Source organism: Haliotis asinina, chromosome 4 (genome assembly GCF_037392515.1).
Source record: "Haliotis asinina isolate JCU_RB_2024 chromosome 4, JCU_Hal_asi_v2, whole genome shotgun sequence".
NCBI classification, from domain to species: domain Eukaryota; kingdom Metazoa; phylum Mollusca; class Gastropoda; order Lepetellida; family Haliotidae; genus Haliotis; species Haliotis asinina.
This window is the reverse complement of record NC_090283.1, coordinates 79,516,479-79,577,426: the sequence shown is the minus strand read 5'-3', so window position 1 is coordinate 79,577,426 and position 60,948 is coordinate 79,516,479. Positions and strand designations below refer to the sequence as shown.

The 60,948-nt window shown below is 39.8% G+C and overlaps 1 protein-coding gene, 1 long non-coding RNA gene and 2 pseudogenes across 2 annotated transcripts; 3 read left to right on the top strand and 1 right to left on the bottom strand.

Moving 5' to 3' along the window:
- Nucleotides 1-560: 560 nt before the first annotated feature.
- LOC137281181 (uncharacterized) lies at nucleotides 561-1,814 on the bottom strand. The gene has a single exon (XM_067812301.1). The coding sequence runs from the start codon at nucleotides 1,812-1,814 to the stop codon at nucleotides 561-563; it is 1,254 nt and encodes a 417-aa protein (XP_067668402.1).
- Nucleotides 1,815-15,603: 13,789 nt separating this feature from the next.
- Nucleotides 15,604-36,958, top strand: LOC137281334 (uncharacterized). Its single transcript, XR_010956730.1, has 3 exons — nucleotides 15,604-15,652; nucleotides 36,571-36,615; nucleotides 36,942-36,958. It is a non-coding gene; the product is annotated as an uncharacterized lncRNA (long non-coding RNA).
- Nucleotides 36,959-39,529: 2,571 nt separating this feature from the next.
- LOC137281180 (ATP-dependent DNA helicase RecQ-like) lies at nucleotides 39,530-42,122 on the top strand (annotated as a pseudogene).
- A 9,921-nt stretch (nucleotides 42,123-52,043) lies between these two features.
- On the top strand, nucleotides 52,044-52,770 carry LOC137281178 (uncharacterized protein KIAA1958-like; annotated as a pseudogene).
- Nucleotides 52,771-60,948: the final 8,178 nt, after the last annotated feature.

Sequence of the window (60,948 nt, the reverse complement as noted above, 5' to 3'; positions counted from 1 at the left end):
GGATAAATCCAGACAGGAGTAAGTTCCAGTTCCTGGATGTAGATATGTAGAAGAACCATCATTAAATATGCATAAATCGTTGTCCAAGAAAACATCCTCCAGCACTTTACCTTTTACATTGCTGTCAGTACTGCCCCAAAGTGGGTTATGACCATTTAAATCTCCCATTATGACACAGGGTTTAGGGAGTTGATCATATAGCGCTTGAAGATCAGACTGTTGAAGGGAAGTCGACGGTGGAATATATAAAGAGCATAATGTGAAAACAACATTTAATGTCATTCGAATAGCAACAGCCTGGAGAGGGGTATTGAGAGAAACGGGACTATGGATGATGCCCTGCCTCACTAAAAGAGAAGAACCTCCAGTAGCTTTATTCCCTTGGGGGGAAAAGCTATGATATGAATTATAATGTCTGAGATCAAAGTTGTGTGTGCTTTTGAGGAACGTTTCCTTCAAACAAAGTGCTGATGGTTTAAAATCCTGTGTTAAAAGTTGAAGATCATTGAAATTGTTCCAAAGTCCTCTACAATTCCATTGTATTATACTGGAAAAGCCACTCATGGCGGCTTAACTGGAGATCGTGAGCAGTTAGATTTTCCCCTATGCTGCATGGGCAGCGATGGATTGACTTCTATGGCTAGAGGTTCAAAGACATTATGAACCTCCAGAGGGGATGTTGACGTAGACAGGTCCTGAATATGTTTAAGGGACCTTGCTTCTTTTTTCCGTTGTAATTTTCGTTCTTTTGCAGTTAGAATTCTATTTGTTTTCTCTTCAGTTATACTGCCGGACGCAATCACCGGGTCAGGAACAGAGTCTGTCTGCAAAGCTGATGAAGTGATGGTATCTGCAGTATCGATTGGGTACAGCAGTTTTTGGTCGGTAGACACCCAGCTAATAGCAGTTTGACAGCCAGTATCAGATGTGATAGGAGTAGAGGAAACTGCGTCGGAATACGATCGTGAAGGAGAGGAATTTGTTGATGCATTTGTTACCAACTTTTTTGCCTCAGCGAATGAAATGTCATTGGTGTATTTTAATTTCAATATTTGTGTTTGTGTGACGAAAGAAGGACAAGATTTGGATGAGGACATGTGAGGACCACTGCCATTTGCACACTTGATTTCATCTGTGCAGTCAGTGCTGTCGTTCTGTTTACTGCAACGGGAGCAAACTTGGTTATTCCGACAAGATTTAGCTCCATGTCCGAACCGCTGACATTTAAAGCATCGAAGGGGGTTAGGAATATATGTATCAACTCCAATGTTGAAATACCCAGCTTTAATCGATGAAGGAGTCTTCGTGAGGGCAAAGGTAAACAAGTACGTGTAGGTATTAACAATGCTGTCACCATCTTTCCTTGTAAATCGTTTCACTGATGATACACCTTGGGGCTTCAGTTCTGTGACAATTTCTTCTTCGGACATGTCTGAGAGACACTTAGCACGATCGCGGACAATGCCTCGACATGAGTTGAGAGTTTTATGCACCGACACAACAATCTCAGTGTTTGCAAAACGATGTGCCTTTAAGAGATTTTGAGACTGCTGTCTTCTTGTACACTCCACAAGCAGGGAACCGGAGCGGAGACGAGTGACATTTCTTACTGTACCACAGATTCCTTCAATAGATTTCGAAACCACAAAGGGATTGATTTTAAGGGGTTCACCATTAACTCCTTCAACGACAAGAAAACGTGGCCAAGAATCAACATTTTGAACAGATTCTTCATCAGAAGATGTTGCTATATCAGCGTCAATGTGACGTCTTTTCGTTTTAGAACGAGAACCAGTCAAATGTGTGGTGTCCATAATGGAACAGAGGTTATTCAGCATCCCTGCTCCCCATCCGCCATCGAGTGTCAACAAGGACGATGTTGAAGTGGAAGCCGCCTACAAACACCAGGGTTACAGGGATGTTATACTCAAGCAAAAATGACTCAGATAGCTATTTCTGCCAAACAGAATAAAGGTCAGGGTGGTTCAGCCCAAGACAGATACCCGAAGACAGATAGAATCCGGAGGTCAAAAATGCCAGATTGGCCCATGAGCCACCGCCTTCTGGCATATAGTCTCTAGGCAAAGGTGTTTTCTTTTTAAACTGTTGTCTATTATTTCCATAAAAAAACAGGTATGGATGGAACAATTTACAAATACAGAAGTCACATGCTCAGGGCATGGCGTGACCAGCCGATTGATAGAATCGGGCCCTTTCTACCACCCGTCTAGGTGAAGTCAGGGCCAAAGTGGTGTGTTGAGCAACAGGAACACGGTTGCAGGCTCCCATTGCCCTCAACCACCAGGATCCCGTCCTCCACCGACACAGGGCCGCAACCCACGGCTAACGGGTTGGTGGACCAAATATGCCCCCGGGTCCACAACGGGGGTGTTGGCGAGCACTTAGCGTTATCCAGCACCCACCACGAGGAGGTGGCTCGCCACGGGTGCCACGTCCTGATGAAAGAGCACTTGTATGTCTACATCGTAACGAACGCTACGCTGCAAATTGTGTACAGGAAGTGGACAGATTTGGTGGTAGAGTGTCATGGTTTGGCTGGGCATCTCATACAGTGGCAGGACAAATCTCATTCAGGTCCAGCGCAATTTGACAGCTCCACGTTACCGTGATGAAATCATCTGGCCTTATGTCCTTCCTTTCATGAACCGCCAAAACGTCATTTTTCAGTATGATAACGCTCGGCCCCGTACAACAAGAATAACCAGGGATTTCCTTGCCCAGAACAACGTTCAGGTTCTTGATTGGCCCTCACGATCACCGAATCATAACGCTGTTGAACATTTGTGGGGCGAATTTGATCGTCGTGTGTGACCCTCAGCCACAGACGTTACCTGCTCTGTCTGTGGCCTTGAGGTAAGAGTACCAACTCATTCCCAGGCACTTCATCCGGAATCTGGTCCAGTCTATGGGACGCCGATGCCAAGCAACCATTGATGCTAATGGTTGCCACACAAGATACTGACTGCTCTGCGACCGTGACCTTGAAACACTTTTCATTTGCGACGTATGGTTTCTTGCAGCATCTGATCGTTAATGTTCACTCAGGCTTCCTTCATGACTGCCCTGTATTACTAAACCTTAAGTGTATAAACTGATAACAGCTATGCGTTTCTTTTTCTGAGTAGTATATTTCAAATTTACTATTAGATGGGCCACGACATGACAAAAGGCCCCAATTTGCATTCATGGGAACGACCACCAGAATATTCCATTTGAAACAAGAGGGAAACAGGTTGTCGTCTAAATAATGAAAAGTTAAATTTCCTCGTGCGAATCGTGTCGTGATGGTGTCTTGCTCAACTAAATCGCTCTAATAGACACGTGTTAAACAGTAGCGGTATTGATTTCAAGCTACGGTCAGCATGTATTGCACGTGCTTAATCGCTAATCTGCGCTGGCTCATCTAATGCTTGTCAAGCAGTATACACAATCTAGCCAAAAATTGAACATACACATATGCTACGTTTAACAACAGCGTTGGGACTCACGTACCCTGTCAGGAGGACAGTAATTTTACAGTACTTTAATCCCTCTCCAGGATATGGCCACTAACAATCTGACTTCCAAATTACATTCTGTACCCCATAGCATGCTGCCACAGTGTCACAGCCAGGTAGAGTATGACCAGCCAATAATGATGGTATCATATCACGATGCTTCTCCAAAGCGGCTTGTATGTCAGTTACATTCCTCTCTCTGAGTGAGTGAGTGAGTGAGTGAGTGAGTGAGCTCAGCAATATCCTCCCCCTCCCTGACAGATGATGCCATCACCAATGGTAATTGTAAGTCTTGTTGCAAGCAATGATGAAGTTAGGAGGACATACACATCTGCAACGTCTGCAAGAATAGTCACATGCTTCTGCTCATTGACTGCGACCTGCATGGTTGTATGATATTGTCGGCTTCCTCATGAGTAGCTGCAATATCATGTTTTTCTTTGACTACACCACCACCAACTGATTTCAACAGGATCCTTCTCTTGGCCAGTTATCTTGTGTATTCTCCTGGTGAAATTCTGTGTCTTTGCATATAATGTTTATCAACTGCTTTTTGAATTGTATGATAGTCAGAGTCACTTTTGGAGGGCAAGGGTGATATGAGGCACAGCTGAAATACTTTACACCCTTCCACCATTCTGGAGGTTATGGTGGAAGACTTTGTACTGAATTCCTCATCGTGAACTGGTCCGAAGTTCCATCACCCTAGTGAAAATCAGCTCTGTATTGTACACCTTGCTGTCTGCCACCTTGACTGACCTTTTGGCTTCATCGAGATACTGTCAAAAAGTAGCACCCGACAGTTTTCTCTGAAACTCCTTCATTTGGCTGGTTCCAGTATCAATTGCTTCGACAACGTTCACAGAAGATGGACCAATCATTCCATTCATGAAATTCAAGATGGCCTGTGGATGCAGTTTTGGGTCCAGTGGATTGACACAATTCCATGACTTCTTTCGCAGCCGCCCCCAACCCTTGTCACCCGGTCCGGCAGAAATTCTTCTTTTTTGCTTTTTCTTTATAAGCTTTTCTTAACACAAGATGTTTTTTTTCACTTTCTCACAGAGTTGATAAATCTTCAAGTAGTTGCCACATACACACAGTTTTCGTTTCAGTGTCTTCAGAGTCTTGGGTTTCAGCGTAATGTTAACTATGCCAAACTTCCGTGCCAGGTCGCCTCAATAAACATGTCACTCCAGAGACCATCCCATAACACTGGTACATACTACATTACATGAGCAGTATTCACGAAGTTTTCCAGTATCTTGTCAAGTCCTTCATGCTCTGATAATACTGGCTATACCAAACATAGCTGACGTGCCTAGATTCAAATAAGTATGGCATCATGGGTTTCACTGGGTGCGGGTGAAGAGGACAAGAACCTACTTGTTCTGTAGATAAACACATCAAACCACATATTAAGTGCGACGTTTGGATGCCCTGTCTTCAATTACATTCATAAGTTACGATGAGCCTTCAGCTGACATTTACAAACAATATATGTAAGCAGCTCGGTCGGCAACCATGCGCATAGCTCTCTCGTTCATTTAAAACTTCTTTCCTCTCATTCCCATTGGCGCTCTGTCATCACTGTACCAAAAGCCCAACACCCCCCCCCACCCACCCACCCACACACACACACACACACACACACACACACACACACACACACACACACACAAACTCATCAGTATATTTATTCCACCCAATCTTGGGATCGGATTTGGAAACAGATCTGGATGTACACACTGAACATCCAGTGCAACTTTATAAAGTTGTTGATCAACTGTGATGACACAGTGCAGTTTGGACCAGTTTTATCTGCTGTGCTATGCTCACTGCAATCATGATGGTATTCGTAGGGAATCACTGCATCTAAGTGTCCAATCAAAATGTCACTCCGTCTTCATGGAACTTTATCTAAACCAAGATATTTTACAAGAAGTTGCCAACTGTGACTGTAAATTGCTGATAAAAGGACTAAACTTTAAGAAACAAGTGATCTCAAGTGTCAACGTAGTCACATGGTACTTAACGCGCTTTGTGTAGAACAGTGCGCCTTACCTTTTGCAGCAAGGTAACTCTATTAACAGCAGAATGATCATCTATATCTACGTGTACGTGCAGCTACCAACTTAATTATGCTAACCATTCCCCTTTAAAATGAAACTATACCCACACACATGTAATTCAAATTACTTGGCTAAGCCTTGAAAAAACCCTGACCAACATGTTTGTATATTTCGGCTTAGTCATATGCAGCAACTATGCATATAGTGCTCAATATTCTGATGGAGGCCCAGTAAGAAATTTCTCAAAATAGGTCTTGAGACCAAGATACACAAAAGACTACTTTGGACACCAAAATAAGGTTGTGCCCAAAAAAAACTGATTTGGCTGCAGGACTGCCGGGAACATGAAAAGTAAACAGTATCGGAGACGGGTGACATTTCTAAATTCTGTACAAATCCTAGATAACTGCCTTGGAAATAGCCAAAGGGTATACTTTAATGGGAAAGAAACTAACAGCTTCACCGACCAGGAAACAAGCCCAGGAATACGCTTTAAATGAACCTTTCTGGGAGAGTCCTCAATATTTTCTAGTTGAACCAGATGGATGGGGGATTCAAACTGTTAGAAGAAAAGGTTCATCACTGTCCCTACCGTCCACGGAGTGTCAGCATGGATCTAAGATCTCTTAGCGTTACCTAGCACCCACCCCGAGGAGGCTGCTCTTTAAAGTTGCCATTAAAAGGTTGCAGATTTTCATAGTAGTTTTATATGTATATCTGTGATGCTGTAGTTGTTTTCTGACTGACTTACTTGCTGACAGACTGACTGACCAGTACTGACTGACAATACGAATATTCTATTCGACGATTCTCCACTGGATGGTTTATTTTCAAGTATTTATGTCTAAAATAATTTTATAAATAAAATAAAAATAAAAATAATTTATACAGAGGATATTATGGCTGATGCATGACTTCTAGAGATATAACTTATTTATGAATCGCAAATATTTCCTTGAATAGTCATTTACATTAATACCTTTTAATAACTCCAAATACAGGTTCACATCTGTCACAACAATATCAATATACGTATCCAGTTTGCCTGGTTGAAACTTTCGAATATATTACATATATTTACCATAAGCATTTTCGTCCATACATTTTAGCTATTCCACAATATAAGGTTATGCCTTTAATAGTACAAATTACATAACTAGAAATGTCTGAGTTCTGAATAATCGAACTGTGTAAATATACTCAGAGAAACAAATAAAGGAACCCAGGAAATTCAAACGATCCTTTAAATATTTTCTAGTTTTCATCACCAGCGTAGAGTAGCTCTATGGGAGGAAACCTGAGAGTAAATCAAGGAACACTGCTGTCGAGTGGTGTTCCTTTATATATTTCCCTCAGTATATATCCGAGTTTGTTCCATAATGAGCTAGTTTATCGGCATTCGACTACTGAGATAATAGATGTATCTGTCGGGGATCTGAATGGGACCGAGACGCGTTAAGTAACGTACCTTCGATGTATAATAATATCCAGAATAGATAATGCATAATAAATGGCATCTCTCCAGTGAAACGAAATATATAAGCACAATGTTTCTGATGAAGATAAATGATAACTGAAAATATATTGTTGTTTTTTTTGTTCTATTTATTAGCTCTTACTACATATGAAAAGAATATCAAACTGAAATATACCACGAAAACCAAGATAATACTCAGTATGGAAATATAGGAGCTATTATGTAAATAATAATGAAGAGCTAAGTGGAAAAAACTGTGTCATGAATTTTGATTTGAATCCAGTGATAGTGTTCTGGGATTTCATATAGATTGGCAGTTCAATGCAAGTACAAAGACCCATAGTTCTTCAGCTATGAAATTCTCTCTCCTAGCCACAACAGCATTCGGTAGCATGTGCTTTTGTTTCACTATTCCAACTTTTGCGCTTACCCCTTGTAATACAAACCAATAATAACGATTTGAATCTATGATCATTTGCTAAACAACTTTTATCCTGAGTTGTATAAAATGCTAAGACTGAAATTTTCAAATGGCAAGGTAAACTTATGAGGATTTGCAATACTAATTTCACTATATTTGGTTTGCTTTTTTGTTAAAGTGAAATTCCCTGGTACGTTTTCAATGCAAACAAGTCCATAGAGTACCGAGATACCCGTAGTTTAAACTACATCTCGGCCAAATTTCCAAATAGTTAACAAAACATTTAAACCTGAGTAGTGAGTGAGTGAGTTAATATTTATCGTCACATCGGCAATATCTCAGCCATATCGTGACGAGAACATTTAATACTGAAATGAAATATATATATATATATATCTATTATAAAACCTGTCAACGAGAGACAGTAAAACAACTAGAATATCACAGATGAGAATATAAAACTAGTAACTATACCTAAAACAATTGATCTATAAAGGACAATACAAGATAAAAATGGGCTATAGATTGCTAACAACTGAAAGTAGATCACCATACTAGGGACCATGGGGACTTACTGTACCTTTGCTACCTGCATGGACCCTAGCTGGATTTACATCATCCCCTCAGCCGTCAGCAATTTGGGAAACCTAGCGATGCAAATAAAAAGACACTTATGCTACGATTAAAAACATGAAAGTTTGAATTTACTTTGAATGTTTGTGGACTTACGTACCCTCTCAGGGGGACAATAGTTTTACAGTACTTCAACCCCCTTTGAGGATACAGCCACTAACAAGCACAGTCCTGAATTTAAACTTCCAATAATAAAATATTTATCTATTTACAATTCAGACAATAAATCTAATTCTTTTAAAAATGCAATGATTAAATGAGAGCTTGTGTTATTAAAAAGATCCTTCAGAGTTCGTGAATTAAAATACTGATCCCTTGTGATGGAATACTCGACACAGTCAAGCAGGATATGCTTGACTGTGATTCTTCCATCACAAGGGATACAAAACGGAGGATCCTCACCTTCAAGCAAATATTTATGTGTATATCATGTGTGGCCAATACGACATCGTCGCATGATGACCTCCTCAAATCTGGACTGACAACCCAAGTATGTGTAACCCATATACGGTTTTATTTCATGTAATTTATTGATACCTACTTGAGTGTCCCACTTCTTCTGCATCAGATCACAGATATACGTTCTAATGCAAGCTTTGTAATCTGAATATGCAAGAAAAAGTGGTGTCACAGATTTGTTGAGTGCCATCACACTTCCAGAAATACCTACGTGACTGGGTAACCAACAAAAGACGATGTCGTATTGGCCAGTAGCAAGAGTATTATACAATTCAATAATTTCAATTAAAAGCGGATGTTTACAAGAAATATTTTTAATAGCCTGAAGACAAGAAAGAGAGTCGTAATATATTATATGCTGTTTACGTTTAGGGTGTCTTTGAATATATTTAAGAGCTGTTAATATGGCGTTAGCTTCTGCTGTAAAAATAGAACTATTATCTGGTAATCTAGAAGATATTGTTCTGGATCCAATGACAGTGGCACAAGCAACTGTACCACCGTCCTTGGAACCATCTGTAAATAAGGATTTGTAATTGTTATATGTATGTTTTAATTGATTATATTCTTGTTTATACTGTAATTGATTAGTTTCTGATTTTTTAAATGTAGTTAATGTTAGGTCAACCTGTGGCCTAACCAACTGCCACGGGGGAGAGGAAAGAAGACGGGAAGGAGCTATATTGTTCAGCTCAATACCAGCAGCAGCAATAAACGGCTTTATTCTGTGCCCAAGAGGTGGAACAAGAGAAGACTTTTTGCTATACAAATCGTCATAAAGGGGATTGAAGACACAGTTATATGCAGGGTTAGATTCGTTAGAGTATAGTTTTATGATATATTGTAAAGATAATTTGATACGGTGTTGTGCAAGAGATGGTTCTCTTGAGGCAAGAGACTGTCAACAGGTGAAGTTCTGAAGGACCCAAGACAAAGTCTCAGACCTTGGTGATGCACAGGATCAAGAAGTTTAAGATTGCTTTTGCAGGCTCCACCATAAACGATGGAGCCATAATCAAGTTTAGAAGGAACGAGTGATCGATATAAATGGAGAAGGGTAGCTTGATCCCCTCCCCATTTTGAATTTGAAACCACTTTCAAAAAGTCAAGAGCTTTCAGGCATTTAGTTTTAAGTGATTTAATATGTGGTAAAAACGTTAAGTGTGAATCAAAGATTAGACCCAAGAATTTGGCTTCCTTCACAACTTTAATGGGCGTCCCATCTAGAGACAGTTCAGGGTCTTTATGTGGTTTGTATTTACGACAAAAATGTATGCAGTTAGTTTTGGATTTAGAAAATTTAAAGCCGTTGTCAAGACACCATTTATTAATCCTGTTTAAACACAACTGCAATTGCCGTTCAATGGTATGCATATTGTTACCACGACAAGAAATATTAAAATCATCCACAAATAACGATCCATCAATTGAATCGTTTAAAACTTTAGATAAACTGTTGATCTTGATGCTAAAAAGAGTGACAGACAAAATACTGCCTTGTGGAACACCCTGATCCTGATTGTAATGATCAGACAGGGTAGAGCCCACGCGGACCTGGAATTGTCTGTTATTTAAAAACTTGGCAATAAATTCAGGCAAACGACCTCGCAACCCGAAGTCATGTAAATCTCGTAAAATGCCATATTTCCAAGTAGTGTCATATGCTTTTTCAAGATCAAAAAAGATAGACACAGCGTGTTGTTTGTTAATCAGTGCGTTTTTCACAAATGATTCTAAACGCACTAAGTGATCGACAGTACTTCTGTTTTTGCGGAAACCACATTGTATATCTGTGATAAGGTTATTAGTTTCCAAGTACCAAACAAGTCGATTATTTATCATGCGTTCCATGGTCTTGCAAACACAGCTAGTTAATGAAATCGGACGATAATTGGATGGATCCGTAGGATCACGTCCAGGTTTAGGTATTGGTACTACTATGGCGTCACGCCATGACGGAGGAAAGTTACCCGATGTCCAAATATCATCAAAAATATTTAGGAGAGTTTCTAGGCAGGATTCTGGTAAGTGCTTCAGGAGTTGATAATGTATGTTATCAGCTCCAGTAGCAGTGTCATGAGCCTGATCAAGAGCAGTATGGAGTTCATGAATAGAAAACGTTTCATTATAATCTTCCCCATTATCAGAATTGAAATTAATAGTTTTCTTTTCTTGTTGTTTTTGATACTGTTGGAATTTAGGTACATAATTAGAAGAGGAAGAGTGTTTAGCGAGGGTTTCCCCCAGTTTATTTGCGATATCTGATTTATCAGTAAGCAATTGATCTCCATTTTTAAGATGATTGACAGTAGATTTAGTACCTTTACCTTTGATTTTCTGGACCATGTTCCATACCTTTGACATGGGTGTCCGAGAATTTATTTTAGATACATAATTTTGCCAAGATTGGCGTTTGTTCTGTTTAAAAGTACGCCGTGCTTTAGCATTTAAAACTTTATTAAATTTATTTAAATTATGCACCATATGATGGCGACGGAAATAATGTTCTGCTTTTTTCCTTGCCTTCCTAGCTTGTTTGCACGCATCGTTGAACCATGGTTTTCTTATGTGTGGAACTACAGAGGACTTTGGTATACACTCATCAGCTATGGAATTCAGTTCATCAGAAAAGCATTTAATAGCATCGGGAACGTCAATAAAACGTTCAGGTTGAAGTTTTTCAGCACACAGTGTTTCATATAAAGCCCAGTTAGCCTTTTTAAAATTTCGTCTTGATGATGGAGGAACATCGGATGGAGTTACAGCTTTTAGCATAGTAGGAAAATGGTCACTTCCACAGAGGTCATCGTGGACTGACCATTCGAATTCATTTAATAGTTCGGAAGTTGTCAGTGACAAGTCAAGAGCAGAATAGGTCCCTGTACCAGGGTGTAAATATGTGTTGGAACCATCATTATAAATACATAAATCATTGTCAGAACAAAAGTCCTCCAACAATTTCCCTTTAGTGTTCGTAGTTACACTACCCCAGAGTGGGTTGTGCCCATTTAAATCTCCCATTATAATACAGGGCTTCGGGAGCTGATCATATAGAGCTTGAAGATCAGTTTTAGCAAACGTCGAAGACGGAGAAATATAAAGAGAGCATAGCGTAAACGCAACATGTAACGTAATTCTCACTGCAACAGCCTGCATATTGGTATTAAGTGAAACAGGGCTTTGAATAACGTTTTGTTTGACTAGAATGGATATCCGCCAGTGGCCCGATCACCCGGAGGTGCAAAACAATGATATGTATTAAACTGACGAAGGTCAAATGTATCTGTTTGTTTTAAATATGTCTCTTGGAGACATATCGCTGAAGGTATAAAATCTTGGACTAATAGCTGTAATTCATGTAAATTAGTCCTCAGTCCTCTGCAGTTCCACTGTAGAATATTATTGGAATAAGCTATCTTTTGGGGGGATTTATTGGGGATCTACCCCGCACTCTTTTGGAGGGCGACAAGCTATGTGCCCTAGAATGGACGTTTTCAGAAACGTCCATGTCTTCAAGAGACCCATATTTATTGAACAATTGAATTTTGTTCTGTGACCCTTTTGGAGCTCTGCCACTTTGTTGTTTTGAAGCATCAGGCTTTGGCTTCGATTTATTTTTCACAGTCTGTTGACTATCAGCTGTGGATTGAGACTTTGAGTTTGACTGAGATGATGATTTGTGATCAGAAGAAGACTTTGAGGTACTAGGAAGTGATTCCTCAGTCTGTGATGATATAGCTGGGTACAAAAGCTGTGGAGAATCGCAATTTACCCAAGTCAAGGTAGTTTGGCAGCCTGTGGTTGATGTAGTGTTATATAGTCTGGTTCATAATTATTGAGAATTTTTCTTCTTACTTTGAGCTATCCTAACACCTCAACTGATTCACTGATACTTAAAACTAAGTAATGATATAAGGGAGGTAACTCATCTTGGCCTACTGAGTATAGTACAATTAGAGTTACCTCCCCTGAATTTGTAGCAGACGTCATTTTCCTCAGCACTGTCAACAATGTCTGCTGAAGATAAAAGAAGGTTGATTTTTGAGTTGTGTAATCAAGGAATTGATGATGTAAATACATTGGCAGAGAGAACAGGAACTCCTCTTTCTACTGCGTATAGGATTAGGAAGAATTTGAAAGAGGGAAAGGATTTGGGGCACCAGAAAGGAGCAGGGAGACCCAGAAAATTGGACTTCTCAGATCGCGTCCGGCTGGGAACTTTAGCGTCTAAAAAGCAAAGGGCAAGCATCTCCAACATCAGGTATGAAATGATAGAAAGGGGATCAACAGTTGTATCAGAATCTACAGTTAGAAGAAATTTGATTGATCTTGGATGGGAGAAAAAGACTGGAATTCCTTCTCCTCTCATGAAACAAGAACATAAAGACAGGCGTGTTGAGTGGTGTTTGGCACATGAAAACTTTGACTGGGAAAATGTGATTTTTACTGATGAAAGCTCAATATGGGTATATCCCAATAATGTGAAAATATGGACAAAGTCTGCGTCAGCACCGTTGTATCGACGACCTAAATACAGCCCAAAGTTTCATGTATGGGGAGGGATATCCTTATTAGGAACGACCCCGCTGTGTGTGTTTGAGGGAAATCTGACAAGTCAACGCTACACTAACAAATTAGATAATTTTCTCCTTCCAAGTGCACGTGTGTTTTATGGAAATGACTGGCTTTTGCAGCAAGATAATGAACCTAAACACACCGCAAAACATGCCAAGCAGTGGTTTCAGGAGAAAAATGTGACTGCATTACCATTACCTGCATATAGTCCTGACTTAAATCCCATTGAGAACATTTGGGGGATGATGAAGGAATGTGTGAATCAAAAGGGGTTGACAAAAATTGAAGACATGAAGAGAGAAGTGGTCCGATACTGGGACAGCATAACTCACGAGACACTAACCTCTCTGATAGGAATTATGCCTACCCGTCTTAGACTGTGCCGTGAAGCTCAAGGAGACTTGATAAAATATTAAATTGTTACCTACACAACATGAAAAGGTCAGTTCACTTTCACAATACATTCAATTTTATCTGATTTGTTCTCGTTTAATAATATGAAATGCTTTAGCTATTCTCAATAATTTTGAACCATACTGTATTTAGATCCCGATGATGTTTTTGCTACTGTAGCATAAGTTTGTGGAAGATCAGATGTCTTTACCAGTTTTTTGGCCTCGGAAAAAGAGATATTTTGAGTAAATTTGATTTTATTGATTTCCAGTTGCTCTTTCCAAATAGGACATTGCTTAGAAAATGAAGAGTGGTCGCCTGAGCAATTGGTGCATTTTTTATAATCACTGTCACAATCTTCTGTTGTGTGTGTCTTCTCACCACAGTGAGCACACACAACAGACAATGTGCAAGTATTCACGCCATGTCCATATTTCTGGCATTTAAAACACCTGATCGGGTTGGGGATGTAGGTATCAACTTGTATGTTACAATAGCCTGCCTTCACTGATTTAGGAGCATTTGGACATGAAAAAGTAAACAGATAGGTATTAGTTTGGAATGTTTCATTGTTTTTTCGTGTTGAAAAGCGCTTCACATACAGCACACCTTGATCTTTCATTTCTGATCCTATGTCAATTTCGGACATATCAGCAAACAATCGATCACGATCTCTGATGATACCTTTACTAGTATTCAAGGTCTTGTGAGCAGAGACCGTGACCGGAATGCCCACGAAAGATTTCATGTTCATCAGGTTCGTTGCTTGTTGCTTTTTCCCGCATACGACTAGCAGGGCACCCGAACGCAAGCGTCTAATGTTTTTCACCTCTCCAGCAACACCTTGAATACCCTTGGATACAGCAAAGGGGTTCAACTTAAACGGTGTCTTGTCAGGAGTCTCAATAACAACGAAACGCGGCCAATATTCAATCGATGCAGACGGTCTATGGTCAGTATCAACAGGGTCAATATCAAGTGGACGTTTTGTTTTTTTGGTTGGGGTTTCATACGCCATAGTTAGTGTAATATGGTTCATCATCCGAGCTCCCCACCCACCACGGAGTATCACAAGGACAATGCTAAAGCAAGTGGGCCTCCAGCTTGCAGCACCAAGGATACCCGGATGATATACTCCAGTAGAAGAATTACAAAGAATTAATCCACCAGATTGGCCCATGAGCCACCGCCTTCTGGGCATAAGACTCTAGGCAAAATTCAGAACTTCAAATACATTCCAAAACCAGAAAAGTCGATGAATAATTATGTTGCCCAATTTAGTCGCCTCTTACGACAAGCAATGGGGTGCTGTGGACACATTCTATCCCGGGTCCACACGGGAGAAGAGCACTTAGCATTACCCAGCACCCACCACGAGGAGGTGGCTCTTCATGGGTGCCTCGACCTGAGTAGAAAATGTGATTCATGTACTTAAAGAAACAATCGTCCATGTGAATGAAATCAAATTTGGTATATTTGTTCATTTTTGTGCAGTATGTGTTTCGGCCATAAAGGTGGAACTCTAAAAATGACCTTTGTTTGACGATTGTGTTGAAGGTTCTATTGCTCATACCAAGCCCCGATAACTGCTCGATCGAGGTAGCAGAACTATGTCTAGTAAACATCATATATATATATATACCCTTCTAACGCCACACTTGTCAATAATTCAGCTATATAGTGGCGGTAAAAGGGCAAATGAGGACCAGATAATCCAGTGACTGGCGCTATGAGCAGTGATTCTTGCAGTTGGGATATGATGGAATGCGCCAATCACATCCTGATCGAGTGTGACCATCCAGTTCCGTACGTTTCCTCCAATCACCACCACTTTTAGATTATCGAGGATGCTCATGTGTCGGCTTTCAAATATATTACATACATAATTTCCGCCATTTTCATTAAGAATCAGATCAAATTAATATTCTCTTTGAAGAAATATGACACTCAATAAGCGGGGCCATTACGTTCACAGCCGGAACCAATCATAATATTCTCAACGCTGTGTAAATGTTTATAAGGCTGCTGTGTTCATGGACAAAGCGTCTTTCCTGACAACTACTCACGCAGTTCAACATGAAGCTCTTCCTTCTGATGGTTCTAGGTAAGTTCGCCTCCCGTCTGTTGCACCTGAACGACTTAAAGCTGTAGATGGCAAACATTATAGAATCGTGTGTCTGGCTGCTGTTAAACTATGTATTGGGAGCAGAGACTTTATAAATATTTGTCTGTCGGTACGATATCATAAAGGGTCCCGATTATCGGAAGTGAGGGAGTTTCAGTTAATCAACGGTAGTATTTCAGACACATCGTGACTAGAAAAAACATATTCACAGTTTATATATAATCACGTCCTGGGATGCCTGTAAATAACGAAGCTTTTACAGATGGTTACAATCACTCTATGATATGAGCTACAACGCCATGGGCTACAACGCCATGGGCTACAATGCCATAACACAGACATGACACATTCGCCGAGATGACACAGAATCGCGATTTTGCGAAAAAACGTTACTTTTGTCATTCAAGGAAATCGATCCAATGATTGGATGTGAGAAACAGTTATACTGAATGTTACACGGCGAGGTTGTTGGGTGCAGGTCGATGTTGAAAATCAGACGAAGAGGCAGACACATGTAGGCAAGACGAACGATGACAATTCCAGGAAATCCGTGTGTGTGTGTGGTCAACACAACAGCCAGCCTTATATAATACACAAAATATGCCCTGTTGTTCGTTATATTACCAAATGTTTATTTCTAAATATGTCTCTTTAGGTTTATAGAGACGAAATTATGCCTGATAAGTCCAAATTCACTTCTTCAAGTTTCCGTGATATTGGGGAACGGCAAATGTTTCCTTAAAATCAATACTTCTCACGTGTAGTGCAAATTCACATATGTCATTACAAGATTCAGTATTCAGTTGGGCTGGTTAAAGATGTTGGAGCCAGGATCTATTGTATATATTATCGAGACACGATTTCTGTCTAGCAGGTAAAGCCATATTCTTACACAAAGTAAGACCTTTAATACTACAAAATATGTGATTACAGTGTTCACGGTTGGGATATAAATCTTACCTTCATATAAAGTACTGTAAAATCATTGGTTAATAGCGATTTAACATTAATTTCCGTCTCGCCCCGCTGACACATGTATTTTACCGACACTTTCACTGAATTGTATGCACACTCAATTTAAGCTTAACCATTGTTTAAGCAGGTTTAAACTTGTCAGAATGTGTTTCACTGATCTTAGAAGTCCAGTCGAGAGGTAGACGCCATTTTGTCACAGAGTCGGTAATGAAATGATGTTTTGTACATTTAACATGTGGGTAAGATGAATATGTTGTAACTGATGTCTGATGTACGATTTTTTGTAGCAGTGTCATTGAGATGTACGTCAGACCTCATCTTACCTCACATATATACTGAGTAAAAAAAGAAACTTCACAAAATGTAATGTTTAAAAATAATGAATAATTTTTCTCTGATAATACATCTTTGTATCCGAAATGGGATCCCTATCTTTCGAGGGACTCTAGAAAAACGTTAGCAAAACCCACTCAAACCCAACCATTCGTCGTGCAAATGACGTTAGTGCCAAGTAAGGTTTTGCATGTGCAGTCGATCACGTTATCTTCGCATAGACGTTTTCTTCATTTGCACGTGTTTGCATTGGACTCAGGAATCGAAAAAAAAAACCGGTTTTAAACCACAGTTCTAAAGGTACTATAAATGCCACGATTGTCAAATGTGAACGTGCCTTTGGCATGTTGCAAGCGGGAAGATCAGTTATTGACGTCGCAAGAGCAATGGGATGCAGCCGTCGTACTCTGCACGACTTGCGAGATCGTCTACAACAATCTGGCCGTTTTATCAACGTCAACGTCTGCTATGGGTTCAACGTCATCTCCGATGGACCCAGAGAGACTGGAATTGAGTCGTCTTTAGTGGTGAATCCAGGTTTACCTGGTGAGGACGTCGTGAACAGCATGCCCATTGTTGTGTACAGGAAGTGGACAGATTCGGGGGCGGAAGCTGCATGGAGTGGGGTGCTTTCTGTGGGAACAAGCGTTCCCGACTTCTGGTCATCCGTGGAAACCTCACAGCTGCTGCTTACCGCAACCAGGTGCTCACCCCTGAACCCCAGTTCCAGCATGATGATGCTCGGCTGCAACCGCGATGTTGACACGAAAGTTTCTTCAAAACGCTGGAATCAACGCCATGGAGGTCCCCTGACCTTAATCCAATAGAGCACGTTTGGGGTGCACTTGGGAGAAGGCTTCGTGGTCTTAGGAACCAACCTCAGAATTTGCGGGATTTGTTTTTGTTTTGATTTTTCATAGATAAGCGCAAAAGTAATACTTCTGCATAGACAACAGTGTAACATCAAATATTTGTATATAATTAAAGCTTTTGTAATGAATTACAAGAATAAAATGAAATGTTTCACAATATGTTTATTGCAGGATTGGTATGACAGTGCCCTCTATAATGACAGTGCCCTCTATACAGGAATATTATTTTTGCGCATATAAACACCCACCACCCCACCCCCACCCCCTTACGCTTCTTTTCTATTCCTGTTCGTCTTTTGAAACTCTCCAAGATGGAGATAAACAGTGTTGGACTAGACCGTCATCTCCCAATTGCGAATACAAGAGGCGAAACCGATGGCTGACATAGAGCAAAAAACATTTTCGAATGCTCACTGTTGTCTCTTGACAATGTATGGTATGCAATTTACTCACCCATATATGCTCAACATCTGTTTATCAATGTGGCTGTCCCTGATTTTGGTATGTGGTGTGGTTTCACTTCAGGCTGTTGTAAACTGCAGTTAACAAATGCCATAGTTACATGAAAGTGAAACATTTAATGCAACTGGATATTGTAATCGGTATGCACTCCACGTTACATATATTGCTTTGAAGCGTCCATAAAAGTGTTGATGTATACATTATACCATCTCGCATGACAGGCACAGTACAGTAAAAATCTATGGCAACCATCAAGTATTAAAGGATGACTCCGTCTAGTGTCTACAAGGTTTACTTCTTATCAGAATTATCACAAACTACCCAATACCTACAATATGACAAAACAGCCAAAGTATGAAAACATTAACAAACTGTACACATGACATGAATATCTACAAACTATAAAACGTATTGAAAGAGACTAACCTTTGGAAATGATCCCGAGAGATCCAAAATACTAAATGTCCAAAATATCCAAATGCGCCTTGTGACCAGTTTAATCTCAACTGATAATAGACTGCAACCTTAAAACAAGCTAATAAGGCTTATGATAAAGGGACGGCAAGTCGCGCGCTTGGGCTGGCTGTTGTGTGGCATGCTCAGGGTTAGAAAGGGGTTAGAGAAACTATAGGGTGAAGTATATAATGTCTATTATATGCTAAACTGAATATTCAATTCAGTAAAATCTACAAAATAAAAACATTTAATATTTACAAATATTTCATCCTTCCCTCCCTTGAATAATGACGTCCTCGTGATCACGACTCTTCATGAACAAGGGAAAGCAATGCCTTCCAGATACTGGGGCTGATGTGCCCAGAATGCCCGTCGCTGCCAGCTGTTCCAATCGTGGACTCTTCTGTTGCCAATCCGGGTCAGATCACGAAATCTCCCGAGGTCTACCAAGCAGGCGCCCATGTTAGTCTACCAGGGATATCCTGGTTTTGCTGCAAGAGAACAACATAAGGATCTTCCTCCCATCGATCAGCCAACTTGTATTTACCGTCCAGGGCTAATGCCTTTACCAGAACTCGATCACCTGTTTGTTCTGTGGCTCCTCTCTTCTTCAAGTCATAGCTGCCATTCTGCATGTTTTGGGCTGTCCTTGATGCCTTAGATGCCAGAGTATACGCCCCTTAAAACTTCCTCTATGGAGACTTTGAATAAGCTGTGTGAGACTGGTCACTCTTGTTGGTCTCTATCCCAAAGGCAAGGTCTATAGGAAGACACGGTTCACGACCAAATATAAGGAGTGAGTGAGTGAGTGAGTGAGTTAATATTTAACATCGGCAATATTTCAGCCATATCGTGACGACAACATTTAACAATGAAAGGGACTATATTTATATTATATAAGCTGTCGACAAAGGACTGTGAAACACCTAGCATATCACAATTAGCATTAAAACTAGCATGGAAAGTTAAAACTGATATCATTATATGGACAATACAATATAAAACCAGGCTATAGATCGCCAATAACAGGAGGTAGATCACCATACTAGGGACCATGGTTACTTACAGTACCTTTGCTACCTGCATGGACCCCAGTTGGATTTACACCATCCCTTCAGTTGCTGGCGATTGTAGGAAAAGTTAGCCAAAATTGAAACAAACAAGAATGCTATGTTTAAATAGCGTGGTAAGTTCTCATAGACTTGAAAGTTTTTGGACTTACGTACCCTCTCAGGAGGACAATAATTTTACGGTACTTCAACCCCCTTTGAGGGTACAGCCACTAACAATTCAAGTTACTAATCTAAACTACCAATTGCAAAAGACATCTATTTACACAACATATTACTCATAACTCAACCAAGAAATCAATTTATTTAAAACAAACCCCAATAATTAAATTAGAGCTAACTGTGTTAAAACGTCTTTAATTGTTTTAACTGTAAAATACTTATCCCTTATGATGGAGAATTCAACACAGTCAAGTAGAATATGCTTGACCGTGACTCTCTCATCACAAGGGATACAAAACGGAGGATCATTACCTTTTGAGTGAGTGAGTGAGTTAAATTCCTTACCTTTTAACAGGTATGCATGAGTGCATCTAGTATGGCCAATACGACAGACATCGTCGTTAAATAACCTCTTCAAATCTGGATTGACAACCCAAGTAGGTGTAACCGATAGACTGTTTTATTTCATGTAATTTATTTATACCTTCTTCCAAACATAAGGAAGAAGGGAGACTGGTTGGTTGACTCGTGCCGGATGCTGGTATAGGTGTGAACAAGACGAGCTACATAGGTCTTCCAGTCTCGCTTTCGTGTCTGGTTGGAGTGTTCCTAACATGAGTCCGCTTGAAGCTTTCAACCATACCGTTACCCATGGGATGAGACTGCATAATTCTCTTCACAATTTGGCTCTAAACGTATGTTCCTTGATCGCTGTGGATACGCTTTGGGATCTCATAATGCATTATGTAGTTCTTGAACAAAGTTTCTGCTGTTGTTTTGGCAGTTTGATTCCTAGGTGGGATAGCTTGTGCATACTTCGTAACGTGGTCTGTGATGACAAGAATATTCTGGTGGCCTCACTTTGATGGTTTCAAAGTTAAAAAGTAAAGACAGACAAGCTCTAACGGCTGGGTGGTGATGATGTTGACTAGAGGAGCAGGTGCATTGGAGGGAGACTTTCTTCTTAAACACCTGCCACATCTGTGGATCCAGCCTTCCACGTCTTTGGCCATGCCTGGCCGGAAGAAACGATCTCTGACAAGTTACAAGGTTCTGTCTCTCCCGGGATGTCCTCCATCATTGTGAAGTCCTCTGCGCACATGCTCAACAATGGCTGATGGTAAAACACGCTGGTGTCGTTCTCGGCTGTTGATGTTAGTTATCCTGCACAGGATTCCATTTTGAAGAACTAGACTGTCAAAGTTCCTGTAGATAACAGTATTGGCTTGACTGTCAATGTACAGCAAATTTCTCTCGGGATCTTGACAAGTGGGTAATCCTGTCTTTTAGGCTTCTTATCAATTCATATCAAGCTAATACATGGCCTAAGAACGTCGTCTGCAGCCTGAGCCTTCTTCAGTCTCTGTCTGTCATCACTTCAAGGTCCGTTCAAGGATTTTCTAGGCTTGATAGATCTGGCGTTGCTAAAAGGCAAAGACTGTGTAACAAAGGATGGTCCTGTGAAACGTTACACACAGTCTATATTGATTCAGATGTTATCTGTTGTCTATTCCTGGTAGCCTGGAGGGTCCATTATTGAGTCATGGTCTGTATACTACATCAAAGTTATATGCTGACAAGGCCGCCAGCAACCGATGACCTGTAGCATCCAACTTTGCAGAAGTAAGTACATAGGTCAGAGGGTTATTATCAGTATAGACACGGAAGGTGTTACCATACAGATAATTCTTTGAACTTTTCCATCACTGCCCATTTCAAAGCTAGAAATTCTAGACGGTGTGTTGAATAGTTGCTCTCTGCCTTGTTCAACCTATGGCTGGCACAACTGATGACGGTCTTCAATCCATTCTGTTCTTGGTACAAGACAGCTCCCAGTCCTTGGATACTGGCATCGGCGTGAACTTCAAATGGCTGAGTATTATCTGCATACCCAATGACTAGCAGTGTTAACAGGCATGTCTTGATTGTCTTGAATGCACTATCCTGTTGTGGTCCTCACGCGGCTTGCCGCGGCTTGTCTGGTTCGTTGGCTTGATTGGTTCTTCTTCATGCCTTGGTCTTTGTAGCCGGCATCAAAGCTGATAAAGGCTTGGAAATCTTGGCAAAATCCTTGACGAATTTCCAGTAGTAACCGGCAAACCCAAAAAACGTGCGCACTTTACCAGGGTTCACATGTGTAGTCCTTAATCCACTGCATCTTGTCTCAATGCCATCTTCAGATACAATATGGCCAAAACAATTAACCTTCGTCTTAAAGAAAGAACACTTGTGAGTGCTTAGCTTCATTTCAGTCTCTCTGGATTGTTTGAGGACTAGATGTTCTTCGTATGAGTCGGAAAAGTCCTTCAAAGCATTCATTCATTGCCCATTGATATGTTGCAGGGCTGTTGCAGAGACCAAATGGTATGCAATTCTACTCAAAGAATACCAAATGACCTACAGTCTCCTAACTAGAACCACATTAGATTACCATGGGGAGTATGAGTGTCGGATGACTCCACATGCCAACAATTATTGTAGGTGTTCTTTGACTCCTTCATACATTGATGGCGCAATTCTTCTGTGTCTCTCCTTGAAAGGTTGCTCATCCACAAGGTCAATCCGATGCTTGACATTTGGGACATCCCTGTTGGAAAATACATCCGCATATTGTGAGATAACATGCTTAACCATTTCCAACTCCTAGGGTGTCATTGCTGTTTCCTTGAAGTTCATGGCGTTCATTACATCTTGACCTTCACCTTCGCTTTCACTATTGGGAAGATCTTCAACACTGACGACTTGGAGTTCACACAAAACTGCACGGGTTGGAATGTTCTTAGTCCTTGTTGTTACATTAGCAACGTGTACCTGTGCCATAAGCTTGTCATAATGATAGTTGATGACAGTTGGTGCTGTATCGAGGTCAGGTGGTATTGAAGATCAAACAGTCGGTTGTATCACTGTGCACGTATCCTTATAAACAAGAGGTTTGGATATATATCCCTTAATAACTGTTTCAGTGTTGGGTGGTATCATCAGTCATTCAGTCTCAGCACTTCTAACCTTTCCAAGCGAGGGATCATTTCTTGCTAGTTCCTTCTTCAGGAACATAAATTCAATGTTCCAGAAAGCCTTGTACCAGGCTGTTTGGATATCTGCCTGTTGGAGAAAACGAGTTCCATACTGTTGTATGCATGTGTCCATGGAAGAGGACAAGGTGTTGATACCATGTAACACAGGGACTGATTTGTAGGATACATGGAAGTGGGGGTATGACTCCTGTATCTCGCAATTCAACTTCAGTGTGGCCATAATTTTGGATTTGTTATTCATCTGCACAATCAGTCTGTAAAAATTCATCCAAAGGTTTAATGGGAATATCTGATATATACTTTGTATAAAGACCGTGAGATGCAGTTGATATTGGAGCCTGTATCAAAGAGAGGTGTGGCGTTAACTCCGTTATTAAAAACTATCCCCCTCATTTGTTTGACCCACCAGCTTGGCAGCTTGCTGTTTAGTGATGGTGCGCTTCGTCTTATAACCTATGGCCTGCCCCATCCCATAGGTTTCTTCCTGGTTAAAGTACGTCTGTGATCCAGCATTACCTGGCAACCATACTGTAGATGTCCTGGCTGGTTGCATTAGAAGCAAATGGGCCCTCCAGTTACAGAATCCTTAGATGGTCGTTGTTTCCTGGAGTCCTGGTACCGTGATGGCATTCCTGGAGATGGTGAAATCGTCTTAGCTCCAGCTCCTCTCTACTGAAAGTCCACCTCAGCTCTTCGCAGTGGTCTGAGAAGATCATCAAAGGTGCTTCCTTGACCATGGATGTAAGCTGTCTCATTTCTGAGTTCTGGCTTGGACCCTGACCACAACTGTGTACGGATAATCTCATTCCTGGTCGACTGGGGAACTGGGCCTTGTGTCTCTTCTTGAATGAGTAAATGCTCTAACCTGCATGCTCATGCTGTAACTTCCTTTGTGGTCTCTTGACCCGAGCTATAAAAAATAGCCAGAAGTGACTGACACGTATCTACGCTACCAAAAGTAGAATCTAGCTTGGAAATAAGGTGTTTGGTGTCAGCCTCAGGACCAAAACAGATGGCAACCGTGGGCGCCCTACCACGCAGGGATTGCTGGACTGTGTTTGCAACAGTTTGTGATGAAAAAGGCTTATTCTGAATAAAGAACTCGACATGGTATTTCCAAACATCAAAATATGTTTCGCCCTTCTTGCTGCCTGAGCTAACGTAACAGGTGCTTGAGTGCCTGAACTATTTGAATTTGACAGAGTACCAGAGTTAGAAGGCAGGATGGATTCACCATCCTCAATCTTCACCTTGGTCTGATTGTATGCTCGCATCCACTTCACATTATCACAATAAAAGCAAAACTAAAATAGTACTATCTGGGGGAGGCCCATCAAAAAGCACAAAAAATAAATTCCATTTGGATGGTATGTTACTTGAAATAGTTGATAGTTATACCTACCTCGCTCCACAGAAACACACAGCTCGTATTGAGTATCAAAACTGTAAGTAACAGTGCTTCGAAAACAATGTATAATTTAGTTGCAAAAGCTATAATGTTGCCTTGCCTTTAGATTGCTTATTGTCAGCATTTGACTCAATGGTAACACCTATCTTGATCTAAGGTGCTGAAGTGTGGTCTTTTGAAAACCTTGAACTTTTAGAGAAAGTTCATTTAAAATTCTTAAGACTCATTACAGGGTTAAAAAATTCAACCCCTCGTTTCATGCTGTATGGGGAACTATTAGATTTATGATATAAAAACATTTATTAAACTTTACCAAGTTAATTTAGCAAGAAGGTGTTTTAAGCCTACCAGCTTAATTTACAATTACCTATCATTCCAAAGAAGAACAAATAGAAAATATAAGCCCTGGCTACAACATGTTAGAAATATATTAGACACTACTGGACGCTCTTATGTATTTGAAAATCCATCAACTTGCACAATCCAGAGGTTGGTCTCAAACGTTGAATATATTCTTAGGGATCAGTTTATCCAAACTGTCACAATGGCATTATTTCTAGCTCCAAGGGAATTTACTATCAACATCTGAAGCCGTTTCGTAATTTTGATGAATATCTCTTCCTCCCAAAACGTATTTCATTGCCACTGTTTTAGATTATGTAACCATAATTTACATATTGAGACGGGCCGGTGGTATAATATTCCAAGGGACCAGAGAACGTGCCAGCTATGCACTTCTAAAAACAATGCGGGCGAGTATCATTATATTTTCCATTGTAAAGCATTAGACACTTTGAGGAGGCAACATCTACCCACCCATCTAATCATTTTTCCTAATGAAATAAAGTTTACGAAGATGTAGTGTATCTATCAAAATACATTATAAAACTATCATCCCTAGTCAGAAGAAAATGTTAATACGAGGGAATGTCAATAACTTTTGAGCCTTGAACATTTTTCATACCCAGGTGTCACAGGGTATGGTACGACATTGAACCTTGGGGTGTAGCTGATGTGATATTTAAGCTTTGGTACCCTACTCTCAGAAGCTCACATTGACAGAAAGAGACCCCCCTCACGGCAGTGAAAATGAATAAAATTGAGTATAGAGCAGTAATTACGTTTTTAGTTGTTGAAGGAAACTCGGCGAAGAACATTGAAGAAAGGCTTTCAGCAGTTTATGGGAAGTCTTCCCCTTCATCTGCTACCATCAAACTATGGGTCAATGAATTTAAGCATGGTAGAGAGAGTCTTGAAGATGAACCCCCGTCCAGGTCGCCCAACACAAGTCAGGAAAACATTGACAGAGTGCATAGACTTGTGCTGGAAAATCGTCGAATCACACTCCACGAGTTTGAGGAGACCACAGGCATTTCACACGGATCCATCGAGACGATTCTTCATGAACGTCTCGTCATGTCTAAGGTGTGCGCAAGATGGGTGCCAAGAATGCTTACAGATGAAATGAAGCAAACAAGGGTCACCATAAGCAACTCCATGCTGACCAGATACAACAAGAATCCAGAAAATGTTCACTTTAGGCTAGTAACCTATGATGAAACCTGGATCCACCACTATGATCCTGAGAGCAAACAAGAATCCATGGAATGTAAACATGTCACTTCTCCCAGGACCAAAAAGTTCAAAGCCTCCAGATCAGTGCAGAAGGTAATGGCGACAGTCTTCTGGGAGAGCAAAGGCGCCATCCACATAGATTACTTACCAAAAGGAAGAACAATGAATGGGGAATATTACGCTAACTTGTTGAGGCAAGTGCGACAGTCAATCAAGGAGAAGCGGGCAAGATCAGACGTGGTATTCTTCTACATCAAGACAATGCTCCAGTACACACCTCTCGCGTTGCAGCCATTGCTGTCTAGGAAAGCGGGTACGAAATCTTGCCGCATCCCCCCTACTTTCCAGACCTGGCACCAAGTGATTACCATCTGTTCCCAAATCTCAAGAAACACTTGCGTGGTCGTAGATTTCAGGAAGATAATGAGCTTATTGCTACTACTGAGGCTTGGTTTGACGACCAAAATGGCACATTCTACAGAGATGGCATCAGAGACTGGCAGAAAAGATGGAACATGTGTCTTGACTCACAAGGGGACTATGTCGAAACATAGATGTGGTTCATACCAATATTTTGTGTTTTTCTATGCAAGGCTCAAACTTATTGACATCCTCTGTTGTTTTCCTGCCATCTTGGATCTGAGCTTATTTTGTAAACACCACAGCTGTGAGCGTTCACTGAAAGAAACTACAATAGATATGAAGCAGTATATGCTCAGAGACACGGCAAAATCATCAGCATATATACAAGAAAGTTCAACTAGGGCCAGAATCTACAATATTTGTACGTATATGCTCAGAGACACGGCAAAATCATCAGCATATATACAGGAAAGTTCAACTAGGGCCAGAATCTACAATATTTGTACGTATATGCTCAGAGACACGGCAAAATCATCAGCATATATACAGGAAAGTTCAACTAGGGCCAGAATCTACAATATTTGTACGTATGGTATGCATTGATATCACTTGACAAGGTTTACAAGGTAAACGGTATTGCTAAACCCAGGTGGTGCACCTTAAAGCTACAATACTATCAATATTATGCATAAAGCAAAGTAAGAAATATGGTTGTACAGTCAAATAACTGAGCACCAGCAAGTTCTTCTATTATGTGACGATGGGTAGTTCACGTGAAGCACTGTAGAAAGTGTCTATGTCAATTATACACAAAGATGTCTTTAAGGCATGTAACATCCATTTATGTTTCTGAGAGTGACGTCATAGCACACGAAGTGAACAAGGGATGATGAGGTCAATACGCAGATGATTGTGTCTTGTTAGGCAATAGTCTTCACTTCGGGCTCCACTAAAACCGAAACTGTTTCAATATATGAAGACACACAGTGGTGTTCACAGTATGGCCTTTATTATTGATGATTCATGTAAAACATCCCTGAAACAATTAAAAAATCCTTTAGACAAAACGTAAATATATGCTGATAGATAATATCAGTCATTAATATAATCTGTATATATATAACCATTTACAGAATATTATCATTGCTAAGTCATTTCATAAACATTGCCTCAACACTTAATTGATAGCAGATTCCATATACTAGTATACTTGAACTCATCCATAGAACACATATATTTATGTACACATCATATCACATGGAGAAACAAATTAGCATCATACATTTATTATCAGGTAACCATTACATAATGCATAAAATATAGTGAACCCACCAGGTGTGTGGACCTGGGTATGATGAGTTAGTGACACGGACAGTTAGTGAGCAATACAGCTACATCTACACGAATAAATGAAACATATATACACACTGTGCAGACTAATCGAATGCAAACAATAACGTTTAGGTATTGTCGATTAACGGGAAACAGCTAAATACATATTTATTGGTAAAACCCACCTTCATTCTTACATTCACACAGTATGCATTCATTCATTTACACATTATACATTCATACATTTACACATAACATACACATTCATGCACCACACATTTATGCATCACAAATTCATACAACAGATATTAAGTTTACTTACACTGAAAACAATATACAGCATTTGGATACAGTTGTATTGTGACGTCAAGACAAAAGTGACGTCATAACAGATCCGTGTTGAGTTATTATTTCGGAAACTACTTCTTATATATCTGCAACTGTACGCAGATGTGTGTGTGTGTGTGTGTGTGTGTGTGTGTGTGTGTGTGTGTGTACTTACAGTATTATTTACCATTTGTAACTAATTGAACTTATAATGCATTGCATTCTACAAAACAACTAATTATCACAAACTACTCAATACCTACAATATGACAAAGCAGCTATCAAAGCATAAACAAACTGTAGTGAGTTAGTGAGTGAGTTAATATTTAATGTCACATCGGCAGTATTGCAGCCATATCGTGACGAGGACACTCATGAAAAAAGAAATTTATGTAAAACCCTGTCGACGAAAACCAGTAAAATAAATAGATTATCACAATAAGAATTAAAACTGAAAGGTTACAATTAATAATATCACCATTCAGACAATACAATATAAAAAACAGACTATAGATCGCCAACAACTGAAGGCAGATCACCATACTAGAGGTCACGGGGACTTACAGTACCTCTGCTACCTGCATGATCCCTAGCTGGGTTTACACCATCCTCTCGGCTGCTGACGACTGTTTGCAAGATTCGCCACAATTTAAAATGACACATATTCTAAGGCTAAAAAAGTGGAGTGAGTGAGTGAGTTAATATTTAACGTCACATCGGCATTATTTCAGCCATATCCTGACGGGAACGTAACATTAAAATGGAATATATGAGTATTATAAAAACCTGTCGACAAAGGACAGTAAAAGAACTAGAACATCACAGAAAAGAATGTAAAACTAGTAGCTATGCCTAAAACAATTTATCTATAGAGGACAATACAATATAAAACTGGGCCACTAATTGCCAACAACTGAAGGTATGTCACCATACTAGGGACCATGGGGACTTACAGTACCTATTTTTACCTGCATGGACCCTAGCTGGATTTACATCATCCCCTCAACCGTCAGCAATTTCGGAAATCTAGCCATACAATAAAAAACACTTATACTACGACTAAAAACCTGGAAATTTATAATTTACTTTGAATGTTTGTGGACTTACGTACCCTCTCAGGAGAACAATAATTTTACAATACTTCAACCCCCTTTGAGGGTACAGCCACCAACAATTCAAGTTACTAATTCAAACTACCAGTCATTAAAATACATCTATTTACAGAAACATATTATTCAAAATTCAGCCAAAAAATCAATTTTTTAAAAAAAACCTATAATTAAAACAGAATTAACGCTGGTAAAAAGATCCTTAATTGTTTTAACTGTAAAATACTTATCCCTTGTGATGGAGAATTCAACACAGTCAAGCAGAATATGCTTGACCGTGACTCTCTCATCACAAGGGATACAAAATGGAGGATCCTCACCTTTTAACAGGTACGCATGAGTATATCATCGTCGTAAAATAACCTCTTCAAATCTGGACTGACAACCCAAGTGGGTATAACCAATGTAAGGTTTTATCTCATGTAATTTATTGATACCCACTTGGGTGACCCACGTCTTTTGCATCTGATCACGGATATAAGATCTAATGGTGGCTTTGTAATCACTATAAGGAACAAGAAGTGGTGTCACGGATTTGTTGAGTGCTGCTTTAGCATCAAGGTCAGCCAATGTGTTACTAGAAATGCCTACATGGCTGGGTAACCAACAGAAGACGATGTCGTATTGGCCAGTAGCAAGATCATTATACGATTCAATAATTTCTATTAAAAGTGGATGTTTGCAAGAAATATTTTAATAGCCTGAAGGCAAGAAAGAGAATCGGAATAGATTACATATTGTTTACGTTTACAGATTGCTTCTGCTGTAAAAATAGAATTATTATCTGGTAATCTAGAAGATATTGTTCTGGATCCAATGACAGTGGCACAAGCCACCGTCCTTGGACCCATCTGTAAATAAGGGTTTGTAATTGCTATATTTATGTTTTAATTGATGATATTCTTGTTTATATTGTAAGTCATTTGTTTCTGATTGTTTAAATGATGTTAATGTTAGGTCAACTTGTGGCCTAACCAATTGCCAAGGAGGAGGAGAAAGAAGACTGGAAGGCGATATACTTTCCAGCTCAATACCGGCAGAAGAAATAAATGGGTTAATTCTGTGCCCAAGAGGTGGAACAAGAGAAGACTTTTGGTTATACAAATCCTCATAAAGGGGATTGAACACACAGTTATAGGCTGGGTTAGATTCATTAGAATATACTTTAGTAATGTATTGTAAAGACAATTTTATACGACGTTGAGTAAGAGATGGTTCATCGGCCTCAACGTAGAGACTAACAATAGGTGAAGTTCTGAAAGACCCAAGACAAAGTCTTAAGCCTTGATGGTGGACAGAATCAAGAAGTTTAAGGTTGCTTTTGCAGGCTCCACCATTTACGATGGACCCATAATCGAGTTTGGAACGTACGAGTGATCGATACAGGTGTAAGAGTGTTGCTTGATCTCCTCCCCACTTTGAGTTGGAAACAACTTTCAACAAGTCAAGAGGCTTCAGGCATTTAGTTTTAAGGGACTTGATATGAGGCAGAAACGTTAAATGGGAGTCAAAGATTGAGCCCAAGAACTTGGCCCCCTTTACAACTTTGATGGGAGTGCCATCTAGAGATAGTTCAGGGTCCTTATGTGGTTTATATTTTCTGCAAAAATGTATACAATTAGTTTTGGATTTAGAAAATGTAAAGTCGTTTTCAAGACACCATTTATTTTTTTTGTTTAAACAACGCTGCAGTTGCCGTTCAATAGTATGCATATTTTCCCCACAAACAATATTAAAATCATCCACAAATAACGATCCATCAATTGAATCGTTTGAAAAACTATTTATCTTGATAAACTATTTATCTTGATGCTAAAAAGTGTGACAGACAAAATACTGCCTTGTGGAACACCCTGATCCTGATTGTAATGATCAGACAGGGTAGAACCCACTCGAACTTGAAACTGTCTGTTATTTAGAAAGTTGGCAATAAATTGAGGTAAACGACCTCGCAAGCCGAAGTCATGTAAACCTTTTAAAATACCATATTTCCAGGTTGTGTCATATGATTTGTCGACATAAAAAAAAGATAGACACAGCATGTTGTTTATTAATTAGTGCATTTTTAACAAATGATTCTAAACGCACTAAGTGATCGACAGTACTTCTGTTTTTGCGGAAACCACACTGTATATCAGTTATAAGGTTATTTGTTTCAAAGTACCAAACAAGTCGATTATTTATCATGCGTTCCATGGTCTTGCAAACACAACTAGTTAGCGAAATCGGACGATAATTGGATGGATCGGTATGATCACGTCCAGGTTTAGGTATGGGTACTACTATGGCGTCACGCCATGATGAAGGAAAGTTACCCGATGTCCAAATATCATCAAAAATATTTAGGAGAGTTTCTAGGCAGGATTCTGGTAAATGCTTGAGGAGTTGATAATGTATGTTATCAGCTCCTGTAGCAGTATCATGAGCTTGATCAAGAGCAGTATGGAGCTCATGAATAGAAAAAGTTTCATTATAATCTTCTCCATTATCTGAGTTGAAATTAATAGTTTTCTTTTCTTGTTGTCTTTGATACTGTTGGAATTTAGGTACATAATTAGAAGAGGAAGGGTGTTTAGCGAGGGTTTCACCCAGTTTATTAGCAATATCTGATTTATCAGTAAGCAATTGGTTTCCATGTCTAAGATGATGGACACTAGATTTAGTACCTTTACCCTTAATTTTGTGGACCATGTTCCATACCTTGGACATGGGTGTCCGAGAATTTATTTTAGATACATAATTTTGCCAAGATTGGCGTTTGTTCTGTTTAAAAGTACGCCGTGCTTTAGCGTTTAAAATTTTAAATTTATTTAAATTATTAACCATAGGATGGCGACGGAAATAATGTTCTGCTTTTTTCCTTGCCTTCCTAGCTTGTTTGCACTCATCGTTGAACCAAACTTGGTATACACTCATCAGCTATAGAGTTCAGTTCATCAGAAAAGCATTTAATAGCATCAGGTCTGAATTTGTGACTGACAAGTCGAGAGCAGAATAAGTTCCTGTACCAGGATGTAAATATGTATTGGTGCCATCATTATACATACATAAATCATTATCTGAACAAAATTCCTCCAGTACTTTACCTTTACCATTTATTGTTGCATTACCCCAGAGTGGGTTGTGTCCATTTAAATCTCCCATAATAATTCAGGGCTTTGGAAGTTGATCATATAGAGCTTGAAGATCGAGTTTGTGAAGAAGGAGAAACATACAGAGAACATACTGTAAACGCAACGTGCAAAGTTAGTCGCACTGCAACAGCCTGAAGATTAGTAGTAAGTGTAACTGGGCTATGGATAACGTTCTGTTTAACTAGAATGGAAGACCCTCCAGTGGCCCTGTCACCCTTAGGCGAAAAACAATGGTATGCACTGAACGAACATAGGTTAAGAACATCTGTCTCTTTCAAATATGTCTCCTGCAGACAAAACGCTGAGGGTGATAAATCTTGGATTAAAAGTTGTAATTCATGGAAATTATGCCTTAGTCCCCTACAGTTCCATTGTATAATAGGATTATGATAATCTATCGTTTGGGAGGATTTATTGGGGATCTTCCCCGTACCTTTTTGGCGGGCGGACGTTTTCAGTCACGTCCATGTCCTCTAGGGATCCATATTTGTTGTATAAATTGATTTTATTGTCTGACCCTTTGGGGGCTCTACCACTAAGCTTTTTCAAAGAATCTGGCTTTGTACCTTTGCCTTTAGAGAGTTGTTTAGACTTTGTAGGCTGAGATGATGCGTTAAGATCAGAGGATGTTTCACATTGGCTTTGAGATGTACTAGGAACTGATTCTGTTGTTTGGGTAGATATTGCAGGTGAGAATATCAGAGGAGATTCCGTTTTAACCCAGGTCAGGTTTGTCTGACAGCATACAGATGACGTTGTTGTTTTAGCGGTTACTGATTCTGACGATGTTCTGGTGGTAGAAGCGTAGCTCTCCTTTTGTTCTGAGCTTTGAACTAGATTTTTAGCTTCCGCAAAACTAACGTTTTGAGTGAATTTTATCCTATTTATCTCCATTTGATGTTTCCAAACAGGACAACTTTTAGAGTAGGAGGAGTGGTCACCCGCACAGTTTGTACATTTTTAACATTACTGCCACAATCTTCTGTTGTATGTGTCTGTTCGCCACAGTGAGCACATACAACAGACAATGTGCAAGTCTTGATGCCATGACCAAACTTTTGACATTTAAAACACCGCAAAGGGTTTGGAATGTGCATGTCCACATTGATGTTGCAATAACCTGCTTTAAGAGATTTTGGAGCAGTTGGTGAGGAAAAGGAGAACAGGTAAGTATTTGTGTTAGTTACAACATCATTCTTCCGGATTGTGAAACGTTTTACATTGAGTACACCCTGATCTTTCATCTCAGAGATGATGTCACGCTCTGTCATATCCGCAAACAATCGGTCACGATCTCTGATGATTCCCTTGCTCGTATTGAGTGTTTTATGAGCCGTAACCGTGACTGGAACGCCGACAAACAATACCGTGCTCATAAGGTTTGTGGCATGTTGCCTTTTCCCACATTCAACCAACAAAGCACCGGAACGGAAACGTCTAATATTCTTGACATCGCCTGCAAGGCCCTGTATACCCTTGGATATGGCGAAAGGGTTCAACTTTAATGGAGTCTTATCAACAGTTTCAATTACAAGAAATCGTGGCCAGTATTCAGTTGACGTGGGCAGTCTGTGATCAGTATCAATTGGATCAGTGTCAAGTTGTCGTTTGGTTTTTTTAGGAGGGTTTCATAAGCCATTTTTAATTTCCAGTAGTTCGTCATCCGAGCTCCCCACCCACCACGGAGTATCACAAGGACAATGCTAAAAACAAGTGGGTCTCCAACTTGCAGCACCAAGGATACTCGGATGATATACTCCAGCAGAAGAGTTATTAATAACACATCTACCAGATTGGCCCATGAGCCACCGCCTTCTGGCATAAGACGCTAGGCAAAGTGCAAAACATCAAACATCAAACATCAAAATCATATACATGTTTAGAGAACAATTCTGCCAAGACCACAAGTAACACATTTTCCAAACAGATTAGTGTATTGACAAAAAATTAAGTCCATACACAGGGCTTGGCGTCACCAGCCGATTGGTTGAATCGGGCCGATTCTACCACCCGTCTAGGTGAAGTAAGGGCCAAAGTGGTGTGTTGGGCAAATGGAACGCAGTTTAAATCCCATCTGCCCTCAACCACCAGGATCCCGTTCTCCACCGACACGGGACGCAACCCATGGCAAACAGGTTGTCCAATTTAGTCGCCTCTTACGACAAGCAATGGGGTGCTGTGGACACATTCTGTCCCGGGTCCACACGGGATATGAGCCAGGAAATTCACTAACATACACTAATCGATCTACACAGAAGGCATGTGATGGCATCGACCATAGCATCAGCATCGGGTGTGACTCCCTACGATAACCACACGTTACTGAAAGCAATTACACCCTGATTTTCAGGCATCAGAAACATCCAATCTCTTCTCAGGAACGACAATGCGCGGAAATACGCTAAATTTATGCTGACTGAAATTCGAGAGAAATTACATTTTAAGTCAGTTATAATGTGTTCATATGACAGTATCCAAATATGTTGCAGAAATACTTGTCGCCACTATCACCATGAAACATTAAATATTATCTATGCAGAAAGCTAAAACTCAACAAGGGGAAATCACACCGTTCACAGCTGGAACCAATGAGAATGTTCTCCATGCTGTGTAAACGTTTTATATAAGACTGCCATGCTGATTGGCAAAGCGTCTTTCCTGACAACTATTCACACTGTCCAACATGAAGCTGTTCCTCCTGATGGTTCTAGGTAAGTTCGCCCCCCGTTTGTTACATCACCGCGACTTTTCATAAGGTTGCAGACGACACTGACATGTAGATGGCAAATATTATAGAATCCCATGACTTGCTGCTGCTCAAAGTGTTTCAGCAGCAGCCACTTTGTAAGCGTGAGTTTGTCGGCACGATATCATAAAGTTGAATGTAGACGGCACTGATTATCCCTGCTGCAGCTGGTCACTCTATTCCATAAGCTACAACGCGTCGAACGTGTGAAGTGCCCCCATAAACAAAACCTACTTTTTCTGAAATCCGTAACAAAACATGAAAAAAATGTTAACATTAGGAATATCACTACCCTGTTTTAGATATTTTTTCACTCAAGGAAATCGACCCAGTGCTGTCTTAATGTATTTCCAGCTATCATCTGAAAAATGAAGAGGAGGTAGTAGAGTTTCTGTGATGTCATTTACATCTAGACATCAAGGAAACTTTGGAATGTTTAGTTGATGTTAACGTGTGATCTTTAGTCAGTAGCTCGAATGGCGATTTGTCACCCTTCAGAACTATTACAGTCTGTCGTTTAAAGACCAGCTCTACTTTTACACAAGAACGACAGCTCCCAATTGTAATACACGTCCCAAATTCACTCGCACAGTGCTGTTTATGAAGTTAACCCACTTGAAATAAATACGCCTGATAAGACAAAGAAGAATATTGTGTTTTAACACTTGTTTAAAACTATTCTTCGGTCAAATGTTTATTTCTAAATATGTTTTTTGTAGTTTACAGACGACATTATGTCTGATAAGTGCAAAGTAACTTTTCGCATTTCCATGATATTGGAGAACGGCCGATGTTTACTTAAACAGGCATATATATCGATACTTCTTACGTGTAGTACAAGTTTATATTTCTCACAACAAGATTCAGTATTCAGTTTGGCTGGTTAAAGCCATAGGAGTTAGGATATATTGTATGTCGAGACATCTTAAATCTATACTCTAATACAAAGTGCCACCTTTAATACTACAAAATGTGCGATTACAATGTTGAGGGTTTGGCATATATATCTTACCTTCATGTAAAATGCCTTAATTTCATTGGCCAATAGCGATTTAACATTGTTGTCCGTATCACCCTTCTGACACACTTATGTTACCGACTTTCATTGATTTATGTAAACTGCACGCTCAATTTAAACTTAGTTAACAATTAGCCGTTTTAAGCTCGTCAGAATATGTTCCACTGAACCTAAAAATCCGTTTGAGAAGCAGAAGCATACATGTGTGAGTGCGTGCGTGCGTGCGTGCGTGCGTGCGTGCGAGAGAGAATATGATGCATCTCTATTTTCCATACTATGAAGATCACGGGTTTTGTGGTTTTCATAAGTTTGCCGGTTTGTTTCATAGACACAATTTATCGACAATCCGTTGGTGTACGTATCTTCAATATAAAATGATGTGTGAAATAGATCGAACCTCACAACTCCAATATCCTCAAATAAGTGAAATGTTTAGGAACAATATTTATGTGTGGTAAGCCAAGTAGATAACAGACAGGGAGAGCATAAAAATATATGTTTACCATCTTGTGTGTTTCAGTTATTTTAGTGGCCGAGTTGAGAGCTGATCCGCGACCTGAGCCAGGTGAGTAGAAGAGTAATGGGGACACACCTTCCCCTTTAGTCCCCAGAGAACTAACCATATAGACCATACTCCACGAGTCTCCGTTAACTATATATTACACAGTAGTATTGGTATTGTATGAGTCGCTGTAAGCCGCGTAACTATTGATCCCTCAGCATATGGTTCTTCTAAAATCGGTATTTTAGAGAAGCCTTTTCACTTACATTCTGACTAACATATTGCGTACACAGTTTGATATCGAAGATAGGTTATCTACTCACCCTAGCTGTCTATTCTTGATTACACCTGGGTGTATGTTTGTTGATGGAGAATGGTTTGTTTTTCAGGGGGCATCCGTCCTGGTGGTGAGTACAACAGCCCAAACCACTGAATCTAAATATTTGAAGAAAAGCATTATGTGATAACTACACGATAACATTTCTCAGTTAACTACATATCAGATTGGAGTAATGGTATTCTAGGGATCGCCGAAGCCGCATAACTATTGATCCTCCCAACAACATGGCGGACTATTTAAAGAGGCCTCTTCACATACATCCTGACTTAAATTACGTACACAGTTTGATGTCGAAGATAGGTTAAGAAGGATGCCAAAAAGTAGTGAGTCTAACTATATTCTCGATGTTCAATGTTTGTAAAGTTCCAAAGTTACATATATGTGGGTAGTGTGGTTCAAGAGACACAAGCCATCACAACACATTTCCGGTATAATATTTGGTACCTCTTTGATAGCGGTATGTCCTCAGATAGTATGATACATATTACGTCTTGGATGATTTCCCTTCATGATTAACAGCCGAATATTTGGACTGCTTGATTTAGATATAGACAGGGACTGTTTTAATAATAATAATATGTGCATTTATATTGCGCCAAATGGGGTGAATGCTCAAAGCGCTAACAACCAAAGCAAGCATATTATTACCCCGCATAACCCAAGCTGCCTGTTAGGAGCTAGAAGGTTATAACTACATGACTTATTCCACCGGGTACCCATTTTCTGCTGGGAGAACAGAGGCAATTTTGAACAAACTCACTTGCCTAGGGTGAGGAGAGTTAAGCTGCCGGTCACCCATCCGAGCACTGTCCGCGCCCATCGTTGCTTACCTTCACCTGATTGTGACCGAGCTTAATGCACCGGAGCACACGCCACCACGCGTTTTCTCCTATTTCATCCTATTTGATATTTCAAATACGTTATGTCCAGATATTCGCGCTCTTTATAATATGTTGGGAGCTGACACTTGTGTGACCAGTCAGTATTTAGACTGGGTATGAATAGTACAAACATTAGAATCAGTTATGCCCTTATGATCACTTCATCTGGAAGGAGGTGGATAGTGTCAAGGGGAGACAATTTAACAAGTTTGATTCTAGCGGACATCCGCCTATCTAAAACACAGACAATGTTCTTTTTAAAACATATTTTGAAGTTTTTGAAGCATTTACTGCATAATTTGCATTTTCGGGTGATACCGAGATCAAAAGCCATACAGGACGGGGATCGTGAGTTTGGAACACAGCAAAACCAGTTTGCTTGAGGTTCACAGATAATATGTAGAAAAATTAAACATAAAAGCAGCTGCATTTTTATCACTGCGCTGGTGAGGCTCACTACTTCTTCATATCTCCTCGTATCTAGTCGCCGTAGTAGTATATTGACACTCATCCTTGATTACAGTGTAAGACATCAGTGTGTGTGTTGATGAAGATTGGCTTGTTTGTTTTTCAGGAGGCATCCGTCCTGGTGGTGAGTACAACAGCCCAAATTACTGAATCTAAGTATTTGAAGAAAAGCATTATGTGATATCACACCACGGTAACGTATCTCTGTTAACTACATAATAAATCGGAGTAATGGTATTGTAGGAGTTGCAGTAAGCCTCATAACTTTTGATCCTTTCGCATATGGTTTAAACAACATGGCGGGCTATTTTACAGAAGCTTCTTCACATACATCCTGACTAATGTTAAACAACATGGCAGGTTATAAGCTTCTTAACATACACCCTCACTAATGTTTGTGCACTGTTTGACAGGTTATCTAGTCGCTGTAGTTGTATATTGCCTCTGATTCTTGATTACACCTTGGCGTTAGATATCAGTCTGTGTGTTGATGAAGGTTGGTTTGTTTTGCAGGGCGTCGTGGTGGTGAGTACAAAAGTCCAAAATCCTGAATCTAAGTATTTGAAGAAACGCATTACGTGATATCGAATGACGATAACGTGTCTCTGATAACTGCCTATTACATTGGAGTAATGATATTGTATGAGTCGCTGTAAGCCGCATAACTCTTGATCTCTCTGCATATGGTTCAAACAACATGCCGGGCTATTTTACAGAAGCCTCTTCACATACATCCTGACTAACGTTAAGTGCACAGTTTGATATTGCCGCTCATTCTTGATTACAATTGTGTTGTTGACGGTTGGCTTGTTGGTTTTTCAGGGGGGATACGTGTTGGTGGTGAGTATGACAGCTGAAAGCACCGAATCAAACTCAAAGTATGTGAACGTGTGAGGCCCATTTCTGGCGTGATATTGCTGCAATATTGATAACAGCGACATAAAACACTATACATCCTGGTCGTCCTGACTGCAGTGTTCTTTATCATAAAGGATTGTCACACATAAATAATCTCCCTGACTGTTGGAACCGATATAAACCTCCTGAATGTATTCATTCTTCATTTTCAGGACTTAATAGACAAAAAGCTAAGGCGATGTCGAGAGGCAAGAAAGGATTGCCTGAACAAACGTTTCAAAATGCACTTGAAAAATGACGTAGAGGAAGATGTCCCAAAGATGTAGAACTTATGAGATTGAAATAAAGAATGCTTGTTTCATGAAAACGTTTCGTTCTTCCTTTCACGATACGGAGCTTTGATGTGGTATTTGTTGTATGACACTACATCATGAAAGACGTAGGGAGGGAGAAAGTGAAAGTGCCGAATGAGAGAGAGAGAGAGAGAGAGAGAGAGAGAGAGAGAGAGAGAGAGAGAGATGCCAATATTTATTCAAAATGATTCAATAAACTGATGAGAGCTAAAGTAATATTCCATCTTAGACAACATTGTCATAGCAATTATGCAATAGACACATTATACAGAAATTTAATTGAATTCAAAAGTATTGAAAATAATTGATATTATACTGTTGTCCATGCAGGAATATAAACAAAGATTTAAAAAAATAAAACCCCAAACAATAGCTAATAAAAAACAACAACCAAAGGAACCAAGCAAAATATAAAAAAAAAACATGAGAAAACAAGTAAATAAAAACAAAACGACATTCAGGAGAAGTTTTGAAAATATAGGGAGAAACTCCAGTGATCTTTTCTTAAGTGAGTAAGTTAATATTTATCATTACATCGGCAATATTGCCGCCATATTATGTAAGTAATAATTACATTTTATATCAAGAAAATTATAAACTAAAACCCTGTTCACGAAGAACAATAAAAAAGACAGTAGTATATCACAGATACCCATTTAAAACTAGTAATGAAATCTACAACACTTCAATTAGAAGACAATTCGAGTTACAAATGGGCTATAGTTTGCCGACGACTAGATCACTAGGGAACCATGGGGACTTACAGTACATTTGCTTTTATGCCATTAGCTTTTATGCAGAGAATTAACCATACATTACAAATGACAAAAATACTACGATTAAAAACCCGGAAAGCACCTTTTTATTGTACAGCCACTCACAATTTGAATTACTAATTTAAACTTCCAATTATAAAATATTTATCTATTTACAAATCAGTTAGCAGATTTAATTCTTTTATATATAAAAATGCAATAATTAAATGAAAACTGGTAACATGTTATATTTTGTAAAGTACAAATTCTAGTACTTTGCTTGAGTTGAGTCCTATCAATGCCAGCAACGGAAATGAATGGGTTAATTCTGTACCCAATAGGCGGAACAAAAGAGACTTTTTGTTGTACAACTCCTCGTATGGACGATTAAAGGCACAGTTAAAAGCAGGATTAGACTAGTAAGAGTAAAGCTTTGCACTATATTGTAAAAAACGTTATAGGGCATTGAGAAAAATGGTTCATCGGCTTCAACATAGAGATTGTCAACAGGAAAAGTTCTATAAGACCCAAAACAAAGTCTAAGGCCTTGGTGGTGGACAGAATCGAGAAGAAGTGTTAGATTGCTTTCCACAATACACGACTGAGCCATGGTCAAGCTTCGAGCTGACACGTGATCTGCATCGCTCGTAGGTGTAGGACATTCGTAACTACTCGCCACTTTCCGTAACCCCCAAAACAGGCTCGTACGTCATAACTGTCAAAACCGTGGCAAACCAATCACATCGCGCGTAGTAATATGTGAAAAGGTCTGAAACAGTTTCTTTGCGATTTTCGATTTTTATGTTTATGTTCGTGATCATAAAATGTTTTTGTTACTGATATTTGTTTACGGGCTAAGAAACGTCCTTACAGTGACGTATTAATAAATAAATTAAATATTTTGCGTCTGAAAATCTAACTGGAAGCATTGAAATAAGCGAAGTTTCAAAATTCGCCGGTTGTCCATAACTATGAAATGCACAAGTTAAACGTTAACTTTGAGCTAAAGGATGAGCAACTCTCAACACTGAGACATCTTTACGAAGGGAATGACCGCATAGCCGTTTTGCCAACAGGATATGGCAAAAGTGTTATATGTCAACATTTACCGTGGCTGCTCCAAAAGTATCTGTCAAATCCAGGGATAGTCATCGCTGTGTGTCCACTTTATTCCTTGATGCAGGGACAGGTTATGTCATTGTGTGACCGAGAGATCAAAGCCTGTTTTGTATGCATTATTACATTGGAAAACAGTAAAAAACATCAGTCTGTTACAAGATTTGGATAGTTCCTATAAACCCATTTTATCAGCTTCAAACTCGGCTTCCAAATATCAGGAAACAAGAAAAATTAGACAACCTAATTCAACCACATGCTGAAGACCGTCTGAAGTAATCGCCTGGTTGAATTCCCTCTGACAGTTGTTTACATCAAAAATGATGATGCACTGGGATACTGCTATCAATATGTAGCAAGACATCTAAAGGAAAAGGCATACATTCCTAAAGAATCAAAGATTCCAGTACCACAAGGCATACACAGATGATATGAAAACCCATACGGAGTCTGAACTGAGGCAAAAACACCCTAAAATTAGGTTGGTCCTTGCCACTTTTTCTTTACGACGCGTATTCCATGAACAACCCCCTATAACCTTGAGAAATATTTCCAGGGAATAGGACGAGCAGGACGAGATGGCAAAAGGTCTAGTATCCTACTCTATTACGACAAGAATGACATTGCAAAGAATCGTGAAGATATGTCAAAGGCAATGATTAAGTACTGTACAAACAGGACCACTTGCTTAAGGCTGCAGCTTGTTTTATATTTTGGTTTTGATTCAGTCATCCTCTCTGATACCCCAATTGATTGTTGCATTACCTGCAGGCCAACTCAGACAGGAATGAGCGAGTGACTTTAGTTTTACGCCGCACTCAGCAATATTCCAGCTATATGACGGCGGTCTGTAAATAATTGAGTCTGGACCAGTGAGTGAGCGAGTTAGTGAGTTAATATTTAACGTCACATCGGCAATATTGCAGCCATATCACGACGAGAACATACGTGACAAAAAAAGAATATATATGCATATCATGACGAACCTGTCGACTAAGGACAGTAAAACAACTAGACCATCACAGGTAGTATTAAAACTAGCGTGGAAACTTAAAAAGATAATAGTAGCACTATTTGGACAATACAAAATAAAAACAGGCCATAGATCGCCAACAACAGAGGGTAGATCACCATACTAGGGGCCATGGGGACCTGCATGGTCCCTAGCTGGATTTACACCATCCCCTCAGCTGCAGGCGACTGTATGCAAGATTAGCCACGAATTAGAATTACACATATTCTACAGCTAAAAAAGTGGAAGATTAAATCTTATTCCAAATGTCATGGGACTTACGTACCCCCTCGGGAGGACAATAATTTTACGGTACTTCAACCCCCTTCGAGGATACAGCCACTAACAATGTTATCTACTAATACAACTTCCAATCATTAAATATTTATCTATTAATATGTCCTGAAACAGATCTAATTCTTTTAAAAACGAAATGATAAAATGACAACAAACATTACTAAAAAGATCCTTCATAGTTCGTGATTTAAAGTAGTTGTCCCTTGTGATGGAATATCCATTACAATCACCCATGATAGTACAGGGTTTGAGAAGTTGGTCATATAGATCCTGAAGATCAGACGGCTGAACAGCTTAAGATGGTGAAATGTACATGGAACAAAGTGTGAACGTTATTTGTAAAGAAATCCGTATAGCAACAGCCTGAAGATTGCTTTTAAGTGGAACAGGGCTATGAATAACACCATGCCTCACCAACATAGAAGCACCACCAGTGGCTTTATCACCTGGAGGTGAAAACGAAGGAAATGAGTTATACTGACGCAAGTCAAATCTATCTGTATTTTTCAGGTATGTCTCTTGTAAACTAAAAGCTGAAGGTTTAAAATCGTGTGATAATAGTTGAAGATCATTAAAATTGTTTCTAAGGCCTCTGCAATTCCACTGGATAACATTATGAGAGCAACTCATGGGGGCTCAATAGGAGAGCGTGAACGAGACGAAGACCCTTTATGCTGGGATGACTGTGAAGGGCATGTCTCCATATCTAGCGGTTCATAGGTGTTATGAACCTCTACAGGCACTTGTCATGGTAAAGGCACCTCAATATGTTTAAGGGCCCTGGCTTCTTTTCGTCTTTGTTGTTTCTGTTCTTTTCTGGACATTGTTGTTTTCCTTTCAGGTTCATGGTGAATTTTTGGTTCAGGCATCATGTCTGTCTGGGTGGATGTTCTTGTATCCTCATCAGAATTTGTATACAGATTGTTCTGTCTTTCTGAGACCCAGGAAATGGAGGTCTGGCACTTGTGATTAACTGTTGGACGGGAGGTAGATACAACAGTAGAGTAAGTTTTTTGTGTGGAGATTCTATCTGTGACTGGTAACAGTTTCTTTGCCTCTGCAAAAGATATATTATTTGTATGTTTAAGTTTGAGAATTTGAGCTTGTTGTTCAAAGACTGGACAGGATCGTGATGAGGACATGTGATCTCCATGACAGTTTGCACATTTGATGGCATTTGTGCAGTCGGCATTCTCATGTCTCTCACCACAACGAGACTATTTTGGGGAGTTTTTGCACGTGTTAGCACGGTGTCCGAACAGCTGATGTCTAAAGCACCGAAGTGGATTAGGGATGTAAACTTCCACCTCAATATTAAAGTACCCAGCTTTAATTGATTTTGGTACTGTAGCAAGACAAAACGTCAACAGATAAGTGTTTGTTTTGACAGTGTTATCGCCATCTTTTCTTGCGAATCTTTTCACAGAGGTGACACCTTGAGATTTAAGTTCTGCTGCAATATCAACTTCTGATATGTCAGAGAGACATTTTGCCCGATCACGAACAATGCCTCTACACGAATTCAACGTTCTGTGTGGTGACACAGCAATCTTTGTATTTGCAAACTGTCGAGCTTTAAGCAAATTAGCAGCCTGTTCTTTTCTGGCACATTCTACCAGCAAGGAACCTGTTCTAAGACAAGTAACGTTTTTCACTTCGCCGCATATTCCTGCAATTGCTTTCGATATTGCAAAAGGGTTCAGTTTTAATGTTTGTCCTTCAATTCCCTGTACAACCAGGAAACGGGGCCAAGAATCTAAATTTGTTGTTTCTGATTCATCATCAGAAGACGAGACAGTTTCTAAGTCTACATGCTTTCTCTCGGATTTAGATCGAGAACCAGGGAGTTGTTGGGAAGCCATAATGAATGGATGTAGATTCGACATCCCTGCTCCCCACCCACCATGGAGTGTCAACAAGGACGGCGGTAAAGTGGAAACACCAGGGTTACAGGGATGTTATACTCAAGCAATACAGACACAGACACAGGTAGCCAATACTGTCAAAAAGAATAAATGTCAGGTTGATTCCATCCATAACGATTTCTGAAGACAATTAGAACCTGGAGGTCAGTAATGCCACATTGGCCCATGAGCCACCGCCTTCTGGCATAGTGCTCTATGCAAAACAATATCATGAATAATTTGAATTTAGAATAGCCAAGACCAGAAAAATAGATATGTGCAATAATACTAACTATGCACAGGGCTTGGCGTGACCAGCCGATTGATTGAACCGGGTCCATTCTACCACCCGTCTAGGTGAAGTCAGGGCCAAAATGGTGTATTGAGCAACAGGAACACAGTGACAGGCCCCTATTGCCCTCAACCACCAGGATCCCCTCCTCCACCGACACAGGGCCGCAACCCACGGCCATCAGGCTGGTGGACCAAATATGCCCCCGGGTCCACAACGGGGGGTTGGCGAGCACTTAGTGTTACCCAGCACCCACCACGAGGAGGTGGCTCGCCACGGGTGCCAGAATTTCTATTAAAAGTGGATGTTTACACGATAGGTATTTAATAGCCTGAAGGCAAGAAAGGGAGTCTGAATAGATTATGTACTGTTTATGCTTAGGATGTTTTTGAATATATTTAAGAGCCGTTAATATTGCATTTGCTTCTGCTGTAAAAATAGAGCTGTTTTTCTGGTGATCTAGAAGATATTGTTTTGGACCCAGTGACGGTGGCACAAGCTACTGCGCCATCGTCCTTGGATCCATCTGTAAATAAGGACATGTAACTGCTATATTTACTATTTAATTGATTATATTCCTGCTTATATTGTAAATCATTAGTTTCTGATTTTTTCAGCATAGGTAATGTTAGGTCAACTTGTGGCCTGACCAACTGCCAAGAAGGAGAAGAAAGAAGTCGGGAAGGAGATATATTTCCCAGCTCAATGCCGGTAGCAGATAAAAATGGTTTAATTCTAAATGGTTAAACAAGGTAACAGGCACAATACTTCCTTGTGGGACACCCTGATCCTGATTGTAATGGTCAGACAGGGTAGAGCCTACTCTTACTTGAAATTGTCTGTCTTCTAAAAACTGAGATATAAATTGGGGTAAAAGGACCCTCAAACCGAAGTCATGGAGATCTTTTAGAATGCAATACTTCCATGTCGTATCATATGCCTTTTCAGGTTTGAAAAAAAATGATACAGCATGCTGTTTATTCAAAATGGAATTTTTAATACAAGATTCCAAACGTACCAAATGATCGATGGTACTTCGGTTTTTGCGAAAACCACACTGAATGTTAGTGATGAGGTTGTTGGTTTCCAGGTACCAAACTAAACGATTATTATCCATGCGTTTCATTGTCTTGCAAACACAGCTAGTAAGTGAGATTGGTCGGTAGTTAGAAGGATCAGTATGATCCCGGCCAGGTTTAGGAATGACAATAGTATTTCTCCATGATGATGGGAAACAACCCGAAGTCCATATATTGTCAAAGATAGTCAATAATGTTCCTAAAGATGATTCAGGTAAATGTTTAAGTAGCTGATAATGTATATTTTCGGGCCCTGAAGCGGTGTCATGAGCTTGCCCAAGGGCTGTATGGAGCTCATGAATGGAAACAAATTCATTATAATCCTCCCCATTGTCTGAATTAAAATTAATTTTCTTTTTTTCTTCTTCTTGGTCTTTAAATTTCTTAAATGCCGGCAAATAGTTAGATGAGGAGGAATGTTTAGCAAACGTTTCGCCAATTCTATTGGCAATAACAAAAGTTTCAGTGAGAAGAGTATCACCCTCCTTTAGATGGTGGACACTACATTCGGATCCTTTATCTTTAACTTCCTTCACCATATTCCAAACCTTAGAAATTGGTGTTCGTGAGTTGATTTTAGAAACATAATTTTGCAATGACTGTCGTTTATGTTGCTTAAAAGTGCGACGAGCCTTGGCATTTGAAATTTTAAACTGGTTCAAATTTGGACAGTTGGATGTCGACGGGAAAACTTTTCTGCCTTCTTTCTCTCGCCTTTCTAGCTTGTTTGCAGTCATTGTTAAACCATGGTTTACGAATGTGTGGGGCTGTAGAGGATTTGGGAATACATACGTCTGCAATAGTATTAAGTTCATCAGAAAATGTTTGAATTGGATAGGTAACACTAAGAAATAAATTAGGTTGCAATCTTTGAGTGCATAATGCATGAAATAAAGACTAATCAGCTTTTGTAAAGTTCCATCTTGAGGAAGGTGGAGCATCACGTGGATGTACATTTGATAGAACAGTGGGAAAATGGTCACTTCCACAAAGGTCATCATGAACCAACCAAGCAAATTCAAGTCTGTAAGGGAAAGATCTATTGAAGAATAACTTCCAGTTCCAGGATGTAGGTAAGCAGGAGAATTATTATTGAATATACAAAAATCACTATTCGAGATGAAATCCTCACGGACTTTTCCTTTCGTGTCTATAACTGTACCACCCCATATTGGATTGTGGCCGTTCAAGTCACCCAGGTTAAGTCAGTTTGACAATCAACGGAATGAGTAGATTGTTTCATCACATCAGCACATGTCGACTTACCCCGTAGTGGAGTGTTGCCAGATGGTGTAACTCCAGTTAACTTCCTTGCTTCTGAAAAACTGACATTCTTTTCTGTTTTGATGCGTTGGGTAGCCATTTCAAATTTCCAAACCATGCACTCCTTAGAGAAAAATACATGTGAAACCAAAGAATTCACACATTTTGGTTCTGACGCAAAAGTACCACTATCATGATCTTTGTCACGAAAAGAAAACAGGTGACAGCGAAAACAGGCAGCATGTGTTTTTTACATAAGATTTTGACTATGACCGAATTTCTGGCAGTGATAACATAGAGGATTAGGAATATAGAGGTCAATTGTCATGGAGAAGCATCCGACTTTAAGAGATTGGGGTAATTTTGGAACATCAAACGTAAGTAAATACGTGTTTGAAAGCGAATAGACACCATCTTTCTTGAATGTGAAACGCTTTGCCTCAACTACACCTTGCATTCTTAACTGACTCACAGTGTCATCAGACTTCGATCTCTGTCTCGGATAATACCTTTGCTGAAATTGAGAGACTTGTTTGGATAACATTTTACAGGAATGTTTGCAAATGATTTTGTTTCCATGAGATTTGCTGCCTGTTCTCTCTTGACACATTCTATCAAAAGTGAACCAGATCTAATTTTGGTTACATTCTTAACAGTTCCAGCAATAGCTTGAATTGGAAAGGAGAACATGAAGTTACTTTTTTTTTACTAGACTCTGCAACAATGAATCGAGGCCAGGTTCCTCATCATCAGTATCATCAGCATTATAACGCTTTTGTTTTTTTGGGTTTTGTGAAGCCATGATTGGTTGAACCGGGCACACCCGTCTAGGTGAAGTCAGGGCCGAAGTGGTGTATTAGGCAACAGGAACACAGTGACAGGCCCCTATTGCCCTCAAACACCTGGATCCCTTCCTCTACCGACACAGGGCCGCAACCCACGGCAAACGGGTTGGTGGACCAAATATCCCCCCGGCTCCACAACGGGGGTGTCGGCGAGCTCTTAGCGTTACCCAGCACTCGCCACGGGTGCCATTTTTGTTATACACATTAATAGATAAGTTTGATTCTAGCGGATATCTACCAGTCTAAAACACAGACAATGTTCTTTTTAAACATATTTTGAAGTTTTTTCCTGAAGTTTGCGATGCATTTATTGCCAAGTTTGCATTTTCGGGTGGTACCGAGATAAAAAGCCAGCACCCAGCACCCAGCACCCAGCACCAACCACGAGGAGGTGGCTCGCTACGGGTGAGAGTCTGGACCAGACAATCCAGTGACCACCCGATCCCGTCAGTCGCCTCTTATGGCAAGCATGGGTTGCTGAAGGGCTATTCCCGGACCTTCACGGGTCAGACATGAATGTGAAATATCTGATCATATACCTTGTCTGAGTCCATTTGGACTAAACAATTATGGTCTCAGAAATGAAATGCCGAAGATGTGCAGATTCTGTCGAAAGGGGCTGCTGACACTAACAATGATTAAGCTACCTGAGAGTCCCCAGTATTGTACTCAGCTAAATTCAAGGGTGTATTATGATACTTCATCATTAGGAAACATCACCATGCAAACAATTAGTTACTGAATCATTGCATAGATATAACGGGAAGTGGCTTGGAATCTCATATAGGGGACTCGAATGGATTGAAGTCCATAGGACTCAGCATGACAAAAGATCACTGATTTTGCTCAAAGTTTAATATAGTCATCTTTGTCCAAACACCATATTTTGTGGTACAGGCTTATCACACTGGATATACATACAACCAATCATTTAACAAATAAATGTATCAACAAACGTCTGACACTAGAAAATATATATTTCCATCATGACGCTCTGTCAAACAATGATCGAAGAAAATTTCTATACTATAGTTTTGCATGAAAGCAACGGTATATTTTTATATCACATTTAACACTTGCAAATCTCAAATTGTATCAGGTCAGGTTATGTAATTACATTGTGCAAAAATGCTTACTTTGTGTCATACACGTTACTGGTTTTATAAAATAAATGGGGCTGCAATTACTTTAATGCAAATTACATGTCAGCTCAGTATACGTAGCATCAATGTTTTCCACTAAACCCATGTACATGTCATTTTATACACATATGATTATAATGCGTGATTGAGAATGTCGGAGGTCCAAGAAGTAAAAATTATACTTATGGTTAACTGGACCTTTTGTTGTCATTTCTCATACACTCTTACATTGAAATAAACACAGAAAATGGTACATTTTAATGTACAAATATTGTGACCTTTAATCCTGACCAGTGTCATATGCAAATACACTACTGTTCTTCTCCTGTATAACAACATGAAGTGTATGCACTGTCCTTCACCCTGTATACCAACAAGAACTGTATGCACAGTAAACATTTAAGGTTTTGACACACAGAAAAAGTCAGGTTTGATTTCACTGGTACACAGTCAATGGAGCAACATGCATTGGAAAGTGGATTTACTGTCACAAAGTACAATTTTAAATCAGCTGCCCACAAAATAGAATGTTCTCACAACTGTATTAGTGTATTAAATTCATTCCTTGACTGACAGTCACGTTTACTCCACTTCATCATCATCAGGCACAAAGACAACTCCCCTTTTCAGACGGTCCACACTAGTCTGGATGCTATTTCTCATCTGTTGCACGTTGAAGGAAACGGGGACCGGCCAATAAATACATTCGGACCCTTTTGCTGCCTTCCAAGAGTAACTATCCATGGTTTACTTGTCTCCAGGACAGAGGGTATCTCCTTGATGTCATCAGAAGATGATCTATCTGTGGCATGTGTGATAGTCAGAAGATTTTGTTACAGACACTACATTATCAGAAATGCTTTCAACAACTGGTGCAACGTTTGGCATTTTGACAATTGTCGTCTCTGTCTTGTTGGCACCAAGACCTTTTATCAGACCTTTTAACACCAGGAAATGATTTTCCTTTTGCATGTCCGCTGGCTTGTTATGGTCCTGTCTGTCTGTGGGATTTACATGTGACAGAGACATGCTTTGTATACTTTGTGTGACGGGGGGCATACTTTGTATGTCTCTGTATTTGTATGTCTGTACATATAATTAGGTGCTTTAGTTAGTTTTAAGCATTGTAAATAACCATTTATTCTTTATATTTATTTCAGCATCCAGCAGACGTTGAAACATGCAATGGAAATATAAGTCTTAATATATTACTTTAGTTTCAGCTTACTACAATGGCTGAACTAAAAAGATAATAATTTATGTATTTTAAACAAGTTCTTGATTTCAGGTCATATCAGCGGTGGAACAGTTCATAGACTTTAATCGTATAGTCTCAATAGTAAAACCAATAGTGTTTACTCAACCATGACAACACGATACGATTGGTCCATTAAAACCTGCATGCTTTTTCTATGCATGAACATCTCGAGCCCAGATACGTCATATAGTCATCCGACAAGACTGACAACACTTGTGTGACAGGCAAAGTCTAGCCATCTAATAAATCGATGTCAGGTTAGTAAACAAACTATCTTAAACAATCTCTAGTCATATCTAATGTAACCATAATATTATAGGTAATCTTAAACACATAATGAAAGGCAGCGTCCAACATCACGGACGATACCTTTACTGCTATTCAATGCCCTGTGATGGGACACCACCACAGGAACATTCGTCAAACCTTTAGATGATTGTCGAAAACAGACCCAACCTCAGATTCTGCAATCAATGAGCAGTGAACCGGACCTTATTTTTTTATTTCTTTGACATCACCTGCTAAACCTTCGATGCCTTTGGCTTAAGACTGCTGACATAACTAGGAAACGAGGCCATTTATCCGGGTCTTCTCCGACGAAGAATCATCGGATTCAAAAGAACGTTTTTAGCGGGGGGTGCCATGTTGTATTCATGTATGATTCACCCTCCTAGCACCCCACCCACCACGGAGTGTCAACATGGACGATGTCATATACTTGTGGGTCTCCGACATGTGACACAAGGGATACCAGGAGGGTATACTCAAGTAGAATCATCAAGAAGATTTTCTACCAGATTGGCCCATGAGTTACCACCTTCTGGCAAATTAAACTCTGGGCAAGTAATTTTGTATTTGCTTACAGTCAACAAGTAATGAAGTTGAATACAATTTTAACCAAGTCCAGAAAATACCAATTGATATAAATCAAATGTGTGCAAAACAACATACATTGCACAGGGCTTGGCGTGACCAGCCGATGGGTTAAACCGGGCAAATAGGTGAAGTAAAGGATATAACACTCTCCCTCGGTTTTGGTTGGACATGTAAGCATGGTTGGACATGTAAGCATGGTTGTGGTTGGACATGTTATATCTGTCATAAAAACCAAAGGAAAAGGCGTTAAATATATCAAAATCGAGGTTTATTATGACGAACAGAGATGGACGATAAGCGAGTAACCGTTTACACTAAAAACTTTCGCCCAAACACAGCCACTCACCCGCCAGCTGTAAACAGCACGATCTGCACGTGGTAACTGTCGCGACTACACGTGTCTGCGCGCTGGCTCGTCGTCAGTCGCTACTGTTACTTTGAAGAATACGGAGCAAGAAGGTGATAACAGTTTCATAACGCAATCGCAATCGCGTGAAATGGATAGCGAAAGCAGTTACAGTTACAGTTACAGTTACAGTGACAGTGATCGTGAGTTTGAGTTTAGATTCGGCGAACCCCTTGATAATAACGCCATTCATAAAGAACTGGAAATTTGTGTTCCTAAGTCTACAAAATACAAGAATGATTGGGCTTATGATGTGTTTACTAGATGGCAGGAGGAAAGACGTCAGAGAGCCATGAAATACAATTTGGATTTGCCGAAGGTGTGTTTGTCAGAAAGTTTATTCGAAATGGGTGCTGAGAACCTTAATCTCGCCCTGAAATTTTTCTTGTTCGAAGCCCAGAAACAATACGGAGGGTTGTATCCATCTCATGCAATGTATGGTATATACACCTCGTTACAAAGCGCCATCAGAGCAAAGGGATGCACAGTGAACATGTTTGAAGATAAGGAGTTTGAAGACAGTTGTCGATGTCTGGACGCAGTTATGCGCAAACGTTCTGCTGAGGGTCCAGGAGCCGGAAGCCGGAAGCCAACAGAAACGATATCCCTCACTGAGGAAGAGCAGCTTTGGCAGTGTGGAGCGCTGGAAGACGACACCCCCAGAAAACTTCTAGATACAGTGCTGTATCTTACAGGTTTGTCTTACTAAATACTCTATTCATGTACATATTGATTATAGTTATCGTAAGCTCTTCTATTCTTTGGCTGAAGAAACAGTGCGCAGATATCAATGATAATGTAGTTATTTTGGTCTTTTTGTAGGATTGCTCTTCGCTCTTTGAGGGGGTAAAGAACATAGGACCTTAAGGATGTTTGCCAAACCACAAATAACGGGACCTCATACGGATGGCAACGGCCGAAAATTCCTTCTGTACACCGAAGATGTGTCAAAAACAAACCTTGGCGGGTTGAAGCAGAGGAAACAAGCTCAGAAGAAAGGGCGGGCATATGAAAACAGTGACAACAAGGACCGATGTTACGTCAGTATTTTCCAGAAGTACAGATCATTGTGAGTATATTTTCTATCAATGAATCAAAATTTAGAAACAATAAAGAAAATAAAAAACAAAAACAAGTTTAACATCTATAAGATGAAAATATGAAGATTTCCTTTCAATTAAGTGAATAAAGTATTTCAAAAATCATTCTTTGGTTTTTTTTAATACAGTGTGGATGGCAAAACAACCGATTACTTCCACTTCACTCCTCGCGCCAGACCCAAGGATGGATGTAGTTTCTGAATCTACAGTCAAAAGGCTTTGTCAAGAAGGTGGTTTACAGGGTAACAAAACAAATCATTCATTGAGAGCTTCAGGCCAACGTCGAGGAGCAAATGATTTGTGAAATGACCGGTAAGAATACATTCGGCATTGCTAGACAATATTTTAATGTTTACATTGTAACAATTATCTCATTCACGTAACACACAATGTAACCAATGTAAAGATCACTCAAGACTAATTACGTTTGAAATAATCTAATTTCAAATATCAGTCGCCATTATTTCACAACCTTTTATTAAGATAAAGCTACTTCATGTGCTTTGAGATATGTGATCTTAGAACACTTTCTTTATGCTTTTGCCTCTTTCTTTCTAGGTCACAAGAGTGAAGCTGTTCCTTCATACAAACGGACCTCTGATGATAAAAAATCTACCTTGTCCGACATCCTTACGTCAGCGCCAAAACGGCAGAAGGGTATCAAACCTACATGTACGGTATCTCCAAACAAAGAGCTGAATGTCAGTGCCGGAAGTGACGTTGTTTCCAGAGAATCTAACTCCACACGAATAACCTGTGCAACGACACTAATAAGGTACCTGAGGTTTATATGTATGGGTCTAAGGGGTCTGTTGAGCAAGGGTTGTTACAGGCCCCCCGAGCCCTCAACCCCCAGACTCCTGTCCTCCACCGACACAGGGTCGCAACCCACGGCAAACGGGTTGGTGGACCAAATATCCCCCCGGGGTCCACTATGGGGGTGTTGGCGAGCTCTTGACGTTACCCAGCACCCACCACGAGGAGGTGGCTCGCCACGGGTGCCCAGATTTCTATAGTCTGTTTCGGTAGACGTTCTTCATTAAAAGTACGCACGACTCGCCCCTTTCGTTATGAGCGCTCGCACTCTGGGTGTATCACGCTTACGTATAACGTATTTATCTGTGTTTTATGTCATAATGTATCAGATATTTCCTTGCAGAGGGGACACACCATTCATATCACGACAAAAACACTGTTCGGGTGAGTGAGTTAATATTTAACGTCACATCGGCAATATTTCAGCCATATCGTGACGAACACTGAAACACTGCAGTCAGTCAGTCAGAATTTAACGTCACGTCGGCAATATCTCAGCCATATCGTGACGAGAACACTTGAATGAACACTCAAACGAAATATATGCATATTGTAAAATTCTGTCAACGAAGGACAGTAAAACAACTAGCATATCACAATTTTAATTAAAACTAGTATGGAAAGTTAAAACTAATAGCACTATTTAGACAATACAATATAAAAACAGACTATAGATCGCCAACAACTGAAGGTAGATCACCACACTAGGGACCATGGGGACTTACAGTACCTTTGCTACCTTCATGAACCCTAGTTGGATTTACATCATCCCCTCAGCTGCTGGCGATTGTACGAAAGGTTAGCCAAAATTAAAACAACAAGAATACTACAATTAAAAACCTGGTAGATTTAAATTTACTGTGAATGTTTTTGGACTTACGTACCCTCTCAGGAGGACAATAATTTTACAATACTTCAACCTCCCTTGAGGGTACAGCCACTAACAATTCAAGTTACTAATATAAACTACCAATCATTAAAATACATCTATTTACAGCACATACTAATCATAATTCAACCAAGAAATCAATTTCTTTTAAAAAACCAATGATTAAATGAGAATTAACAGTGTTGAAAAGATCCTTGACAGTTTTGACCTTGAAATATTTATCCCTTGTGATGGAGAATTCAATACAGTCAAGCAGGATATGCTTGACCGTGATTCTCTCATCACAAGCGATACAAAAAGGAGGATCCTCACTTTTTAACAAGTATACATGAGTATATCGTGTATGGCCAATACGACATCATCTGAAAATAACCTCTTCAAATCTGGATTGACAACCCAAGTACGTGTAACCAATATATGGTTTGATTTCATGCAATTTATTTATACCTACTTGGGTGTCCCACTTCTTCTGCATCAGATCACGGATGTAAGTTCTAATGCTAGCTTTGTAATCACTGTAAGGAATAGGCAGTGGTGTCACAGATTTGTTGAGTGCTGCTTTAGCAGCAAGGTCAGCCAATGTGTTACCAGAGATCCCTACATGGCTGGGTAACCAACAGAAGACGATGTCGTATTGGCCAGTTGCAAGATCATTATACAATTCAATAATTTCAATTAAAAGTGGATGTTTAGAAGACATATTTTTAATAGCCTGAAGGCACGAAAGAGAGTCGGAATATATTATATACTGTTTACGTTTCGGGTGTCTTTGAATACATTTGAGGGCTGTTAATATGGCATTAGCTTCAGCAGTAAAAATAGAACTATTGTCTGGTAATCTAGAAGATATTGTTCTGGATCCAATGACAGTGGCACAAGCAACTGCGCCACCGTCCTTGGACCCATCTGTAAATAAGGATTTATAATTGCTATATTTATGTTTTAATTGATTATATTCTTGTTTGTATTGTAATTCATTGGTTTCTGATTTCTTAAATGTGGTCAATGTTAGGTCCACTTGGGGCCTGACCAACTGCCAAGGAGGAGAAGAAAGAAGACGGGAGGGAGCTATGTTTTCCAGCTCAATCCCGGCAGCAGAAAGAAAGGGTTTAATTCTATGTCCTAGTGGCGGGACAAGAGAAGACTTTTTGTTGTATAAATCCTCATAAAGAGGATTGAAAACACAATTATATGCAGGGTTAGATTCATTACAGTATAATTTAGTAGTGTACTGTAAAGCTAACTTTATACGGCGCTGCTCAAGAGATGGTTCATCAGCCTCAACATAGAGACTGTCAACAGGTGAAGTTCTAAAAGACCCAAGACAAAGTCTTAGACCTTGATGATGGACACAATCTAATAGTTTTAAGTTGCTTTTGCAGGCTCCACCATAGACGATGGAGCCATAATCAAGTTTAGAACGCTTGATCCCCTCCCCATTTAGAATTTGAAACCACTTTCAATACGTCAAGTGCTTTCAGGCATTTAGTTTTAAGGGATTTAATATGGGGTAAAAAAGTTAAGTGTGAATCAAACATTAGACCCAAGAACTTAGCTTCCTTAACAACTTTAATTGGCGTGCCATCAAGAGATAGTTCAGGGTCTTTATGGGGTTTATATTTACGACAAAAATGTATGCAGTTAGTTTTCGATTTAGAAAATTTAAAGCCGTTTTCAAGACACCATTTATTAATCTTGTTTAAACACAACTGCAATTGCCGTTCAATGGTATGCATATTTTTACCACGGCAAGAAATATTAAAATCATCCACAAATAACGATCCATCAATTGAATCGCTTAAAACCTTCGATAAACTGTTTATCTTTATACTAAAAAGTGTGACAGACAAAATACTGCCTTGTGGAACACCCTGGTCCTGATTGTAATGATCAGACAGGGTAGATTCCACACGGACTTGAAACTGTCTGTTATTTAAAAATTTGGCTATGAATTCAGGCAAACGACCTCGCAAACCAAAATCATGTAAATCTCTCAGAATGCCATACTTCCAGGTTGTGTCATATGCCTTCTCAAGATCAAAAACGATAGACACAGCATGTTGTTTATTGATCAGCGCGTTTTTAACAAATGATTCTAAACGCACTAAGTGATCAATGGTACTTCTGTTTTTACGGAAACCACATTGTATATCTGTGATAAGGTTATTTGTTTCCAAGTACCAAACAAGTCGATTATTTATCATGCGTTCCATGGTCTTGCAAACACAGCTAGTTAATGAAATCGGACGATAATTGGATGGATCCGTATGATCACGTCCAGGTTTAGGTATTGGTACTACTATAGCATCACGCCACGAAGAGGGAAATTTCCCGGAAGTCCAAATATCATCAAAAATTGATAAGAGCGTCTCTAAACAGGATTCTGGTAAATGCTTCAAGAGTTGATAATGTATGTTATCAGCTCCTGTAGCAGTGTCATGAGCTTGATCAAGAGCAGTATGGACTTCATGAATAGAAAATGTTTCATTATAATCTTCCCCATTATCAGAATTGAAATTAATAATTTTCTTTTCTTGCTGTTTTTGATATTGCTGAAATTTAGGTGTATAATTAGAAGAGGAAGAATGTTTAGCGAGAGTTTCGCCCAGTTTATTAGCAATATCTGATTTATCAGTAAGTAATTGATCTCCATGTTTAAGATGATGGACAGCAGATTTAGTACCTTTACCTTTAATTTTCTGCACCATGTTCCATACCTTGAACATAGGTGTCCGAGAATTTATTTTGGATACATAATTTTGCCAAGATTGGCGTTTACTCTGTTTAAATGTAGGCCGTGCTTTAGCATTTAAAATTTTAAATTTATTTAAATTATGCACCATAGGATGGCGACGGAAATAATGTTCTGCTTTTTTCCTTGCCTTCCTAGCTTGTTTGCATTCATGGTTAAACCATGGTTTCCGGATATGTGGAACTGCAGAGGACTTTGGTATACAGTCATCAGCTATGTAATTCAGTTCATCAGAAAAACATTTAATAGCATCAGGAACATCAATAAAAAGTTCAGGTTTAAGTTTGTCAAGACACAATTTCTCATATAAATGCCAGTTAGCCTTTTTAAAATTCCATCTTGAACATGGAGGAACATCAGATGGAGTTACAGATTTCAAAAAAGTAGGAAAATGGTCACTTCCACAAAGATCATCGTGGACTGACCATTCAAATTCATTTAGTACGCTGGAGTCAGTTATTGACAAATCAAGAGCTGAATATGTTCCTGTACCAGGATGTAAATACGTGTCTGTACCATCATTGAATATACATAATTCATTACTTAAAATAAAATCCTCTAGAATTTTACCTTTTGTGTTGGTGGTTGTACTCCCCCAGAGTGGGTTGTGGCCATTCAAATCACCCACGAGTGCACATGGTTTTGGTAGTTCATCATAGAGAGATTGAAGATCAGCCAAAAGGAGAGTCGATGATGGCGGAATGTACAATGAACACAGAGTAAGTGTAATGTTCAAAGTAAGGCGCACTGCAACTGCTTGGAGATTTGTTTTGAGCATCACAGGGTTGTGGATAACGCCATGTCTTACAAGAATGGAGGATCCACCAGTGGCTTTATCACCTGGGGGAGAATAACAATGATATGTGTTGAACTGACGTAAGTTTATGGAATCTGTTTGTCTCAGATACGTTTCTTGTAAACAGATCGCAGATGGTTGAATATCCTGGTCTAGTAGATGAAGTTCATGAATGTTATTTTTAAGGCCTCTGCAGTTCCACTGTAGAATGGTTGAAGAAACTATTTTTTCGGAGGATTTATTGGGGACCTACCCCTTGCCTTTCTAGAGGGCGACAAGCTATGTGCCCTGTGGGGGATGTTTTCGGACACATCCATGTCCTCCAACGATCCATATTTGTTGAACAGCTGGATTTTATCTGTTGAACCTTTCGAGGCTCTGCCACTCTGACATTTTTGTGAAGATACATTTCTTGATTTCACTGGCTGCTTTGCAATGTCTTTCACATTTGGTTCAAAATCAAATTTAGAATGTGACTGGGATTTAGATGCCTTAGATATAGATGCATCCTGAATACGGGATGGCTCTGGAAGTACTTCCGCAGTCTGAGTGGATATTTCGGGTGGCAGAATCTGAGGGGAATCGGTATTTATCCATGCCCAGTTAGTTTGACAGCTTATAGACATTTTGGTTATTTTGGCTGTATCAGATGGTGACCGAGATACGGAAGCATACGTTTCCTTGAGTTCAGATTTTTGCACTTGTTTTTTGGCTTCAGCAAAACTAATGTCTTGTGTAAATTTTATTTTGTTGATTTCCATTTGCTGTTTCCAAATGGGACACTCCTTTGAGAAAGATGAGTGATTTCCTTCACAATTGGTACATTTTTTTAAAGTGCTGGTGCAGTCATCCGTCGTGTGAGTTTTCTCACTACAGTGAGCACATGTAACCGATGATTTACATGTATTGACACCATGGCCGTATCTTTGGCATTTAAAGCATCTTAAAGGATTAGGAATGTAAGTATCCACATTGATGTTACAGTAGCCAGCCTTTATTGATTTTGGAGCAATCGGACACGAAAAGGAAAACAGGTATGTGTTTGTTTGTACGGTTTCATTATTTCTACGACTTTGGAATCGCTTAACATAAGTGACTCCTTGATCCTTCATTTCTGACACGATATCAAATTCTGTCATGTCAGCAAACAAGTGGTCACGGTCTCGCACTATTCGCACTACTGGTGTTCAAGGTTCTGTGTGCTGAGACCAACACAGGAATGTTCACAAACGATTCAATCGCCATCAGGTTCGTGGCTTGCTGCCGTTTACTGCATTCAACAAGTAAAGCACCTGAACGCAAGCGTCTGATGTTTTTTACTTCACCTGCAATTCCTTGTATTCCCTTAGATACCGCAAAAGGGTTGAGTTTCAATGGTGTCTTATCCAGAGTCTCAATTACGACACAGCGCGGCCAGTAGTCAATTGATTTAGTGGATCTGTGTGCAGTATTATCAGAATCAATGTCAAGTGGACGTTTTGTCTTTTTGGTAGGGGTTTGGTATTCCATGGTTAGTATTTATTGGTTCATCACCCGAGCTCCCCACCCACCACGGAGTATCACAAGGACAATGCTAAAAACAAGCGGATCTCCAGCTTGCAGCACCAAGGATACCCGTATGATATACTCCAGCAGAAAAATTAAAAGTTTAATCATTCCACCTGATTGGCCCATGAGCCACCGCCTTCTGGGAATAGGACTCTAGGCAAAAACATGAAAGTGTATATTTGAAATTACGAGGGTCCAAAACATCGCCAAGACTTACATTATGTAATGTAAAAATTTGAAACTTTTATCCTTATAACACTCAGGGCTTGGCGTGACCAGCCGATTGATTGAACCGGGCCCATTCAACCACCCGTCTAAGTGAAGTAAGGGTCGAAAGGGTGTGTTGAGCAAAGGGAACGCGGTCACAAGCCCCCAGTGCTCTCAACCCCCAGACTCCCGTCCTCCACCGACACAGGGCCGCAACCCACGGCAAACGGGTTGGTGGAGCAAATATCCCCCCGGTGTCCACAACGGGGGTGTTGGCGAGCTCTTGGCGTTACCCAGCACCCACCATTAAGAGGTGGCTCGCCACGGGTGCCTTATGTTCGAGGGATCAAGTATATTTATTCATGAACAACACAGAGCACATAAAGGGAACGATACGTACCACACAATCAATTGCTTCAGTAATGCTATGGGTGCAGAAATCGCTGTCTATAGCAGAAAAATGGATTGCATAATTAACGACCCAGTATAAATGAACGAATCTATACATATGGAAATTAATTAAGCAACACCAAATTCAAAGACACATAAAAACTTAACAAAGTTTAACGAAGTAATTTTGATGATTGATTATTCAATTTTGATGTATTGACATACAGCATGAGCTTTTCATGGGTTGATATGACGCGCGTGAAGCTTGCACAGCGCACGTGCATTGCTTTAACCTCAACTTTCGAAAAATGCACTTTTTCCCTGGGGTGTTTACAAGCGCAGGTTGTCGATTGCATTCGGTTTTTCATTCATTTCAATGTCATGGCACGTAGGAAATTATCAGAGGCCACTCGTTGGCAAATAATCGGCATGAGGAATGCTGGTATGTCTCTAAGACAAATCGGGACTCAAATCGGACGACATCATTCCATAATTTCAAAACTTTTGAAAAAATACCGGGCCACTAATGAAGTTAAAGACCTGCCTAGACCAGGAAGACCCAGGAAGACCACAGTCCGGGAGGACAGAGCTTTACTGAGACTTGTACGGCGCAGGTCCTTCGACTCGAGCTCTCGGTTGAGACAGGAGTGGCTTCCAGGGAGACCCATCTCGAACAGGACTGTTCGGAATCGTCTGAAAGCTGCAGGATACCGGGCAAGGAGGCCAATCAAGCGACCCAGACTGTCTCCAGCC

What these genes read in the sequence shown, in the direction of transcription:
- LOC137281181 (XM_067812301.1), bottom strand. Translation starts at nt 1,814, where the DNA reads ATGGACACCACACATTTGACTGGTTCTCGTTCTAAAACGAAAAGACGT.